The sequence below is a fragment of the Vigna angularis genome, chromosome 4 (genome assembly GCF_016808095.1).
Source record: "Vigna angularis cultivar LongXiaoDou No.4 chromosome 4, ASM1680809v1, whole genome shotgun sequence".
Taxonomy (NCBI): domain Eukaryota; kingdom Viridiplantae; phylum Streptophyta; class Magnoliopsida; order Fabales; family Fabaceae; genus Vigna; species Vigna angularis.
The window spans coordinates 27,302,135-27,374,223 of NC_068973.1; the positions used below are offsets into that span (position 1 = coordinate 27,302,135).

General features: G+C 32.4%; 5 protein-coding genes, 1 long non-coding RNA gene and 1 pseudogene across 9 annotated transcripts; 3 read left to right on the plus strand and 4 right to left on the minus strand.

The window, feature by feature from the left end:
* Nucleotides 1-2,642: 2,642 nt before the first annotated feature.
* LOC128196248 (ABC transporter B family member 10-like) lies at nt 2,643-10,882 on the minus strand (annotated as a pseudogene).
* On the plus strand, nt 10,542-18,590 carry LOC108331817 (acyl-CoA-binding domain-containing protein 1). Of its 2 annotated transcripts, none has more exons than XM_017566772.2 (6): nt 10,542-11,481; nt 11,868-11,973; nt 12,136-12,239; nt 15,503-15,594; nt 17,710-17,807; nt 18,060-18,590. In XM_017566772.2, exons 1-6 carry the CDS (start codon nt 10,994-10,996, stop codon nt 18,234-18,236), a joined length of 1,065 nt encoding a protein of 354 aa, XP_017422261.1. In that variant the 5' UTR covers nt 10,542-10,993; the 3' UTR covers nt 18,237-18,590. The 2 variants fall into 2 exon arrangements, with proteins under 2 accessions (XP_017422261.1, XP_017422262.1); XM_017566773.2 differs by having other exon boundaries at nt 12,139-12,239.
* Nucleotides 12,246-15,001, minus strand: LOC108331818 (uncharacterized). Its single transcript, XR_001832446.2, has 3 exons — nt 14,715-15,001; nt 14,494-14,564; nt 12,246-12,785 (listed from the first exon to the last, which is right to left on the minus strand). It is a non-coding gene; the product is annotated as an uncharacterized LOC108331818 (long non-coding RNA).
* Nucleotides 18,591-28,622: 10,032 nt separating the features above from the next.
* LOC108331582 (importin subunit beta-1) lies at nt 28,623-33,185 on the plus strand. Of its 2 annotated transcripts, none has more exons than XM_017566366.2 (3): nt 28,623-28,780; nt 29,490-31,913; nt 31,999-33,185. In XM_017566366.2, exons 2-3 carry the CDS (start codon nt 29,497-29,499, stop codon nt 32,195-32,197), a joined length of 2,616 nt encoding a protein of 871 aa, XP_017421855.1. In that variant the 5' UTR covers nt 28,623-28,780; nt 29,490-29,496; the 3' UTR covers nt 32,198-33,185. The 2 variants fall into 2 exon arrangements, with proteins under 2 accessions (XP_017421855.1, XP_017421856.1); XM_017566367.2 differs by having other exon boundaries at nt 28,637-28,780; nt 29,494-31,913.
* Nucleotides 33,186-49,806: 16,621 nt separating this feature from the next.
* LOC108329980 (protein phosphatase 2C 57) lies at nt 49,807-54,041 on the minus strand. Of its 2 annotated transcripts, none has more exons than XM_017564408.2 (11): nt 53,655-54,041; nt 52,883-53,011; nt 52,697-52,799; nt 52,370-52,480; nt 51,807-51,886; nt 51,659-51,712; nt 50,991-51,107; nt 50,549-50,603; nt 50,418-50,450; nt 50,278-50,324; nt 49,807-50,125 (listed from the first exon to the last, which is right to left on the minus strand). In XM_017564408.2, exons 1-11 carry the CDS (start codon nt 53,960-53,962, stop codon nt 50,002-50,004), a joined length of 1,161 nt encoding a protein of 386 aa, XP_017419897.1. In that variant the 5' UTR covers nt 53,963-54,041; the 3' UTR covers nt 49,807-50,001. The 2 variants fall into 2 exon arrangements, with proteins under 2 accessions (XP_017419897.1, XP_052732887.1); XM_052876927.1 differs by having other exon boundaries at nt 52,883-53,023.
* A 1,067-nt stretch (nt 54,042-55,108) lies between these two features.
* Nucleotides 55,109-57,098, minus strand: LOC108330974 (protein PLASTID TRANSCRIPTIONALLY ACTIVE 7). Its single transcript, XM_017565574.2, has 4 exons — nt 56,991-57,098; nt 56,857-56,904; nt 56,721-56,780; nt 55,109-55,609 (listed from the first exon to the last, which is right to left on the minus strand). Exons 1-4 carry the CDS (start codon nt 57,033-57,035, stop codon nt 55,274-55,276), a joined length of 489 nt encoding a protein of 162 aa, XP_017421063.1. The 5' UTR covers nt 57,036-57,098; the 3' UTR covers nt 55,109-55,273.
* Nucleotides 57,099-59,281: 2,183 nt separating this feature from the next.
* LOC108332027 (RNA-binding KH domain-containing protein RCF3) lies at nt 59,282-64,913 on the plus strand. Its single transcript, XM_017567117.2, has 8 exons — nt 59,282-60,175; nt 60,981-61,454; nt 61,629-61,877; nt 62,353-62,568; nt 63,542-63,621; nt 63,708-63,816; nt 64,192-64,318; nt 64,454-64,913. The coding sequence occupies exons 1-8, from the start codon at nt 59,513-59,515 to the stop codon at nt 64,471-64,473; spliced, it is 1,938 nt and encodes a 645-aa protein (XP_017422606.1). The 5' UTR covers nt 59,282-59,512; the 3' UTR covers nt 64,474-64,913.
* Nucleotides 64,914-72,089: the final 7,176 nt, after the last annotated feature.

Below are 72,089 nucleotides of genomic sequence, written 5' to 3' on the forward strand. Positions count from 1 at the left end.
TACATGTTTTGTATGTAATTTTTAATGAAAGACAATGATTTGTTATGGTTTTTTATATATGAATGTTGTTTAATTTATATTTTGCAGATTTGGTTTTGTCACCATTTTGTGACATCAAACTCAACATACAGTACCCGGATAACAAAATTCCCAAGGCTGTTGAACTGAATTGATATCAATATTGGTGAGAAGTTCATCAGAAGTGCTTTGGCTGAGGGATAATAGCTGGTGATTTGAGGAATGCATTGATGAAATGTATTTTATATTTCGTGTTTTATATAATGAAAGTTGTTTATTTTTTGAGGTTATTGTTGATGTTGGGGTGTCGAAAGAAGAGCTTTGTTATGGTATGGTGAAAGAAATTGTTCAAAAATATGGTGTGCCATTTAACAAGCAAAATAGAGGAGATAAGGAAAAACTAATTCGTGTTGTAGAAGAACAAACGTGGGTTATTGCCCACATGCAAAGTAATATTCATCATTTAAGAAAGTTGGTTGAAGAAAAAAATGAAGACAATGGCCAAAAGTTTGGGGAGAAAGCGTTTTGTGGAAGTGAAGATCCTTGCCAAAGTATGTCGGTTCAACATCGGTACCAAACCCTGGGGTTTAAACGTCAGGATGAATGAAGCAAAGCACAATGTATATCGAATGAAGGTTGTACCTTGAAGACGGTTCAAGAGTCGGACAAATAGAACTCCATTTACCATAGATGGTAGAAGAAAAGAATGAGTAGTTGAATAAGTTGTACTGATATTTAAATGTTAAGAACTTCATTTGACAATGTTCAAGTACAATAGGAAAAGTAAATGTTAGTTAATATGTTGATGTACAAAGAATTGTTGTTTCCCATTAGTTTGAATTGAATTTCATTGTATCAAAGTGGTTGAATGAGATTTGTTTTATGTTTTATGTTTGTCAACATTGAATGAAGTTGTTACCCAAGTACTTGAAGTTAGTTGGCCAACAAAATAAAGAGGTCTATTATGTTCATGTTTGGTATTATTTGAACTATGGTCCCGAAGATGTATTGAAGATATATTCCTTGTTTTTCAATATCATTTTGTGACTTAGGGTGTATGTTTTTTTCATGATAGAGCATCTTTGTTGAAATTAAAGTTGTTTGGACATGATACTCAATAATTTAAGTTGGAAAGCTTTTTGTAGAAGTCAGTCTACCCTGGTGTGCAGAACTCATAACGTAAGTCCCTAGTTATTTGAACTATGGTCCCTTAGGTGATTGAAGGTATATTTCTTCTTTTTCAAGATCATTTTGTGACTTAGAGTGTATGTTTTGTTCATGATAAAGCATCTTTGTTGAAATTAAAGTTGTTAGGACATTACACTCAATTTTTTAAGTTGGAAAGATTTATGTAGAAGTCAGTATACCCTAGTGTGCATAACTCATTACGTAAGTCCCCAGTTATTTGAACTATGGTCCCGATGGTGTATTGAAGGTATATTTCTTGTTTTTGAAGATCATTTTATGACTTAGGGTGTATGTTTTGTTCATGGTAAAGCATCCTTGTTGAAATTAAAGTTGTTTGAACATGAGATTTATATTGAACTCCATCCTCAAGGAACCATTTTTTTTACAAATCTTGGTGCAAAACTACCTTGGTACCAAAGACTAAATAATTGGGGACTTTAGGCAAAGATTTTGCACAGGCAAATCAACTTTGAAAATGACATTGATTTTCAAGTGCAGAAATTTTTTAAGACTTATTCGAGATAGAAGTCATGTTTAGCCAAAGATTATGAGATTTATATTAAACTCCATCTTCAAGGAACCATTTTTTCTACAACTCTTGGTGTAAAACTGCCTTGGTACTAAAGGCTAAATAACTGGGGACTTTAGGCAAATATTTTGCACAGATAGGTCAACTTTGAAAATGATATTCTTTTTCAAGTGCAATTTTTTTTAAGACTTATTATTGGACATAGAAGTCATGCTCAGCCAATGATTATGAGATTTGTATTAAACTTCATCTTCAACGAACCATATTTTCTACAACTTTTGGTGCAAAATTGCTTTGGTACCAAAGGCTAAATAATTGGGGACTTTAGGGAAAGCTTTTGCACAACTAGGTCAACTCTGAAAATGGCATTGATTTTCAAGTGTAGAAATGTTGTTTAACACTTATTTCGCATAGAAGTCATGTTCAACCAATGATTATGACATTTATATTCAATTATGTGCTTCTGAGGCAGACATTTTGCACATCTTGGTCAACAAAGTTCATGCCTTTCGTTTTTAAGTGCACAATTTATTTTTCAACATTTAATGTACATACAACCCTATTGAGACATTTAACACACATAATGACATTCACATTTGCTGGAGACTGTAGTACAAATTTCCAAGACAAAAAATGGTCATTCTTTTATTCAACCATGTGGTAATGAACACAAAAAATAACATAAAATGATCATTGTTATCTTCAAAACGATGAAACATATTGAAATTGACACTAAAATATAGCAATCTCAAATTTCATTATGAATAAATGTAAGGAATACATTTCTTTTAACATTTCTAACAAAAAATATGCACATATACACCTAATGAATACATTCTGAAACAGTTTTAAAAAAAACCATAAATCACATTGCAACAATCCCTATTGTACAACATTTACAACAACCCTAAATGTTGCAACACTTCATCCCTCCGCACATTGTCAACATCCAAAATTCAATCACAAACATATTTCCTCTAACCTGTTGCAGTTCCTCCTGAAAACAAAAAAAAATGCACACAAAATCAATAAAATGCTCAATGTTTTATCAAAGGTCCAAACAATCAAAACTTTTACAACTTACACTTGCGTAATTGGGCATTGTTTTTCCTTCGTATTTCTCAACACCATCCCACAACTCCATAAATTTTAAAACAATAACTTCACAATCATATCTACATCAAACAAAGTTCAAAATACAAAATAATGTAATATCAGTTCAATCAAATCAAGAAATTTTATAATAAAAAAAACAAGATTAAAAACTTACGAGTTCGGTTGGATTGGAGTGTGCACGTGTTGGACCTGAAAAGACGGTTTGTTGTCTTCATAACGATTGAACAAATGTCCAAAAAACAAGTCAAGATTATATGCCTGCAAAACAACAAAGTTAACTTGACTTTCCAAACTACTAAATCAATTTACAAATACAAAGTACATCCATCAATTACAATACTTACAATTACAATATCAATCTTTTTACATTCTTTTCTATTGTGACCAACAATGTCCAGTGCAAACATTTCCATGGATGGAATCTTCACGGCGTAGCACTACCAATGTTCGTCATGGATAATTGGGACAAACAACTACAAACAAATAATGTGTCAACAAATATACAATAAACCATCAACATTGTCTCAAAATACATTGTTTGACATTTAATTGCACTAACAAATTCAGCATTAACAATGTCATGAAATCCAATTATCTCAGACTGGAAGTAGTTGATGTAGTCATTCAATGTCCAAACTTTACAATTAATCTTTTTCTTACGTGAGTCACATAAAACTTGAGTCTACAAGAAAATCACAAATTTAACTTTCATATGTCATGTCTATACAATATTTACATCATCAAATGTCAAATATTTTAACCAACTGCAAATAATGGACTAAAACATATCATTTTAACTACTACAGTGAACCTTCGTTCAAAGTATAATAATAACATTTAATTCTATGTTAAGTTATAATAAAAGAATTACATCATATTTAATAAATGTCACCATTTATTTTACTAATTAAACAATACACAAAAATAATGATATTTATAAAAAAACATTGTTATTATATCAACATTAAATACATACCATTTGAGAAACATTATTATTATATAATATAAAAGAACCATAAAAAATATAATAAGTATCGAATATAATATATAATATAGTATAATATACTATTTACCAATGCTCAACATTGACTTAAAACCAAAAGTCCACTACAAAAATTTAGATTTTTACCGGGGGTTATTTTTTTCATTTCCGGCGGTTTTAACCCCCGTAAAGTACGTTACCCGCGGTTAAGAAAACCGCTGGGAAAAGCTGCGTCGCTAAATAATTACCGGCGGTTTTGTGAAAAACCGCCAGAATTAGCGGGGGTTTTGGAAAACCGCCGGAAATAGCGGGGGTTTTGGAAAAACCGCCGGAAATAGCGGGGGTTTTGGAAAAACCGCCGGAAATAGCGGGGGTTTTGGAAAAACCGTCGGAAATAGCTGGGGTTTTTGAAAAACCGCCGGAATTAACGGGGGTTTTAGAAAAACCGCCAGAATTAATGGAGGTTTTACTGGAACCGCCAAAATTATCGGGGGTTTTGCTGAAACCTCCGGAATTAACAGGGTTTTTGCTGGAACCGCAAGAAATATGTACACTTTTTTTTTAGTTTTTTATTGTAAAATGAGATTATAATAAAATTATTTTTATTAACCAAACAAGAATAATATGAACTAAAACTGAATATTATATATAAAATAAATTACATTGTTCAACATATTAATATGTTCATACAACTAATTGTTCATATATTAAAAAGAAAGATATTCAATACTAAATTAACATACTAAAAATATGAATAAGATGTTCATTACATTACTAAAAAAGAAACAATGTCGAATTTTGTTCTTCTTCATTACTTTTATTGTTTGACATGTTCGCTTGGTCAAATACCTACAATATAACATAATAGTTAGTTAGTAATATATTTAATAAAAACACACTTTGTTATATGTTATAACATAATATAATAACATATAGTTGAACTCTTCTTTCTATCGGTAAAAAGGCAATAATACATGCATTTTGAATTAAGAAACATAACATCACCAATAAATGCCGAGGATTGATCCAAGAAAACTAGATCAAATTTATTCTTGAAAGTGAAAAACAAACGCATTTGAACATAAATATTATTTTTCTATAGACTTACTTTGAAAACAAAACATTGAATATAATTCACTTAACTTCAAATTTAATTGTACTAAAAATTAATTTTATAGAATAAAAGAAGTTTAAAATCATGTTTTTATATACTGCCCGAACACAAGTGAGTAATAACAAAATTATAATACTTTGGCAGGGTAAGCAAGCAATTCTAAGTTTGCAGTACCTGACCTCCAAGTCCATAAATACTAGTTGGAAAGACCTGCATGTAAAATTGAAACAACATGCATATATATATATATATATATATATATATATATGTATATATATATATATGTATATATATGTACAAGTATAAATTTTCTATGGGTTAATTATTGTATCAGACTATTTAGAGATGAGATATTAAATTGATATGATGTTGTTTCGTGACCTATAGAAACTATTTTCTTACTTTAACCCCATGTTTGTTGGGTAAATGCAGCAATAGCATTGAGTCCTCCAAGTTGGAGACCACGTTGAGCCATTCCCCAAGGAAATATCTCCTGCAAAGATCACTCCCTAGTTATCAACCAACTCAAGCTGCATTTTTCCTCTTCACATTATATACCAAGGACACTTAAACCATTAAAAAATTTGGAAGTAAATATACTTGGCCAAGCATTGCTACCTCTACTTCAATACCCCCAACACCCCATCCAGCAACTCCAAGCCAATCAATCATTGTTGTATGTGAATCAGTCCCAAAAACACTCTCAGAATAAAGCATGCTATAAACAAATGTGCAATCTTTTCTTTGTTTTATGTTATAAGCATGCACCAGAGGTGATAATAAATCAAAATGAAGAACTAAATACATGAAGCTATTTTACATTTTATGGCAATTACATACACATATATTGTATGAAATTATTTGGATCCGACATCAGCTTCCCAATCCACATCATTCTCTATAAATGTGGGGGAAAAACTACTGTGGTGGAGTAGCCCTCAAGAAGACCACTAATGAAGTTATGAGCATTGGCAAGCTTAGCTGCTTCAATCACTTCTGAATCAGAGGCACCTTCTTTTCCATAGAGTATGTTTTCATAAATTGATGTGGCAAAAAGAGCTGGCTCTTGTTGCACAAGACCAATGTGTCTCCTAAGAGATTTCAGATTAAGTTTTGTGATGTCTTTGCTTGTAAAAGTTTAATTTATTCTTGTTAAAAGAATGTTACAGGCAAATAGCGTATGCATGCAAATGGGTCAATGACAAATCCTTAGCATTTAATTGGATAAAGTTCTACGAAAAACTTACCATCAACTAACACCTTCCGGATACTGGATCAAAAAATCTGAGGATAAGGGAAATCACAAAGCTTTTACCAGAACCACTTTGCCCCACTAGAGCAACACTCTTGCCTGCAGGAACTCTTAGGTTGAAATCCTTGAAAATAATCACATCTGGCCTTGAAGGGTAGCTGAAATTGATTCTTTTAAGCTCAATTGTTCCCTCCACTGTTTTCAATTCTTCTCCAACATCTCCTGTTATTCCTGACTTTCTATCCATCACTTCGAAAACTGATGCAACCATTTGGTTCCCTTTCAAAAGGTCTGGGGCAAGGGCCAAAGTCTCCCCCATAGCCAGAGCTGTTACTATCAAAACCATAAATGACTTCATAATTGATTTAAAGCTTGCAAGCTCCTTTTCCATCAAAGTAGATCCATACCTGCAAAAAGTTTACACTCTGAGCACAAATGTAACCAGCATTTGGTAAGACATTAATCCTACAAGTAGCCTACTTAAGACAGAATAAAGTTAAAACATCTACCACAAGGCAAGACCATAAGATTAGAAAATAAAGAACTGGGAAACGCCATAGAATATGCCAACAATTTGGCCTCGTTTAAATGAGCGTTTAGAGGGATCAAGAAGCTCATTAGCATAAAGGTCAAGGACCTTTTCTTCAGAACAAAATGCAGCCACAGTGCGTATAATTGTGATCCTTGTAGAAAATTACTATTAATTTGGTAAAAAGGACAAAAAAAAATGGTACAGGTTAAAAAATTCGACGTCTTAGCTCACACCGCTTATCTCTTCCATTTCCTATTATTTATTCCATTCTTCAATCTCTATCGCAGACAAAATCAAAAGTTCTTTCATCAATCTCAAAGCTGTGTCAAATACTTGATCTTATTGTACACATTCATGTATATTTGTCAGACCACATACTCATATAGGTAACAATTTACCAAGTAATTTCAGAACCCTATCCAACTAACACTCATCAATTCCATTACATAACACTACCCATCCACCTCCTCCACCCTGTCTTCTTCCACTTTCCCTAACATTCAATTAATCTAACACTTTTTTCAATCAACCAACAAACATACCAAAATTATGATTTAGAAGTGTTTATTATCTTTTCTTAAACTAATAAATTTATACAGAAAAAACAAACGATCATACCTTGGTGAGAGATGAAAGGTTTAACGGAGAAAATCCACGGATCAAACAGAGAGAATTCGAAGCTGACGTTGAAGTTCAAGACGGACACCTCGCACCCAAGCAGAGAGAGACCAACACGAAGCAGTTGAAAATCAATGAACAATGAAGCTTGTGGTGTAGCGAAATGAAGATTATGGTGCAGACAAGGGGTTTGGAGAAATGAGGCAGCGGGGAGGGACTAGAGTTTGGAGGAAAAATATTCAGAAAAATTAGACGTAGAAGGAATGAAAACGCGGGAAAATATTTTGGGATTATTTAAGGAGTACCGGCGCCAGAAGTAGTTTTTTTATTTTTTTAAAAAATGTTAACTGCGGTTTCAACATTAAACCGCCGAAATTATTTGAGGTTTATAAAACCCCCGAAAAATAACCCCTTCTAAAATTAATTATTTTTGTAGTGGTCCTACGCCATATGTAACCTACACTTTTGTTTCCTTAATTTCCAAACACAATTACATTATACTAATATTACATAATATAGCTTATATAATATTTAAAACACAATTACTTTTATGCTAATATTACATGATATAACTTATCTAATATTTAAAATACCTCCCTATACAATATGAGAATATTATATAATATAAGCTATATAAAAAAAACGAAACCAAAACATAATGGTACTATTCTGTTATGTATGCACCTCTCCAAAAAAAAAAACGTTTCCTATTTAATCTGCACCATACTTCAAAAATTAAAAAAAAATCAGCATTTATTCCATTATTAGTAATTATAGACTTAAACTCAGTTTATAAAACTCTACACCATAATTTTATATACGTTTACTGTCAAAGCAAATATCTAAAAATTTATCAATTAAACAACGACTCATAAACTATAAAAAAACTCATAAATAGTGCACCAAAATGAACTTCCTACATCACCTCGAGAAATATATTACATGACTTAAACCACTTAAATAATCAATTATATTGCATCATACGTAAGAATTGTTGAATTCATTCCATTCCCAACATCGAATGAACATCATAAAAGAATCTAGATATTTTCATAGTTTTTGTCTAATCGGTATTTTATATATATATATATATATATATATATATATATATATTTATATACACTGATGTTTATAACAAAAATAAGTAAAATCGTTACTGCACCTAGATTACCTCCAAAATATAACTTAAACATTGAAATTTATATCCTTACTCAGAGTTGCACGAACTTTTTACTAAGCACTAGTTTTCACAATGATCCATAGACTTAAACAATATAATGATCCAAATTATATACTACATTAGATATTTGCCTAATCATTCGCAATAAACTTTACACGCTACTTACATATATAAAACTCCATGATCAGACTTAAAGCACCACACATCTCTAGCGACATAATTTCAATCCATCAGAAAAATTCACCAGCGACAAGCAAGAGGACTCACGTCCAAGAATCAAATACTCATTGCATCAAGTACTAATAGACAAAAAAGATTACTACCCCTTACTCTTGAGAAGCTTCACTTTGTTGACCAAGTTCCTCCATTACACTACACCAAATAAGGTTTAAAAAAATCTCAATAAGACCCATAAAATAGAAGAACCCCTAAACGGTAAAAAAAATTATAAAATAACTAAAATTCATCGAACAACAACAAATGATTGGCGAAAGGAACGGTTTCACGACGGCGAATGGTGAAAAGGCGGCGGTTTCGGTGACCGATGCTTTCAAACGACGGATCGATGGTGGAATGTGCTTCAGTGAACGACACTAGTCTGACTCTGCTGGGTGCTCCTTCTCTCTAGGGTTCTCTCTAACCCAAAGTAATATTCTGTTTTTGAAATGCATCCCTTCATTTTCACGTCATTTTCGTTTTCTATTTTTTTTTCACATGGACCACTATGCGACATGTGATTGTGTCAAAATGTTGTCAAAAATTATTGTCAAAGTATCATTATCCAACATTTACTTAGAGAGGGGAGTGGAAAATAAGCAGCCACTTTCTCCCTTTTTTTTATTTAGTTTGTAACTTTATGGTTGGATCTCCTTTAGCATGTTGTAATTAATTAGTTGCAGTATTTTTATTACGTGCTACAATCGATTCCACTTTCCTCCCTCTTATAGTATTTATGAATATATATGTGCAATTTACGAATCATAGCCATCCAAAAATGTCTTTTCTTAATCAATTTCGTTTGCGTTGGACTTCTCTTAGTCTAAATGGACAAAGACAAAATAAATAATTATTCTCAGTTATTCATAATAAAAGGCAACTAATATTTTAACTGTAACAATTAAAGTGAACAAAGATTTCTTAATATTAATAGCTTGTTTTTAATGAATGATTGATACTATTTTTTTCATTAGTTATATTTTGGATACATTTTCTATATACAAAGAAAAAATAAGATCACAAAAGTAAATTAAAAATTGGATAAGCTAAATTAAGCTTCTCATTAAGGTAGAATACTTAAATTAATTTTAAGTTTTGAAAGAGCTGAATATATTTTTATTTTTATTTAGCAATTCAAATTTGAGTATTTTTTTTTTTGTTTTTCAAATTAAAAATTACTATTTTATTTTCTTTATTTTTAAATAAACATATGTTAGACATTATTATCACGAAGATTTTATTAAAAAAAAAGGAAAAAAAAGAAAAAAAGAAAGAAAATGATTATATCGTAGTTAAAGTAATAATCACTCGGATCACTATTACAAGAAAAGGGATATAAAGTGGGACAAAGAGAAAAAGAAAATAAAATACTATCAAAATCATGTTTCTCAATTTAAAAATTATGTGAACAAATAAACATTGTCAACTTTAAAAATTATAATGAATTATTTCTGATTAAAAATTTAGAAATCATTTTAAATTAGAATATATATATATATATATATATATATATATATATATATATATATTACAGGATTAAAATAATTATTTTAAATTTTGAGATACTTAGATGTCAATTTTACATTTGAAAGATAAAAAAAATGTCACTTTAAATACTAGGATTAAACAAAATTTGGTTCAAACTTTAGGAGTAAAAAAATATTTTAGTAATATTTTTCAAAAAAAAAATGGAGAACTTCGATGTGAATTAAAATTTTACTAAAAGAACAAAGTATTCTAGCTGTAGAGTGAATTTAACTAAAGCACGCATAACCAAAACATCACTTATTTGGACTAGGAAAATTCGAAATCAAAAGGAAGAGCATTCAACAACCTGGTCCATCTCGTTGGTAAAGCATAATTATTCCAAAGATTCGTTTCCTTTTCTCCATTCTCTTTAACCCTTTGAATCACGGATCGCCGGTGGCGATCTCACGTAGACTCATCAAAAGGTAACACGTGTCGCTCTTCCAACAACTATACTGTAAAGCACAGATAATTCCAGGAAGCACCTGATAAGTGCCCCCCAGCGCCAACAGCACAGAGAGAGAGAGCGAGAGAATCCTCTCCGTTCCCACCGTGCCAGCGCATGCTCCATTCTCAAATTCCTCTGCAATCTTCTCAATTTCTCCGTCATCAATCCCAACATGCTTTATCTCCTACTCTCGCTAGGGTTTTAGCTCACCCTCGCGACTGACGCGATTTCTTCGTGAGCCTATTTTTAGCTTCTAGGGTTTCGTCAACCGCCATGGCCGAGTGGCACTCTCTCCTCCAATCGATTATTGTCGGCCTCATTTTCTCTTACCTTCTCGCCAAGCTCATCTCCATCGTCGTTTCATTCAAAGATGACAACCTCACCGTCACGCGCGCTGCCACTGCCACCGCCGCCGTCGAGCCCGTGGAATCCGAGGCTGTTAAACGCGAAGACGTCGTTCCAGATTCCGCGGCCTCGCTCAGGTTAGAGGAGCAGTCCGTGGTGGCCGAGCACGGTAGCGTGAGGAATGATAGTGACGGCGACTACGACGATGATGATTGGGAAGGTGTGGAGAGCACCGAATTGGACGAGGCATTCAGCGCAGCGACGGCGTTCGTGGCCGCCGCTGCCGCTGATCGGCTCTCGCAGAAGGTGTCGAGCGACTTGCAGCTCCAGCTTTACGGGTTGTACAAGATTGCCACTGAAGGTCCCTGCAGCACGCCCCAACCTTCGCCCCTCAAAATGACCGCACGTGCTAAATGGTATATTCTTCGCTACTCTCTGTTCTTATATGTGCTTTCTGCAGAAGTGACACTGTTGAGGAAAAGAAAAAGGGGAAGAATAGTGTAAATTAGTAATCTTTCGTGCTCTTCTGTGTGTTTATACAGCAGTGTGTGAAATGTGGGTTGGCGATCATTGAGCTTGTTTTGGATGTATTTGTAGTTTGTACTATTAAAGCTGAGACTGATACCACAAATACAAATCCTCTTCGTCTTTTTCTTTATGGTTTTTTCTTTTTATGTAAGTAATGTTTACTTTTTTTAAAACCAAGTGTTTGCGGAATATCTGAGGTACTATTACTGAATATTGTATGTAAATGGTCAACTGATGTTTTTTCCCTTACCTGTCTCATTGCCCCCCTTTGTAGGCAAGCATGGCAGAAATTGGGCGCGATGCCTCCTGAAGATGCAATGCAGAAGTACATTGATATTGTGACTGAACTGTATCCTGCTTGGCTTGATGGTTCATCTTTGGTGAGCCAAAATGCTATTTCTTCTTTAGCTTTAGGTGGATGAATCGCTACTTTCTCCAAAAGGAGGAAATATTATATTTAGAATCAAAGTAGTATGTTTAATACATTCTTGGTGTGTTTATTTTTTCATTGCTTTGCCTAACTCATAAAGCTTCTGTCACAGAAGAGTAGAAGTGGCGATGGTGCTGGCTCTGGTTCAGAGGCTAAGGGACCAATGGGGCCAGTTTTCAGTACTTTTGTTTATGAAGAAGAATATGGCAGCGACTCGTAAGATTCCTAAAGCCAATAATAATTTGTTCTGGGAGCCTATGTTTGTGTGGAGCTAAATGTAATTATAATGATATTTCCTTGATGACTTTAATGCATTTAGAATGGCGAGTCTTGAAAGGATAAGTCAGAGGGTTTAGTTTTTTTACTAATCTGCTTTGGTCCTACAAGATTTCTTGTTGCTATATGTGAATTTTTATGTATTTTTATTATGAATTTCAAAAACTATTACGCATATAAATCATGTTCATTGCTGATCACAACTTACCAATGCGTACCTCCCAGCAAAGTCGCTTATATTGTAACGTCTCAGATTATATAGAAAATACATAATATTGACGTCATCAAATATAATATAATAGAACAGTTAGGAGTAGACATGTAGATAAGTTGTTAAGATTACAGTCATCCAAAAGAAGTCATAATTTAAAACTTTCTTCATAACAGAGTATTTCAAAATAATATAATTTAACTAAGAAATCCTAACAAACTAAGCTGCAACATCATCACTATCCAGGGCCTGCTCCAGGGGTACCTCATCTACCTCTGCTCACATCCAAGTGGATGATCATTGCAAAAGAAAAACACACACAAGCAAGACACAAACACAGAAGCAAGGGTGAGCTAGGTATACAAAAATCATGTTATAACAATCACACACAACATGCAATTAAAGACAGATATACTAGACTACGCAAACATAACTTGTTACACTTTACACTTGGCTCGTCCGGACTTAGAATGATTGTCGAGCTATGGTGGGTCATGTACTCGTGGTGGCTTTTACTGCTTTGCAAAGCCGTTGCCAATGGGTTTCAGCCTACCACACTCACGAGGTTAGTCCGTTATCACTCACCTTGGGTCATACTAGAACCACCTAAGACTAGAACCTCCTGCTACTACTCACGACATGGTTCAATCCTCTCTACTTGAGAATGATTGACCATTGTAGTTTCAGGATAACCCCCAAGACTGAGCTTCCATGCAAATCATTCTAAAACACACCAAGGGCACCACCATGGATCCTCTCCTTGAAGATCATGGAATTACGTCCAATAACCACACTTCCTCTATGAACACCATTCATAACTCTTATATTCATACACTTTTCACTTTAACAACATACATCATGCTTGAATCCCATCATACAATACAATATGCTCCAACACATGCTTCACAAACCATACAACATTCAACTCTATATGAAACAATACAAAAGAAAAGATAGAGAATAACACCCTGGACATCTCGCACAGCGCACCCCTTTGCACAGTGAGACTTAGAGCCTTTCGCACAGCACACACTACTTGCATGGCGAATTAACTCACAGAGGTACCAGACCTCAATCCTCTCGCATGGCGCACCCAGGTCGCTATGCGAGAGCCTAGACAGAGACTACCCCTTCCAAAGACTCGCTATGCGCCCAAACTCGCCTTTCGAATTAAACTGGCAGAGGTTCCAGGCCACTACCAGTCGCACAACGGTCAGATTCGCTATGCGAATCACCAGACAGAGAGCAGCACCCTCCAGTTATTCGCACAACGAACCAGCTCGTAGCGAATGAATCAAACAGAGAGCACCCTCTGCAGGGACTCGCTATGCGAGACAATTCGCATAGCGACTCTGCATCATCTGCAGAACGCGAATTCTGCAGAATTATGCACTCACACAAACCCTCACCATCTCTAGGCCTTTTCTCAAATTTCTAACACCTCTAAGTCGTGTTTTATACTTAATTAAACTTGTCTAGATGTTCCCAAACCTCTCTACTACAATTCTAAAGTAATTACAACTCAACTTTTACAACCCAACATCAATTTCCATAACTTGAGGATCCCAAACCCAATTTTAACACTTTGCACCTATTTGGACCACTTTAGTGACTCAAACAAGTCACAATAAACTTGCTGAAACTGCCCCAATAGCCCAAATGCACTCTGGACATCCAAAGCTCAAAATCACTATCTCACTTCCTTTCAACAGTTTCAAAACACTAGTATTTCACTATGCTTCTGCCAAAACCAGGTTATAACAACCTTCTACTCAAAATACTTCTAACATGAACAATTCTAGTAGTCAAACGCATCCAATACAGTTTATTAACATCACCTCACAGATTCACAGATTCAACACTTCAGCACATGCAAATTAAACTACCAAAAACTAATTCATGTCTCAAACAACATATCCATTCAGATTTCAATACACATACACATCTTACAATAAATTCAAAAGAATATCTAGCTCCCCTTACCTCAAGTACAAACTGACCAGCTCCCAAGAACACCTCAACCGTACCTTTCACAGCAAGAACTCAACCAAACCCTACAGACCACCACATTGGTGATAGGAACAGCTCTTAGAGCTAGGATGGAGTGGAAAAATGAAAAAGGAAAAGCACAACACACATGCAACCAGCAAAGATTGCATGTGCTAGGTTTAAGAACGGAGAAGAAACTGCATGTAAGGACTTACCAGCCTAGAACCCAAAATGAATCGGTCAGTTTCGAAGCCCTCTATGTTGCGGACGTTTGGGCGCCACCTGATCGGAGATCCAATGGCTCAGTGAGGAGAAATGGTAGAGAGAAGGAGGAGAACTTAGAAGAACTTGAGATTTTAGAGAGATAGTGGAAGTAGGCTAATGAACCAGGTTGTTCAGAAATCTATATTTATACTAAAATAAAAAATCTGGTTCTATTAGTCTAATGCACTAATCCACTCCTTTAATCCCAATTTTAGGTTCTCACATATATAACAGTGAAATTTTTAATTTAATGCTTTTGATGATTTATTTCTTATAACTAATTATTTAACGCAATTACTTTGTATGTAATTCTCTCTCAGTGGGAATTTTTTCCACCTATTTTTGGAATGGTTTCTATAGTTTACTTGATAATACTACTAATACAAATCCTTCGGAAGTATTTATTTTTAATATGGATGCAGTTCAGGTCTCATTTCCTCTTTTTTGTACACCACCCTGTCTTTACACTAATCATCAACCCTCACCTATCACTAAACTCCTTGATCCTTTGACATTTTGGGGGATTATATGAGCTGATCACAAGATTTTTTAGAAGTTACAAATTGTCAAACTTAATATATACCAAGTATCAAGGATATTTGTTGATGAATAATAACTTTTGATCAGCCACAAAATAATAAAACTCAGTAGTTAGGTGCTTCATCATGAAAAGGGCACTGTTTCTGGAATGAACAAAGTATTGATAGGCATATTGATTTTTAATTTTCTTCCTTTACAGGCAAATGGAAGCCATTCATGGATTTGCCAGGGAAGGAGATATGGCTAATCTGCTCAAGTGTATTGAAAATGGTGTTTCAGTTAATTTGAAAGGTGAGTTATTTATAATAGCCATTTGCTTTTCTTTGTGTATACATTATTCTCTACCGAGCTGTGAGCTGTCAGTAATTTTTTTTTTGGTTTTTGAATGGATCAAGCTCCTACTAAAAAATTGTGGCTAGCTCTAGAAATTACAGTCAGTGATTTAGTGAAACGTCATCTACCTGAATTTTAGCAGCATTGCTTGATAAGTCTAACATGAGTAAATTTGTTTTCACTGTTTTTAAAACCAAAGGCAGGTGCTATGTTTTTGTTATGACTTATGAATTACAACCCAAAACCCAACCCATAATTGGTACACACGCTAAGTTACTAATTGAAATACTACTTACCCTTACTTGTAAGCCTAAGTTGCTCAAAACATGGTTACCGAGATCCTTTTGCTGAAAGAAGTTGTATTTTCAGTGTGACCGAAAATTCTTAAGTCTATACATTTTCAACATCAAAAAGATAATGATCGCCTGTTGGAAGATATGTGTCTGTCCGTATGCAGTCTAGGAACATCAACAAATACGGTATATATTGTTCCATTACATTACAATATTTAATGCAATTCAATATATTCATGACGAGTCTCCTATAGCTGTAGAGTTCCCATACTTGCTAAAAAATCCAAGAGGGAACTATAAATCTAGTGAAGGCCTGTAAAAGAAATAATGTCCTTGGAGGGACCATAACTCCAAATAGCTTGCAGCCCAGTTGCATGATAACTTGTATAAAATAAGAATGGTGACTTGAATAAACTAAGTGAGGGCATAACATGTACCATGAGGTAGAAAGGCCATAACAATGCAAGGGTGGTTCTTTTCTATCACAACTCCAGCAGAATATGCTAAGATAACGAAGATAGTTCATAACCACTTCATTAAAATGTAAACTGAAACAACAAAAGCCTTATCCCACTTGGTGAAGCCAACACCTGACACCATTCATCTTTGTTGAAGGCTAAAACTTCAGAGATATTATTTACTATGAGATACCAAAACAACTTCCTTAAATATCCTTCAATAGAATGTAGGAGAGAATAAAAATCAGGAAACTTTTAAGCGAATCATGGTAGAAACAGTAATCTTTGTGTCCTCTAAAGTGAGAATAATTACATGCAGGTAAACATGGAATATAACAATCTGTTAGAAAAGGTTTAAAAATTTATATTGTAGGGGTCACATGAGAACCAAAATATGACGGGGAACTTTACCTTGTTTAGAACCTTCTCCTAAGGGCAACTCTTCCCTTAGAAGCTGCATGAAATGGAGAGTCTTTTCTTCTCATCGGATTGGTTGCATGAAGTGGAGAATCTTTTCTTTTCATCTTTCAAGGTAAGAGTTGGAGTGAGGTTGGAAAGAAAAAAAATGTAACAAAATGTGCGGAAGGTGAACGGAGAACAAGTTGAAACGTTGAAAACATGTTTCTTGTGACAAGAGTTCCCATTCATCTGTTTCTCCAAATTACACATTTATTTTTCTTTTTCCCATTTGTTGATTATGAAAGTTGAGAGTTCCAATATTAATCAGCAAGCCTGTGTAATTGCTTGAAGGTGCATTTGAAGATAGAAAATTGACTGGCGACTGATGTGGCACAAAAGGAATAAATATTCTAGGCATGCTTTAGTAATTTCCTTTTTATTGTGAAAATTAGCTGAAGTGGAGAAATCTGTCTTGTTACATGTTCAACCTTCAATTTAATTTCGTTCCCATTTGTTCTCCTGGTTCCTACATTTGTGGGTGGAGAGATATACCAGTGATTTTGTGTGTATTTTATTTTCTTTTCACTTAGATATGAAAGCTTGATATAGAGAAGTAGCTATATTCACTCTAGTTGCTCTTCTCTATCACAAGTTTGATACAGTAGGGGAAGTAGGTAACCATGGAAAGTCTTGATTATTTTAACTGTAGAGGATACAATAACATTGGTCATCAGATGATATTGGGATGTGGATAAAAGTTTTTCTCCCTTGACTGCCACCTAGTCACTAAAGGTTCCTATGCAATGTCATCATTATTGATATTTGCCGTGTCGTGACAGTGGCTTATCAAATTAATATTTGCTTTTGACTCTTGTTATTATTTTTCCTTTTTATATCAACATGCGTTTTTGAAATGAATGCAGACAGTGAGGGCCGGACACCATTACACTGGGCTGTGGATCGTGGCCACCTTAATGTCACAGAGTTGCTTCTGAGCAAGAATGCTGATGTGAATGCCAAGGTATTCCATATGCTTTAGAATCAATAATATATGCATTAACGTCAGGGACTACTCTTATTTCATGACATTGCCGTAACTCCCCAGAATGAAAACGGAGCTGAACCTCAATTCTGAACCAGACAAACCTCACTGCAGAAGTTGAATAATATCGTAGTTTAGCTTAGGCTTTTGGAGATGCTTTTTGGCATTTTACGGTTAATGATACTAATGTCTCTTCCACTTTCTGTTGATATTATGTTTTCTTTTTTAAAGGATAATGATGGACAAACTGCCTTGCATTACGCTGTTACGTGTGAGAGAGAAGGCATAGCTGAGTATTTAGTGAAGCATAATGCAGACATAAATTCAAAAGATAATGATGGGAATTCACCGCGAGACATCTGTGAGCCAAGCTGGCCATGTTTGCAGCACGTGGAGGAAGTAAACTGATTGCTTGTTTGCTTCATGCTGGTTCTGGCCAATGCAACCATTTATCCTAATCCCTTCAGGATGTACGTGTCTATATAACTTTTTTTTGTCCTTACGAATGGTGTATACACCCTTTTCTGTCTATGCACCGCTTAGGTAATTGTTCATCAGGTATATTCTGTTTTAATATTGTTCCTCTGCTCAATTCAAAGATATAGAAGGAAACTAGAAAGAGTAAACAGGGAAAGGGAGAAAATCTATAACGATATACTCCTCGGAAAACCTTCTACCACCCCTTCGATTGAAGGTGATACAGATTTACAGGGTTATTTTAGATCTTAAATTGGTGTTAAGATTATCTGGATTCGCGTGAAATCTTTGATTGATCATGCTGTCGCAAGGACGTGAAATCTGATGTTTTTGGCCCCACTCGTCTCACTCTTTTCTCCCTTTCCATCTTTTTCAAGAAAGACGGTTTATGAAGTTAATACTCTTATACGAGTTTGATTATTAACATTTATTAACGTATCAAGTTAGTCAATGTATTAGAAATCCAAAAAAAAGGCATAATATTTTTTTTGTTATGCATAGAAAAAAATAGAGCAAGGCATGGGATTAAAAATGTTTTGTTTTTTTTAGTAAATAAGTAAAATTAAAGGTAAAAAAACATGATAAAACGTTCTTTTATTTATTTATTTATTTGCTTGCGCCATTATTTAACAAACAGTGATATTTGTCGTAGTTTATGCCTAATGCTTAGAAAAATATTAGAAATTAGAAATTTTATGATCATTTAAAAAAAGTTGTACGCCTTTTAAAAATTTAAAAATGATTTTACACTTTTGTCAGGGCAAGCGGTTCTTTTATCATCAGGTTAATTTTATAATTTTTTATAATAATTTATATTTAAACTCTCGGGGTCATTTTTAATCCATAGTTCCTGTGAGACACGAACTAGCTTTGACCTCATTAACAAGGATTATGAACACCTCCAACTATCATGCTGTGTTGCTCAAAATCAGATTTCTCCAGAATTCCACTCCAACTTAGTATTTCAGCGTTCCTTTGGAGAGGCAGCGAGTGTGCGAACCAGCTAGCAAAGCAAAGAGTCAATGTAACGATAATCTTAAGGACTTTTTATACTTTTCTGATGTTTTAGCTCATAGTATGAGTTTCATTACCCATATGTCACTAATTTATTTTCTCCTTTCTACATTTTCTTTCAATATAAAAAACATACACTTTCATACTCATTTTTAACCGTGTTATATCAAGATTTTAACTTCTAAACAAACTATAAACAATATGGATTTTATAGTGGGTATTATTAAACTTAATAAACGTATGATATGTGGAAGTTTGTGATTTTATAATATTATATAAATGTCTTATACTACGTGGATAAACTATTTATTCTCGAGTTATATTTCAATTTTTATGGATAGATCGTGTAGGAAAATTATACTATATATTAATTAAATAGTATAGATACTATTTTTAAAATAATTTAATATATTACGTGATCACTTATAATTAAACAACAACGCCTTATTTGTATGTAGATGAGCTATTTTCTATTATATTAGAGTTTACTTTCTCTACACTTTTAGAATACAATTCTTGATGGTTCTTAGCTCGCATATTTAGATGATAAAGTTTACGCACTTTATTACTTACTCTTAACAATTCAAACAAGAGAAGAAGTATAACATTTAGAACTCAGATACCCAAATAAGTTGCTTAGCATCCTTTATATGGTAATAAAATCATACGCTCATGTAAATCAATGTAAAATATCAATGTTTTCATCACCTTAATGGATGAAAGCAAATTGGATGAATAGGATAAAAATGATGTAACACATGAAAATATTCAAGGTAGAGATTCGAGTTTTCTAAATAAATAGATGAAAAACCTAATGAGACTAAAAGCTTATTTAAGATCTAAATGTATAGAGGGTTTAAAGGATTAATCTTTCAATCTTTTGTTTATAATGAAAAATTGATATAAGAATCTAGGTAAGATTAAGAGACTACACTAGATACCTAAATATATAATTAGGTACGATTATAGATACAACGAATAGATGTTTCCAATATTCTATCTTCTATATTTAGATTTAATGATAATACATATATATGATTATTCTAACACTCCACCTTATGTTGGAGCATACAATTTGTATGCATCCTGAAATAAATGAACTCACTTCAAGATTCCTTTTAGGACTTGGTCAACATATCTGCATTTGATCCAACAAACTCAATATAAATTTCTTTGGACAACAATTTTTCACGAATATTTCTATGTTTAGTCATCTCATTAAACATTGGATTTGATGCAATGGGGAGGGAAGCTTGGTTGACATAGTAGATCTTCATGGTTTGAATTTCACATAAATTAAGCTCTCAAAGAAATTTTTTTATCCATATAAGTTCACAAGTAAGAGACATCATTATTCGATCTTCAACTTCAACAATTGACCAGCTACTACATTTTGCTTCTTACTTTTCCATAAGATAATATTTTTTCCAAGGAAGACATAATATCCTGTAGTAGAGCATCTATCTGTAAGGGAATTTGCCCAATCAACATCACAGTAGTTGGAGACTTGAATATTTCCTTTATCTTCATATGGCAAACGTTGTCCTAAAGCTATTTTTGGGACCTTAAAATATAGATGATATCATTCTAATGGCAATACATGGTGTCTGCATAAACTGACTAAACACTCCAATTGCAAAAGATAAATCAAGTTTCGTAATAGTAAGATAAATTAGCTTCAAAACTAGTCACCTATATCTTTCTAAATCAAATAATGCTTTACCTTCTTCCATCATTACTTTTTTATTTTGGTCCATTGAATTATCTGTACCAAGCATGCATGTTTGTTGTAGAATGTCAAAATTGTACTTCCTTTGAGAGATTACAACCCCATCTTTTGACTGAGTTACCTCAATGTCCAAATAATATTTGAAACTCCCATAATCCTTGGTTTGAAAATCTTTTCACAAGTACTCCTTCAATTGAGAAATTCTAGCAATTGAGAAATTCTAGCAATATCATTTCATGTAATGACTATATCATCAACATAGATGATTAGGTAAGTGTATTTCCCAAGAAGGGTATTATAGTAGAAAACTAAATTATTTGCTTCATTGAGTTTTAGTCCAAAAGTTTGAACAACTGAGTTGAATTTACCAAACCAATCACGTGTAGATTGCTTAAGGCCATAAAAAGAGTGGCATAACTTATAAACCTTACCAAACTCCCTATGAGCAACAAACCCAAGAGGTATTGATGGAGTGGTTGTAACAACATGATTTTTTGAGATGTCACGGTGTAAATTTTTTTAAAACTTTTCTATAAAACATTCATTTAAGATAATAAAACTTTATTCGATCAAAATGTGGAAGCAACACATAACTATAAATCTCGCTTGTTAAAAATTAAAATCTCAAAATATCACTTTTACATAATAATTTCCAAGTCTGAAAACTTTATAAATAATGAATAAATAATCAACTCCGAAGTAAAAGATCCCAACTCTCGTCAACTACTTCAATCTAGTCTTATCTGGAACGTCATCTACTTCTGTACAAGTACGATCATCGTAGATGAAAACTACAACCACAACATGCAAGAGTGAGCAACCAGAAATATCATAACACATAATATACAATAATCATTTTAAACACATAATAATTTAATCATAAACATATTTCATCACGGTATCAACATCACAGTCAAATCATTCATGAACCAATGTTATTATCTTAAATGAATGTTTTATAGAAAAATTTTAAAACAAAATTTACACCGTGACATCTCGAAAAATTGGGATGTTATAGTGAGATAAATGATGCATCCAATGAGTCAACAGGTCGTTCTATGTTAAAAATATTGTATTGAGTGATAATGTAACGATAGAAGAAACCTATAAAACTACTAATTTAGGTTATTACATAAATAATAAATATTAATATGAAATTGAAAATTTATATATCATGTATTCACAATCTTCTAAAATTTGTAGGTGAATTTTTTAAAAAATAAAAACATTTTTTATTAACTATAATAATTTTATCAAATTATTTTAAAATAATTTTTTTTAATTCATTGATTATTTTTTAATTCAATGACGATGAGAAATATCTTGTTTTAAAAGAATATAAAAGATACAAATAATTTTTTTTTTCTATATGTATCATACACTTTTTGCTCCTACACGTGAAGATTGTTAAAAGTCTTCTCAATTTCAAATTTAAAAATCCTTGTGAAAGATCATTAGGTAAATTGTGAACAGTAATGATTGTTAAGTAAATTGATGATTAAGATTCAATTCTTTATCTTGATTTTAAGAATTAAGTTAGTTTTTAAATGTGTGATTTGAAACGTTAACTCGTTTTTCATTTCATTGCACGAAATTTGTTTTCAACTGCATAAATATATTACTGTTTATAAAACAATGCTACCTTTTTTAACAATGCTATCATTTTATTTAATTTCCACTTTAGATGGGATTAGGTGTTTTAACTATTGCGTTGGCCAACTTACATCCGCATTTGGTACAACAGAATTGATTTCATTAAAAGGGATAAAAGTAAGTATAATTGTAAATCAAATGAAGGAGAAGACTTAGGTTGACATGGTTTACTATATTTTTAAGTTATTTCTAATTCTTTTTCACTAAGATTTTGTCCTATCACTCCTTACCTAGAAGTATCTTTTATACCATTTTTAAACACCTAAGCATTTTTTTTCCATTAAGCTACTCTTGACTTTCACAAACAATAAATTTTTTGTTTCTAAAAGCAATACAAAAATTCAATAATACTCACTACAGTGATCAATAGTTTAATATTGAATAAAATTATTCATAATACCAGATATTGTGTAGTACATAAGTGTTAGCAATTCTTTTCAAGATCAAAAACCACCAAAAAGGAGATTGAAACACAACTAAACTATCTTTGTAATCACACTCCTATCTTATAAAAGAAACAACTTCATCTTTCCTTCACTTGCATTTGCTAAACTACCTTGATTCCCATAACATTGATCCTTAACTATATCTTAATCCACCCTTAATGCATCACCATTGTTTTCCTTTTCTTAAAACGAGCAACCCCTCTCGAAGACTAAAACTCCCTTAGAACAAGACTTATAATCAATTCATTCTCTCATAAGGTCAAGCTTCAAATTTTGCAAAGAAATTACTTCACGTAAACCTCCAACTTAAGTACTTTGATCACCTCGTCAAATGCCACCTAACATAGAAATCTTCATGGAACCCCTACTATAACAAACATTGTCAACTTACTCTCAAACTTTCTTCAAAAATTACCTCTTCAACTCGAAACCTCAAGCAAACTTTCTGACCTACTCCAAATCCCACAGTCCCAATGTCTTCTGTAACCTAACACCCAACAACTGCTTTCCTCTTGATCAAACTTAGTCGATCACTCAACACCACCACCAAACAATACTTGATAAAAATTTACTTCAACTCAATATGCATCCTCATATCCCTAAACCTCTCAACCAACCCAACTATTTGATCATCTCGATAATCACTTCAACAACTTATATTGTAGCCACTCCCATTTTATTTGTTTGAAGACCTTTCTTCTCAATTCCTCGCACCTTGTACTCTTAATTCTCTTACCTTACATTTTCCTTACAAAACTAACGTTCTGATGTACTCCTCCCTTCAACACTTGAAATCTTTCATCTTAACTCACGATCAAACCTTTCTGCTATGCGAGCTACTAATCTTGAAACATCATTCTAAACTTGGCTCTGATGCATCCAGTTGTTGATAAAACCTAACCATCTCCTTCTAATTTACTTAACTTAAGACCCTTACAGTACTTCATTCTTTTTCAAAGACCTCATATTCTCTCAACCTGGAAACTTAACCCTACAAAACTGTTCCTCAACCTTGGGTCCACTTTCAAATTCTTAATCCTTTCTTAACTCAAGCTTTAAACCTTCCACCACCTTTCTTCTTCAAATCTCAAACATCCTTGATATACTAAACCATGTTGTCAATCTCACCCAATGATACTCTGTTGCTCACCAACACTTTCCTTTCTTCTTACCTCTAACGTTACTAATACATAGAACCAAACTGATTTCTCAAACCTTGCTACATCAATGCTTACCCAAAGCTCATCTTATTCTAGCCTTTGAACTCAACTCTTTGTGAAACGTACGATATTTGATCTTCTGACTCTGTTCTTGAAAACTTCTTCGCCCAAAAACATTACTTTTAAACTCCAATATCTTCATCCCTCCTTTTAAACCTAGATTCTTATCTTCTAATTCCTTATCTTCGAGGCAAGAATTTGTCTCAAAGGCTTAAATCAATTCTAATAAAGGTATACAGGTCAAGTTGTCCTTGAATATGCATTCATCTACCACTATAGAGCACAATATACTATCACAAAGGCAAGAACAAGACAAAAATTACTATCGACAACAACACTAGAATCACAACCCTTTCTTTTCCCCAAACCTTTAGAATTAAAAAAGGAAAATCATCTCTAATATAGTCATGAGTGTGCACCCTCATTACTCCTATCAAGACGTTTTCTGTTCTCAAAACTTCTAGTTAGATACACAACTATACTATCTACACTTGGAGGAAATGGTAAACCATACCATTTAAACTCAATTCTTCACAGGGAAGACATGACAAACCCACAATCCACAGGTCCTCCTAAGGACGAACTGCTCTGGTACCATTAATGTAACATCCCATTTTAATAGTATAAAACTACCAAAATGAAACGTTACATAGATGCTACAAGAACAACTAGGTAAAACAAACATCCTTAAAAGAAGAGCTCTACTTCTATAGATCTACCCAACAACTCATCTGCTTCTCCCTCACCTCTTGCTTGAACAACTGAAAAGGTGAATCCCTAAGCTCACACGATTAGGTGATCATCGCAAACAAGAAACAACATACAAAGACAGACACAGAAAAGCAAGGGTAAGCTAGATACCAAAGAAATCATATCACAATTATAATGTAGCATATATAAATTATTTAAATCACATATATCAGTCCAAACATCTGAACATGAAAAGACCTCATCAAGACTCATCTGGATTAGGTATGAATGTCGAACTATTAGTAGTCTGTGCACTTGTATGGTACAACTGACACTCCCCAACACCATACAATGTTTGTCCATATTCAATGCCTAGGGCTAAATTTAAATCCTATAGACAAGAACCTCTCGCTACTCTCACCACATGCATCATTTCTCTCTACTTGAGAATGAATGATCATTAGAGTGTCGGAATAGACTTAGCATTTCAAAGCTCCATACATTCATACAACAACATCAACATCAACCAAGGCACTACCATGAAATCTTACCCTGAGTCATGGAATTACGTCCATTAAATATACTTCCAATAATACATACATAACATCAATGATCAAACATTATGTATTTCAATTCATATTACAATTCAATTCATACTCCACAACAAGTAGTAGAAACCTATCATTCAAATATTCACATACATTGTACACACTTTAAGAAAACATATAAAAACTTAGTTGAAAATATGATATTTTCGCTCAGTGCACCAAGTCTGTTCGCTCAGCTAAAGCCCACTTGCTCAGCGCAATCCACTCGCTATCCAAATAAAACTAACAGTACTCTCAGACCTCAACCATTCGCTGAGCGCACCCTCTCGCTGAGCGAAAGTCCTTAGACAGAAAACTCATTTCTACAACCACTCGCTCAGCGAATCCACTTGCTCAGCGAGTCTGCATAGTCTGCAACACCAATTATGCAGAATTACGCAACCTATACAAATTTTTACCAATTCTAACTATTTTTCTCAACTTCTAACTCTCTTAGATTGCTTTATATACTCAATTAAACTTAACTAAGTGTGTCTAAACCCTTCTAACATCAATCTAAACACGTAGCCTCAAGATTTCACCCAAAAACTTACAAAAGCTCAATTTATAGACCCAAATTGAATTCTACCCTTTGTGGCACAATTCCAAGTAACTTAGGAACTCTAATAAGTCTCATATGACTCACCAAGACTCCCCAAACTGATCATACAAGCACAAAACCTACAACTCAGATTTTCACTAGTCCACTTCCTAAAAATTGAGTTCTCAACCAAGTTGAACTCTACCTAATCACCACCACACACTCACACTTCATATTTCTTCTATTTTAATTGTTAGAACAACTCACAAATCAACTTATAACCAACTCCCAATACCCCTAGCCAGTTCAAAACACTTCTCACACAATTTCCTTGCCCAAAACCTCATTTTTAGACCAAAATAATATACACTCAATAATAACCATTGCTCCCAATAATTCAATCATCATAATTCACTTCATCAACACCAAATCCAACATAAAAACTCATACAAATAGATTCAACATAATTATACAACATTAATCATCACCCAAAGCATTACACATAAAATTGATTTCTATACCTACACTCACAGAACAAAATTTTACTTCAACCATTCAATATTCATACACTCTTTAACATGCACAATTAACATGATTTAAAGAAAACTCTAGCTTCCCTTACCTTACATCGACGATACAAAGCTCAAATAACGCCCCAATTACTTCTCGCACAAGGAATTTCTAGAAACACCTACGAATCACCAATTGGCGATTGGAGACAATAATCAAGGAAGAAGATCACTTGATACATGCAAAATAATTCCTCTTTGCATGATCAAGGATCAAGAAAAGGGATGAAAACTTACTTACTCTAAACACCAAATTGATCTGATAGAATGGTAGACCTTGACGCCGTGATCATCTAGCACCTCCTGATCGTCAAATAGATAACTTGAGATCAAGAACTCTTAGAGAGAAGGTAGAGAACTCTAGAAAAGTGGTTTCTAGAGATGGTAAGTTTTAAAATAATGAAACTCATTTACAACAAAACTATTTATAATAAAACCGTTTAATATTAAAATAATAGAGTCTCACTATTTTTAGACTACCACTACTTCTAAAACACCATTTTTTGGGATTTTACAATATTAAAAGATTTAGTCAGAGGACAAGATTTAAAATATTTTAAATTTATGAAAAAAAATGCTTTTATTCATTATTTGAAATAAAAGACAATAAAAACATAAAAAGGAGTTATTTTTCAATTTTTTCTCTCTTATTATAAACTAAATAAGAAAAAAGTATTTTCTCCTATTTTTTTTATTCTCTTTTGCTTTCCTCCTATTTTTAGTGTAGAGTGTATTTCCTTTCATATGAAAAGAATAAATTTTAGAAAGTTAAGTTGGAACTTTAAAAACTAATCATCTAATTATTAATTAAGATCAAAGAAAGATTTACTTGTTGAGAAATCTCTAACACTCTAATAATTAATGAGAGAATCGAGTAATTCTCTGTGAAACAGTCTTTTAAAATTTTAAATATCATCATTCATCTCTAATTAATATATCTCATTATATATATATATATAAGTTATTTGGATAACAAATACATAATTTTTTAAATATACTCAATTACAAATATATCTCTAAATATATCAAAGTTTCATGTTTAAACTTTTTTTTATCATTGAATAAAACAAACATATAAATTATTTAACAAATATTATTATTTACTAATGAAAACTCATGTGCTCATTTTTTTTATGGTAACAAAAATAATATTGAAATTATAATTATAAAAATAAACATAAATAACTTTTACAATTATTAAATAGCTTTTATTTATTTTGTAAATGACTTTTTATTTATTTAACTTAAAAATGGTAAATTTTAAAAAAATGATTAAATTTAAAAAAAAAACAGTTTCTTAAATTTTAATATCAAGGCACATATCAACTCGTATGACTTAAAAAAAACAGTTTCTTAAAACGACTGTACTTATAAATAAATGGCTTAAATATAAATAATTTATTTTTTATCCTTAATCTTAGAGTTAAAATAGGAAAAGTAACAACAGAAGAATGAAATGGAGGCCGTTGATAAGAGTCTAAGAAGGTCAACAAATTCATGGAAGTAGAACAATAGACGTTGATATGATTGACTTATTCTCTCTTAAATAATTGAAATGTTATGCAAATGCAAATCAGTTTCCTTCAATTATGGATGACACCGAAAACAAAAAACAATAATTTTATTCAATTCAAAAGCGGGCCCGTCGCCCGGGCAAAAGACACCGCCTTTACGCTGTACACAGCACACGCTATCACTAATCCATTAATTATTCTCTAAATCAGATTAACACTAATAACTCGTACTCAACAAATATGAATTACTTCAAAGTCCCAAAATAATAATCCTTATATTTATTGCTAAAGAAATATAATTAGCGCGATTATTGTTAGCGCGATTATTGTTAGCGCGTGCTTTTACAATTATATAATTTTTTATATTTTTATTTCTAATATTTCGAATCCTATTGCCCTTGGCTGTTGCAGTTGCTTCTTCATCTTCCTCTTGTTATTCACTCTATTCTCCGACTCTATCACTCACTCTCTCTTCTTCGCTTCGATTCTTCAGATCTCTTTGCCGATTCCAGGTGATTTTATTTATCCGATCTCGTTTTTCTTCTTTCATTTTTTCTTTCTATTTACCTATCCGATTCGCCCTTTTTTTGCGTTTTAGGTTTTCGTTTTCTCTTGTTTCAATCTTGTTTGAGTGCTTTGATTTGATGGTTCTGTTACTTTTTTGAATTGCGATTGATATGAATTATTGTTTGTGTTGACTCGGTTTCGATCTGTGGTTGATTGATTCTGTGACTTCTCACTCGGATAATTGGATGAGATGAGGCGCGAGCGGTTGTCAAAGTCAACTGTTCTTGTGGCCACAAAAACTGTATTCCATATGCACTTGTTTGCGGATTTAATTGGTTTTTGTTTTCTAATTATCATTATAGAGACCGGAAAACGCATCTAAATTAGGTGTATCATTTCGATTAGTCGGATAATATATAGGACATGCACTTTTGAGGTATCGAATTTAAATATAGGTTTGTCCAGTTCTTTTTGTGTGCTTTGTTCTAGAGTCACGTGAATTTATAAAAGTTATTTTCTTGCTTGATATCATAGTATTTCTATTTTTGAATTCTTAATGTGCTGGTCATTTAGGTGATTATGGATCTGGGGTTGGGATAGTTTAATTATTAATAGAGATTTGCTTCTTCAATTAAATCCCCCCTCCCATATTTTTCTTCTTTGAATTTTCACTCGTGATTGAACAATCGGGAGCTGATTGTTTTGTGCCATTAGGTAGAGTATGGCAATGGAAGTTACTCAGGTACTTTTGAATGCTCAATCAATTGATGGGAATGTCCGGAAGCATGCCGAGGACACTCTGCGACAATTTCAGGAGCAAAACCTTCCTGGATTCTTGGTCTCTCTGTCTGGAGAATTAGCAAGTGAAGATAAACCGGTTGATAGCCGAAAGTTGGCAGGTCTAATACTGAAAAATGCTTTGGATGCCAAGGATGAAAGCAGAAAGCAGGAATTGGTTCAAAGATGGTTGTCTCTGGACCCTGTGGCGAAAGCTCAAGTTAAGTCATGCTTGCTGCAAACACTCTCTTCTCTTGCCCTTGAAGCTCGATCTACAGCAACTCAAGTAATTGCTAAAGTTGCTGGAATTGAGCTTCCTCAGAAACAGTGGCCTGAGCTGATCGGGTCACTTCTATCAAATATTCATCAAGTACCTACTCATGTAAAGCAGGCAACTTTGGAGACTCTAGGGTATTTGTGTGAGGAAGTATCTCCTCAGGTTGTTGATCAGGAACAAGTAAATAAAATACTTACTGCTGTAGTTCAAGGTATGAATGCATCTGAAGGGAATAATGATGTTAGGCTTGCTGCTACAATTGCGTTATACAATGCTCTTGGATTTGCTCAGGCTAATTTTACCAATGATATGGAGCGTGATTATATAATGAGAGTTGTTTGTGAAACAACTATATCCCCAGAAGTGAAAATACGTCAAGCAGCCTTTGAATGTTTGGTCTCTATTGCTGCCATGTATTATGAGAAACTAGCTCCTTACATCCAGGATATATATAACATCACGGCAAAGGCTGTTAGGGGTGATGAGGAGCCTGTTGCTCTTCAAGCCATAGAATTTTGGAGTACAATTTGTGATGAGGAGACTGATATCTTGGAAGAATATATAGGTGATTCCAATGGAGACTCTGAAATACCTTGTTTTTATTTTATAAAGCAAGCCCTTCCTGCACTTATCCCTCTGCTGCTGGAAACATTACTCAAACAAGAAGAAGATCAGGATCTGGACGAAGGTGCATGGAATATTGCAATGGCAGGTGGTACATGCCTTGGTTTAGTTGCTCGTACTGTTGGAGATGATATTGTGCCACTGGTAATGCCCTTCATTGAGGAGAATATAACCAAACCAGATTGGAGGCAAAGGGAGGCAGCCTCTTACGCTTTTGGATCTATCTTGGAGGGGCCTTCCCCTGACAAATTAGCACCTCTTGTTAACCATGCGTTACCATTTATGCTCAGTGCTTTAGTGAAGGACCCAAACAACCATGTGAAAGACACCACTGCTTGGACATTGGGACGAATGTTTGAATTTCTTCACAGTTCAATTGTTGGTACGCCAATTATTAATGAGGGAAATTGCCAACAGATTATTACTGTTCTCCTTCAGAGCATGACGGATGTTCCCAATGTTGCTGAGAAGGCCTGTGGTGCTTTGTATTTTCTTGCCCAGGGTTATGAGGATGTGGGACCAACATCTCCTATAACTCCCTTTTTTCAGGATATTGTTCAATCCCTTCTGACTGTTACTCGTAGAGAGGATGCTACAGAATCGCGGTTGAGAACTTCGGCATATGAAACACTGAATGAAGTGGTTAGGTGTTCAACAGATGAAACAGCTCCTTTGGTGTTACAACTAGTTTCTGTCATCATGATGGAGCTGCACAAATGTCTTGAAGCGCAAAATCTTTCTTCTGATGAACGGGAAAAGCGTAGTGAATTGATAGGCCTCCTCTGTGGGTGCATGCAAGTAATTATTCAGAAGCTAGGGTCTTCAGAAGGTACCAAATATGTCTTCTTGCAGTGTTCTGATCAGATAATGGGACTATTTTTCAGGGTCTTTGCTTTTAGAAATGCCACTGCACATGAGGAGGCAATGCTAGCCATTGGAGCCCTTGCCTATGCGATAGGCCCTGATTTTGCGAAATACATGCCAGAATTTTACAAGTTTCTTGACATGGACCTTCAGAACTTTGAGGAGTACCAAGTTTGTGCTGTCACTGTTGGTGTGGTAGGGGACATATGCAGAGCATTGGAGGACAAAATACTGCCTTATTGTGATGGGATTATGACACAACTTCTTAAAAATTTGTCGAGTGATAATTTACACCGTTCTGTGAAGCCCCCCCTGTTTTCATGCATTGGTGATATAGCACTTGCAATAGGAGATAACTTTAATAAATACTTAATGTATGCCATGAACACATTACAACTTGCTGCAGAGATGTATGCCCACACATCAGGTTTTGATGATGAAATGACAGAGTACATCAATTCTTTGAGAAATGGGATATTAGAGGCATATTCTGGGATTTTTCAAGGGTTTAAAAATTCATCAAAATCCCAGCTTTTGATTCCTTATGCGCCTCACATCCTCCAGTTTTTGGATAGCATATACATGGAAAAAGACATGTAAGAAAGAAAAAAAAATTCTTTTTTCTTCTTCTTTGTTGTTTGTTCATTACTTTGAGTGACTTCATTGCCTCTTTGAATGCAGGGACGAAGTAGTTATGAAAACAGCAATTGGGGTCCTTGGAGATCTAGCTGATACCCTGGGAAGCAATGCTGGTTCTTTAATACAGCAGTCTTTGTCAAGCAGAGACTTTTTGAATGAATGTTTGACCTCAGAAGATCATTTGATTAAGGAATCTGCTGAGTGGGCCAAGTTGGCTATCACTCGAGCTATATCTGTTTGAGGTTCATCGGGATTAGCATATCCATTGTCATAAACTATCTGCATGCATTTGGGTGTGTCGAGGTGGGTCTTGGGATTGCATGTGTCAATTTGTCTCCATGGTCAGACAACGTGAAGGTTATCAGTCTGAAGGTCTTCTTGTTGTCACTAACTCTTGCATCATCACCAATGCATCACTGACTTTTGCATGAGCACCATTAAGTCCAGGTCTGTCAAGAGGAAGAAGGTAGCGATGAGTTTGCAAATGTGGGTGTAGGTCTTCATGAAACAAGTAATTGATTGAATGGCTACGGGGAGGCAACTGATTCCTGATTCAGAAACTAAGATACTCTTAGTTGGAATTGGATGATGAGTTTGGAGTTTGATGTTATGAGAAGATAAACCCATTCGAGCTTGAAAACGGTTTTTTCCTCAACTGATCATGCTTTATTGGAATAGTTGAATTCGCTGGGTTGAACTGGTTTTCATCAACACCACCCAAAGTACTTTATTTCAAGTGAATCTCTTCCTTTTTTTTTTTTTTACTTTTAACCTGCATCTTAGACCATTTGTTTTTCATCATCCTATTGTGTATAATTGTCCCTAGGCTGTTGGCCATCCATATAATTTTTTTTTCTCCACACATTGCTTTTCCAGGCTGGGGATCGATTGTTTATTGATGACCCAGGATGGGAGAGATTACATCTTTCTAGCATTTTGCATTTTTCATTTTTTTACTTGTCAGTTGGTTTCTTAGGGCAAAAATCATCATGCATTCATGAAATCATCAACCTTTAATTCCTTTGTTTTAAAATGCATATGTACATCATATATTGGCTATTCCTGTGGATACAAAAAAGAAACTCGCAGTATATTGTGATGATACCAAAAGAACTAGTGTGGTGGATTGTTTTGCACTTGTTGGAAGGAGTCGTCTGGGTGTAGCCTGTATTCGTGTTTTCTTTCTCTTGTCTAAGTAAAAAGTTTGTGAATTTTGGCGACTTTGATAATTTTGCCATGTTCCTGCATATCTCATTATGGTTTTTTGTTATGTGAATCTTTGTTACCAAGATAAAATTGTAAAATGTCTGGCCAAATCGTAGGCAGTTTTCAAACTCCGTATATGGAGATCACCCATTTTTGGGTGGACGACATCATATCCTGAATGATCACTCTTAAACCAATGTATTTTCGTTCTTATCTATTTGTTTGTATAATGCCTTAGTAACTGGGATGTGAAATTTGACAATGAAATAACTATAAACCTTAAATATAGTTCGCAAAAGAGAAACTTTCGAGTAATTTAAATCATCAATAATTGTTAGAGTAGACTATTAGTAATTGCAGTGTAACTAATAATCTCTGCAATTTTAATGTTGTCGTTGATTGGTTGTGTCTGGAAGAACCAGAACGCACCGCAAATTGGTGAATTCGGATAAGGACAATAATTAAGAATACAAAAATACAACTTCATGTCGTTATTGTTACTGCTAGTTATTTTTCCCTTTTCACTAAAACTTTATGTTCATTTTTCATCTTTTATTTTTATTTATATTAATGTTATATGTTGTCATTTTTTTACTTCCAATTATATACATCTTAAGGTGTCAATTTTCTTTTGTAATAAGTATTATCTATCGAGTAAACTTGTGCCTTTTTGTTTTTAAAGAAATCTTTTGTCTTGCTTCAATATACGAATATTAATTTAAAGTTTATCAACTGAGTTGTGCTTGTCAATTATTAGACCGATGATAGTTTTTACATTGTATTCAGGGTTTTTTCACTATATTCATTCTTAATTTTAAAATAAACACTTGTCTTCTTTATCTTGTTAATTAAAAAATATTTGATTTCCTTATTTTACTTATTTTCACTCTTAATTTAATTGCTGTGTAAAAAATAAAAATAAATTAATAAATCTAACCGTACATTTTAAATTAAAATAACTCTTTCAAGTATATGATTCTTTTATATGTTTATAAAAACAACGTATAATTGGGTGACAATATTTTTTATATATTATTAATATACAATAATCAATTAAATCATTAATCTTTTTTTATAAAAAAAAATACTTCTATTTTAATATTTTAAAATAAAAGCAATGCGTGCGTTACATTATTAAAACATAAAAAAGTGAGTTATTCTTTTAAGAAGGTGAATATTATTTCATAAAATCTAAAAAGAGATAAATGTAATTTTTCTTTTACTTTAATATAAACTAGTAAAAGAATCATATGTCTTGTAAGGTAAACAATTATAAAAATGATTATCCATATACAGTTGTCATATATGATTTTTCATGTATTTAAACAAAGTTTAAAAATTAAAACAATCCTGTTCCCCCTCCGCCAACTAAAAAATTTATAATTTAGGTTCTTTTTCTTTCAGAATATTTATTAGTTGTGAGAGTGAGTATTTGAAGGTGAAAGATGAAATTCTATCTCATATAAGTTATTTGATGAGATGAAGACTGTAATCACCAAATGGTTCTTAATTTTTTTCTAAAATTTACACTTTTTATCAGTAATAACTAATAATCATAATAACAAAATAAAATAATAATAACAATAATAATCTTAATAACGAAACAAAAAGTATTTAAAGATAATATTAATAGAGAAAATAATAAAGCATCTAAATGAAATACTAATAAAACATATAATTACAAAAGTAATTAATTAATAAAAGTTTTTATCTTTTATAATTTAATGTTTAATTTAAATTATTTTTAACCAATCACGTTTTATTCTAAATTAATTATACCTATTTTTTTATAAAATAATCATCGAAGTTTTATTTTAGATTAATTTTCACTAATTATATTTCATTTTTTATTTATATTAATCATACAAATATATTATCTGTCCACTATTTCATAAAATTTAACCTTCAAATCTCTATTTTCACTTTCAAATTCCTTGAAAGAAACTCCACCACTTTATTTGTTATTCTCTTTCAAACTCACAAACTCAATCTCCTTGAAATCATTTCCCTTGTGATTGACCGTTACCTAATTTCAGTGATTAGCTATATGTGGATGAGTCTACATTTGATATCAATTAAAATTAGTTTATTTATCATAATTTAGAATAATCAAAATTACTTTTACTTCTTCAAAAATTGTTTACTTATTGTATTGAAGAGAGAAGGAAATAAAATAAATGTTCTTCGAGTGTATATATTGTAAAACCTTTCAAGCTCCAAAAAATTTTAACATTTGGACTACTCATCCTCATCTTGAGTACTAGTCATCCTCTTGGTTACTCAATTTTTATAAGATAGGTAGGAGTTATATGGCAGAAGACACTCTGATATTTAAGTTAGCTTAGTACATTAACAAACAATAAATATTAGTAATTAATTAACATACTTGGTAAGATGTACTATTTATACTACTATTTTTGAACTTTTACCTAGATGAGCTTGAATCCATTGTACCAAATACCTGTTAGCTTTAGTCAATCATGGCCATTATGATTAAGTGTTTTGTGTGATGTTTTGTTGGCAGACTAGAGATGGACCAAGTACATGTTAACTTAATGAGTGATGCTCCCTTTACCACCACATCTTCTCCCTCCACCTCTCCAATTTGTTTGAAATTCCAAATTTACCTTTTTTACTTTTTACTTTTACCAATTTTACTTTTTATTTTTTAAAACCCTAATTTGGAATTTTGAAAAAGTAAAAAAGTAAAAAAAATAAATTTGGAATTTAAAAAAAATTAGGAGGTGTAGGGAGAAGATGAGGTGGTGGATGGAGCATCACTCTAACTTAATAGTCTTATAAGAACGAGCCTTATACTGATATAACCAAAAAGTATTCCATAATACACAATATACTAAAACTAAAAAAAAATTGTTTGACACTAAAAACAACTATTTAACATTCCATTATAGAGATAAAATAGTTAAAAAAGAAGTAAACTTTAATATTTATAAAAAAAGTAAACTTTAATATATGTAAAAAAAAACAAAAAATGTAGTTAATAGTGTTAAATGGGTATAAAAATCTTTTAAGCGTAAAAATATCATTATCCTAAAAATAAAATAAGATGATGATAAGAATTAAAGATAATAAAAATAAATTTTTTGATAATAAGTGAGACATACTGCATTATTTTTTGTCCCTTGTACTTATTTTCCATTTTAGTTTTTTATTATTAAATCAATCGAATTATATAGTTTTAATGTTATTTTCTATTTTTATTTTTAAACAATCAACTCTTTAATTTAATTAAATTTAATTTTTTTCAATTTATTTATCCTCTATTTTATTTTTATTTTCTATTTCTCACATATCGTTTAGTAATTTGAATATATCTAACGGCAAGCTGGCATTGACAAATTTTTTTACCATTATAAATCCAACTATACGTGGCGTAATTCAGATTTCATATCTTTTTTTATCAGGTAAGAATTTCATTAATTAATTAATTTATAAAAATTATATATAAATTTGTTAAATATAATTTTTTTAATTAATGTATAGTTTAATTTTAATTTATACAAAGATCTTTTATTTTCTATTTGATACATTTAAAGTCTCATATTTAATAGTTGAGATTAAATAAAGTTTATAAGTTCTTTTCTTTTAAATTATTAAAATATATTATAGAGACAAAAGTGACAAAACATTAAATTTCAAAACTAATAATACTTCTAATAGACTTTTAAAAAAAAAGAACTGGCTCATTCTAAAAATAGTCTTAATTTGTATAATAGCAATGAAAGAGAAAAGAATAGTTGAAAGTCATTATTACATCACGTCTATCTTCTTCATGGAGGGAATGTGAGGGAATGAATGATTTCATTGTTTTTCTTAGTTTGTAACGCATGCCAACACAAACCACAATATATCTCCATCTATCTCCTATTTAATAATAATAATAATAATAATAATAATAATAAATTATTATTTTAAAAGGTTTACTAACTTATATAATATGTGTATCAAATTTTAGTTGTTAAAAATAATCTTATATATTATAAGTTTTAAGATTAAAGATATTTAAATAATTTTTTTTATTTTTTATTATTATTTAAAAAAAAAATTAAATAAAAATTATTAAAATACCTATATTTAAAATATGTCTTTTTTTTATGAATAGAGATTTTTTATTAATTAAAATTTGGTAGAAGTTATATAATTTAACAAACTCCTATTTTAAAAAACTATATATATATATATATATTATTTCTTTATAAGTAAATTAGAATAAATATATTGATAGAGAGTTATGGAAAAACTTATTATTGAACGAAAACATTTTATATTTATAGGTTATCATTTATCATATAAATCCTAAATTTCAAAGAATATATTTATTTTTTACTTAAAAATTAATTTGTATTTAAGAGAACCTTAATGAAAATATACTTAAGGCCCAAATAAAATTGATTTTAAACTTTGGGGTGTTGCTCTCTCCACCACCCTGTACCTCTCCACTATTTTCTTTTATTTCAAAAATACTTTACACTTTCCCACTATCCTCAACAATCTCTCTCTTTCTCTCTTCGCATTGATGGAGTATTCACTTGGCAACTCTGTAAGACCCATGAAAAAAAAAAATATTTATAGTAGTAAACTTTAGTGTTTTATTAGTAATAATAATTTTAATGGATAGAAAAATGTAAATTTTGGATATAAAATTATAGTAATTTTAGAAGGAGAGGTTCAAATTTTTGGTAACTTATTTAGTAAATTTTTTAAATTGAATAGTAAAAAGTGAATAGTAAATAGTAAAAAGTGAATAGTAAATAGTAAAAAGTGAATAGTAAAAATAAATTTTCAGCATTTGGATTCCTTAGCATGGAAGTAAGTAGTAGGTAGAAATTAGGATCAGATTTGGTGAGAAAATGATTGAAATATTATTTTTAAATAATATTAAAATAATAAATAATATTAAAATATTAAGGAATAGTAAATTTTTTTTTAACTATAAATAGCCATGGGAGGAAAGGGTATTTTGCACCAAGAAAAGAGGAATCAAGTGAGAGCTTGAGAAATAGAGAAGAAAGAGCTAGGGAGAAATTTTTAGTTGCAAGAAGAGTAGAGGTTCTGAAGGGTTTCGGGGAAATAAATTCAGATCAAGAGGAATCTGGAATAGAGGTAGGGGAGCTAATCTTTCTAAGCTTTTATATTATGATTTAGTACTGTTTTATTACTATTCATGTCTTGAAATTATGTATGAATATTGTTAATGCTTACTGTATGTTTATCTATATTGATATTCGGTGTAAATATTATATGCTGTTGTTTTGAATCTGTTAATAAGAAATTTGTTAAAAACTAGTTGAGGAACACTTTGGCTAAGGAAAGACTTGGTACTTAAGTTGTCCATTGTGACGCACCTCTCTTTCTTGGAAGTCTCCTCGACAAGTTTTTAACTTAAATCTTGTGTACAGATTATGTACTGTTAAATTATCATGTAATATATCTTGTTGGAATATATTCAGTTTGTATGATTTCTGAAATGATTGAAGTTTATTTGATTTGAATTTATGCATCTGAACATGTATGAGTATTATGGGGAAATGTCGTAAGGGTATAATATGAGTCGAGGAATGTGAGTATGGTATGAGTCTCGCGGAGAGATTCTGTAATGTCATGGTATGTGTATGAGGATTATGGGTAGATTTCGTAATGGTATAATATGAGTTAAGGAATGTGAGCATTGTATGAGTTTCGTGGAGAGATTCTGTAATGACATGGTATGTGCGTATATGTTGATGTTGAGGGTCATGAAGTTGGAGGTTATCCTGATACTCTAATAATCAATCAGTCTCAAGTAGAGAATGATGAATTATGTGGTGAGAGGGGCAGGAGGTCCTGGTCTATGTGCCGGTTTAGGACATAGTGAGGGGACTAACCTTGTGAATGGTATGGAGGGCAGAATGTCCTGGTCTATGTGCCGGTTTAGGACATAGTGAGGGGACTAACATTATGAATGGTATGGAGGGCAGAATGTCCTGGTCTATGTGCCGGTTTTGGACATAGTGAGGGGACTAAGAATGACATCACAAGTGAAAAACCTTCCGTTGTATCGCTCATCAACATATCGTTGGGATAAGTGCCTATGGAATATCGTTGGGATAAGTGCCTATTGAATATCGTTGGGATAAGTGCCTATTGGGTATTGTGGAATGAGTGTCTATTGGGTATAGTGGTGTTTATTGGGTATTTTGGTGTTTATTGGGTATTGTGGGACGAGTGTTCAATGAGTGTTTATTGGGTATTATGGAATGAGTGTCTATTGGGTATTTTGGTGTTTATTGGGTATTTTGGTGTTTATTGGGTATTGTGGGACGAGTGTTCAATGAGTGTTTATTGGGTATTATGGAATGAGTGTCCATTGGGTATTTTGGTGTTTATTGGGTATTTTGGTGTTTATTGGGTATTGTGGGACGAGTGTTCAATAGGAATTGTGGTACGATGGTATGAGGGTGTCTGACATAATTATTATATGATGTTTGTATCGAAGTAATTATGCATGTCTTATAAATGATTTGTTGCATGTTAGTTCACCCTACTTGTTTGTGTTTTGTGTTTGGGTATGTGCGATGATCATATAATTCGTTATACGGGAGCAGATGAAGGAATGTCGCCTCACATAGTGCCAAGGAAAGGGAGGAGTAGAAGAACTATAATTAGAACCTTTTTACATGTATAGTCTTATATCAACTAGAAAATTTTAAAGGGTGAGATTACGGGATGTTACCGTAAATGTAATGTTAATTATCAAGTGTAAAAATTTGGGATGTTACATTAATGTGAAAAGTTGGGATGTTACATTAATGTGAGAATTTGGGATGTTACAAACTCCACAAAACCACACGCTGAAGATGAATCCTTTATATCCCTTTTATTTTTCCTTATTTTAAAGAAATGAATTTGCCTTCAGACATAGTTTTTGCATGACTGCTCATTCTTTTACTTGTTACTACATGTCTACTTAGGTCATTACAAAGAGCACTTGATAGAAGACTTTACCTTCTCGTCGACGGTAATGCACATGGGGCTCCTAGTGGAAAGCCGTGTGGCATTTTCATGAGAAAGTTTATGAATCTTAGGACACCATGTGCAAGGTGAACGTTGGTATATGACTTTCCTTTTCTTTTTCTGTAACTTTTCCCTGTTAACTTTTTTTAATTTTGTAGTGTGCAGAATCTGCATTGGAGTCAATCATAGGTGAAAACCGTTGAGAACAGGTTTGATTGTGGTTATGTGGAATTTCCATGTGAGTGCTCCATCAATGGGGAGAGAAAAAGAGAGAGAGATTGTTGAGAATAGTGGGGAGGTGTAGGGTATTTTTGGAATAAAAGAAAATAGTGCGAAGGTGTAGGAGCACTTGGGGTGGTGGAGGGAGCAACACCCACTAACAACTATAAAAATTACTAGACAATCAAGAAGAAGATTTTGTATCACTGTTTTCATTAGAGATGCTTTAACACTTATATGTCTTCTGCTCACACTAATAAGATGATCATTGCAAAAACAACAGTATAAACACCAAAGAAAACAACTGGATAAGCTAATGCGCAAAAGAGTTTTCATGAAACAAACATAAATATTTTATTATACATCACTCATTCATAAAAATAATCATATCACATTTGAAGACTTGTACTATACTCAATTATCTAGATGTGTGCTCTTGATTCAAACTAGTGAAGCCATGCACTTATGGAGACAAAAGTACTACTCCAGCGAGTTGACACACACAAGGTTAGTCCCTATCATGGCCATAAGAACTCTATGGTTGCCTTTATGACAGGACCTCCTGCCACTTTCACACCGCCTAATCCTCCTCCTCTATATGAGTATAAATGAATAATAGAATACAAGATAACAACATAAAATGGAACAGTCCTTATATCAAGGCACACCCTAGCGAAACAAACATTCCACGGGATTCCCTTCTTGTAAATCACTACTTCATCATCACTTTCATACCATGATTTAACAAATTATATTCACAACAATATCATCATTTACTAAAACACCATAGTATTCATAAACATACATAAAGTACATTGCAAATTCTATCTCAAACAGACATGGAATAATAAAAACTCAAACATGTATACTAGCACTAAAAAATGGCATCAATGCTAGTACTTCTCATAGAAGGTGATGCTCAGCGACAATCTTGACGCTCAATGCCAAACTTTTACAAACTGTTACCGCTTAGTGCTTTGGAACAAAATTGTTTCAGACTTGTAGTAAAAAGTTACGCTCAATGGTGTCCTACCACCGCTCAACACCAAAAGATTCACATTTTTGGGTGTTCAGCGGTGTGCTCAACGATCTAGAACTAAAATGCTCTCAGATCTGCACAATGAACAGGTGCTCAACATCAACTTGCCACTGCTCAATGCCATGACAAAAACCAACATACTTAAAACTATTATTTGGGAAAGGAGGAACTTATTCAAGTGGTCAAATTGATATTCCCTACTTAATACTTTAGTCAAAAACACTTTTTAATATCAAGGCACATATCAACTCGCTCAATTGATTAGATTTTAAGTTTATAAATTCAACACCTACTCAAACAATGCAAATTACATATAAATATGTAGATTTCAACAACTTAAACACCATCAGAAATTCAAACATTCTCAAATCAACCAAACATGCAAATTGAAATTTCAAAACATATACAACTTTAAAACAAGAAAATTAGTTTCCCTTACTTGAGAGAAATGCTCTCCAAATCTCTTCAAGATCACATGTTCCTAACTATACCTAAAAATAACACAATTGAGTCTCACTAGTTTTAAATTAATATCACTTCTAAAGTATGGTTTTCTATGTTTTTACAAAAATTATTTATGAGAATATTTACATAAATGTTTTATAATAAAAAAAAAGTAAAATAACATTTTGTTATAAAAAAAATTTATTTGTTCATCCCATTATTTAAATTTCTCCACTAAAAAATAAATAACTTATCACCTCTCCCATGTAATAGGTGTGTAGTTTTCTTAATTGTACATGAGAATGAAGTAACTATGAGAGTTAACGCACGTTCAGAGCCCAAACAGTTACACTGCATTCAAAACTCAATTCTTGGTTTCCCAAGATATGGATTTGATACCCAACCTAATCTAAAAACAAGTGTATTTCTGTCTCATGAGACCTTGAAAAGCCATCATAGGAATATGTATTGTCAAAGGAAAAAAATGGTTAAAGTTAGGTTTTTTCCATTCTCTACACATTTTTGAGTTTTAATGGAGAAGGGATCAAATATGGGTACCTTTCTTACTTTTAAATTAGTTCAGACAAAGTGCTTCTAACCTTTTCTGATCTGACTGCCACCAAATGCATCTCTAAAGCAGTGCTTTGGATGTGAATGAGATTCTCTATTCTCACTTTTGTTTCTCCCTTCTATTTTAATTTCTTCTTAATCCATCTTCCATCTCTAATTACTAACTAATAATCACAATTTTGAGTCTTTCAATACTACTATACGTCTTAGTTTATATAAATGCTTCGCATAATAAAAAGAACTGCATCAAAGAAGAATAAAATGCCAATTCTAATGGGATAAAAATAATAGAAAGAACTGTATAAATTCTGTCCCACAGAAAATCACACTAAGCTTCCAAAATGAACAGCATCTCCACTTTGAGCATCTCTGTAGTGACTGAATGCATTAATCTCTTACTTGACTCTCGAGTTCCAGATTTAAGAAACAGTGTCATTCACATATGCAATGTCTTTGTGTGGATAAAAATGGTTCAACATATGCAATAGTAGACAGAAAAATATGCACCCTTCTCTGTTTACTCCAATTAAGAGCAGTGCATATTTGCCAACACTAGATTTTTGTAATTCTGTGATGGAAGTCAAGAAAACAAAAAACAAAATCAATTTAGAGAGAGAATCCTGATTGTGTGAGCTGCATTATTTATATAATTGCTTTTGGTTTTTGCCAGTTGAAACAAACACTGCATAGTTTATTCTTTATTCCAATTGTTGGTATGAGCAATGCTAAACCACACAAATGCTCCCCTTTCCCAGTGATTAGTATAAGGAATTCAGCAGATCTAGAATGCACAATTGCGTCTATGGGCAAAGATTATATTAGATATGCAGGCAAAGATAGAAGCAAATAAAGATAATCCATGTGCATGGAAAAATCTTCATCATCATATGTGCAAAGAATATTATTGATGGTACTTAGGCCACTGTCAAGTTCTAACTCCAATGGAACCTTTTTGGTTGTATAGTACGTACTTGTAGGAATGAGATGCTACGTATCCACGTGGGAATATCTCTAGTGTTTTGTTACTTATAAGGCCTAATATTATAGTCTTCTGTTGCCCACATTACAAGTTTCATACCATATTTGCTAAAAGCAGAAAAAACCATTTGAAACAATCATTACCAACATAGATTATGGTCTCCTAAAGGATGATTAAGTTAACAATTTCCTTGCTTTAATGTAGGATTAAACCAGTAATGGTAGTTGTTTCCGTCTCCTTTTTGCTAGTGCACCCACTAAGGGGCATTCCACATTAATTCAACTCTCTTCTTGCTCCCTATTTGAATTTTTCTGTTGCCCACTCTCCATGTCTCTGTCTCCATCCATTGACTATATCAAAAGTGACGAACCCGAAATGTGAGGACTCAAAGCAACATTCCACAAAGTGGTGATAGGTACCACGGAAATTTTGAAACACGCAACAAGCTTTTAGCAGCTTTCACCACCCAATTCATCTGAATGTGGTGTTCGGCACATCCAGCTAGGTGAAATTAATTCATCCTTACAATATGAACAGCATATTCATCAATAAATAGACAACCACACACGTTTATGTATCAACGGTGCCTCTTATACTCATCGTGATAGGGAAAGAAAAAAACTTTACTTGTAACGAAAGTATAATTTTTGGATCAACCCATGTATCCCTAAGAGTTAATCTCTCGAAAGATTGAAAAATCTATTTAAGGGACATGTTGGGTGGAAACATCACATGAAGATCTAGTTTTGGAGGAGTGTGACGGCTTGACGATGTTCACAGATTTAGCAGATGCCATATAAAAAACTTCGAGGATCAAGTTAGATGTGACTAAAATAATAGCTTCGATACGTCATGCTTGAGTCCAATTATATAATGGATTTGGCAGAAAAATTAGTCAAGTAAACTCTATAACAACGTGATTAAGAGATAAGATAATTATGTAGCATGTTGGTAAAAACTGTAATTAGTATAGGCATGTAATAAAATAGCATTTGGTGGAAGATATAAGAATGTTGACTTGGGAAAAGGTGGAGAAGCTGATTTTGAGCCATGCAGGGAAATGTTGGCAATGTGGACATGCAAACAATCACTATCTTTTCTTTGACGCAATTATGCATAGTCCTATAGAATAGTACAGTTGACTTAAGTGTTGTGCGTTAAAGAGTACAAGTTATTGCATTTCATCATCACCCTGTTGCTATTGGGTGGGGTACACCATCACAATACCTCTCTCCTCTCCAAATTTAAAAAGGGGTGTTCCTGCTTCCATTTCCCTGCCAAGACACGTAATTTTTCATGTTCTCTCTTCCTATCTAATAACAGGAAGAACCAAACACACCTTCATACCTTTCATGGCCCTTAAGATCACCACTTTCCTTCTACTTCTTCTCTTGCTCCTCCTTCCCTTATCTTCAGGTCACCATCTTCTCTACCTATTTTAATACGATTACAAACATTTACCTCTTTCCACACACATAACACATAACACAGGAGTTTTTGTTTGCATACAGGTTTGGCTGAAGGCTTCAGGGAAAACATGCATCCTACTCGTGGCTTACCTTTAAAGGTACACACCCTGTTGTTCTCTTGCTTGTGTTAAATGGTCAAGACATTTAATGTGGGAAGCATAGATGTTTGTTTGTTTTGGTTTATAATGTGGTACATAGTTTCCACAATGTTTTTTAAACTGACATGTTACTTTTCTGGTGTTGGTTTTGGATGAAGGTGAAGTCGAGGAAGCTATTTGGTCATGATTTTGTGTTGGATTACGACGAGGCAGGAGCCAACCCAAGGCACACTAAGAAACCTGGGAAGGGCCCTTGAAGACCTTGAAACCTAATAATGAAATAAATTAACCTATATATACACTGTCATCTCTCTTCCTACTCAATGTTTTGGTCGTGTATGAGGAGATATGTAATCGAGTTTCTTCATCGGAGCCACTCCTTGTGTGTGTTATGAGCCAATAAATTAGCATCATATTTTATTTTATATATGTACACCAGATGCGTATCAATGGGCTATGACGAAGAATATTATAATAAAGCTTTTGCTTTCCATTTGGTAATCACGTTTGTGATTTCTGCAAGTTCTATTATTCATAACTACAAAATTTAAGTCTCGTTCTTGAACTTAAAAGACGGATTTTGTTATCGTCTCACAGAATCAACCTCAGGGGAAGAAAAAGGAAGAAGTTGATGCCAAAAATAGTTAAAATATGTGCTTCTTCTTATATGCCACACCTCTTTCCATACATATTTTTGGACAATCTACAAAGCTTCATTTTATATAACCATGTTAAAGACATTTTTTCTTTATCTATATGTTATTACATCATATATTTTATAAACTTGTATTTTTTTTCTCTTTAAATGTAAATCAAATGTTGATTAATATTGGATTCATTTGATTATCGAAGGATATATCTTTTAATAAATTCGTCGTTAAGGACCATGTAGATTGAAGTGTAATATGATATTGGTTGTTACTCTACAATTAGACTCGATCATAAGCTTTTAATTAAACAACACACAATGGAAGTTCAATGAGTAATATCCAACTAAACATGTTGGTATACACAAACAAATATATGTTTATAAAACATAAATAATATGTACACAAACATCATAGGTACAAAAACAAGTATATGTTCATAAACATAAATAATATGCTAATAATCTATATAGTCATCTTCATAGTCTTGTTCATCGTTTTGTTGCTGCAACTGCTCGGAAGGTGGTTAGACTAGTGTAGATTGGACTAATGTTAGGTGATTTGGGGTGGGCTTTGTTGGAGAAGGTCGTAATTGAACTAGAGGGATGCTGGATTGAGGTTGTTAAGACGAAGACAACAATCTTATGACCAGTTCTTAAAAATTGACAAACTCTTTTCTCAAATTGTTCTATTCTTGGTCACGTCTTTCTAGTCACTATGTGAGTTGGACAATGACCTCCTCAAGACTAGTGGAAAAGCAAAGAAATGACAGATTTAAAAATTTTAATTACTGACGAATATTATCAACAAATACATTATCGATGGAAAAATTTATCGGTAAATCCGTCGATAATGCACATTTCACTTATCAATAAAAAAATTCGTCAATAAATCCTTTGGTAATTATCGGCAAACAAAATCTATCGGTAAACCTTCGATAATTACCGACAGGCAAAATATGTCGATAAAAAGAACGGAAAAATTTCACCCATTTCTTTTTCTCTCTCCATAGACGACAATATATTTTTCTCTCTCTAACCACTTTCTTCATTTTCTTTCCTCTCATCTCAAGAGCCATTTTTATCATTCTCTTCAACCATTTCTCTTTCTTTAGCACCCATCTTATTCCCACACTTCTCCTATCTTAGCTCAAGCCACCACAACTATAAGGCTCTTTGACAGAGGAGAACCACTCAGAGCAGTTTTTCACGTTGTCATATCACCACACTTTTCCTATCTCACCTCCATTGAAATAAAGATGGTTGTTCGAAGAATAAATTGAGATTTTTTCCCAATTTGAGGGTTTCTAAAACAATTAGGGTAACTAGGTTTAGTCTTTGATTTTGTTTTTGGAATGAATTGGGTTTCTGTTTTGGTTTAGGAATGAAAGAAGATTGATAAAAAAATGAAAAAACTGAGAAAATAGAAGACATGAAAAGAAGAAGAAGATGAACCAGATTGAGATATTTACTGATGAATTTATCGACGGTTTTATTCATGAGTAATTATCGATGAATTTTTTATGTGTTTATCAATAAATAATTATTGACAGATATAAAATTTTTTCGATAAATATTACTACCAACGGATTTGGGTCCATCAATAATTTGTCAAAAAAATCATTGCCGACGAATTTTTAACATTTTTTACAAATTTTAACCATAGATAATACTTGTTTTTCTTGTAACGAACATTTACTGAAACATTATGATTTATAAGTAAATATTATCGGTAAAATAACATTTTACAAAGTAAAACTTATCATTAAATTTTAATTGGTTTAAACGTTCTAAAGGTTAAAAATTCAACTCCCGTAGCATTTGTCACTCTTGCTTCTTTGTGCTTTATGTATCCACCGTAAACCTTTGAAATTTATCTTGAACTTTAAAATTGTTTTATCCAAAGGTGTGTTACTAGGTGGAAATGTCTGATTAACATTTATGAATGATAAATCAATTTGTGGAAGTGAAAATTTTAGGTGATGTCATTGTTTTGTTAGCTATTATGCAAACAAGTTGAAGAAAAATTATGCAAATTAAATTCTTGCCAATGATAGGTCATAATTAATGTATTATATATTTTCAATATATAACTTTCTTAACGTTGGAAAAAAAAACGTCTTGTATTAATTTACAAGCTAAAAGTTATTTTTATAATTTTTTGGCAACCTGGTGATGATGAGCGTTAAGTGTTTGCATGAGTAAGGTGTTATATAAAAAAGTATATGTCTAGTCTAGTTGGGTTGTTGTGATATGGGAGACAACCATTAAGGTTTGTTGTGATATGTGTAGCAGAGTAATGTTTTAAAAGAAGAACTTTAAAAACAATATCATTTTAAAAAATGAATTGAATAACTAAGATTATACAACAAGATTAACAACAATTAAAAATATCTGCAGATCATTTACTAATAAATTTTAAGAGTCTCACATTAACAACTGTAAGAAAAAATTCATATTAACAACATATTCAAACTCATCCGTGTGGAATATGAGTCTAATTATTAAAAGTTCTATGTGAATATGCATCTGCTTCTTATATTAAATTATTTAATTTTGATAAATTTCAGTCATTAAAAATTCTTTAAGTCACATCTAGTTAATACAGAATTTTTTACCCAGTTAATTAAAAAAAGAAAACGACTTCTTTCCTTCCAATTCATATCCTTAATTTTGTTATTATATACAAACACACAAGCATGTTATTTCTATCATATCATATCATATTTTACAAGTACATATTAATATACCATAGTTCTAATTAATTGATTAACTTTTGATATTCCGGCTTTTAGCTAATCTCTAATAACTTATCTTTTAATTTATTTTTCAACTTTTGACTATCAGTTTGATTTTCGACAAATCATGTAAGAGATTGTCTGATAAACTATATATACTCTTCCTTTCGGGTTTTTTTTTTTAAAAAAAAACTCAAACTAAAAATTATAGTTAGTCTTCTTTCATAAGAAACAATTTAGAATATCTCTTGCACTAATTATTTTCTTACAAAAGAAACATCTTCAGTTGAAATTATTTTTGAATTCAATAAGTGATCAGTGAAATGTTATGTATTTGTAAATATTTTGACAATGTTAGAGATAGTTTGTAAGAAATCATAAATTAAAATCTATTCAATACTATTAACTAAATTAACCAACTTTTAAATGAGTTGTAGGAAAAAAAACAGAGGGAGAGAGTAACATTAAATAAAATAGTAAAATATCTGGTTAAGTTGCGATTCATTTTGTTTACTCATTTGACAAACATCAACGTCAAAGAATTTGCAATTCCTGTGGCTGACAGCGTTTGAAAAAGAAGTTGATTAATAGATAAAAGAAGGAAAAAAAGTTAGGTTCATGATGTTTCTAATTGTGCACCTCCATACACGCATTTTTGGTGGTAAACATTCACAATGACATCACATATTTATCTTAATTTTGGTCAAATAATAGTCAATTTTAAACTTAGTATGCCCTACTTACCCAACACGTTGAAACCTACCATTTGTCTCATAACCCACACAAACTCCATTTCGACTTTGCAATCATGCTAATTCCTTCAACAATTTACTAAAAATATCAGAATCCAAAGTTCTGAAATTAGAACAAAAATCTAGGCTATAATTTTTATATGCATTACAGCAAAAAAAAAACTAAATTTTTGCGTGTGTTCTTAACTGAATTACAGCCAAGCTTTGTGTAAGTATGAAAATCCAAAGTTGTGAAATTAGAAAAACCCTTTTGCCTATCAAATTGGATCAAGTTAAACGACACAAAAGAAAATCTAAATTTAGATAATTTTGCTGTCTTACAGCAGCCTAGCTTTGCAAAATAAGATTTTTGGCCATACAGTGTAAATACTGTAGGATCGTTGTAGAAAATTTTAAGAGTCAAAACAGATACTTATATTGCTTTGTGTTTAAGAGAATATTTTTGAGTAAAATGTAATTATTTGGGTAATTAGTTAATAAACAACCAAAGTGCTTAAACTGTTCATTTTCAACTTAAAGAAGTCAAACCTCATTTAGATGGTGTAATTAAGAATATAATCCTGGTCATTGTGGTTCAGTTTCAAAGGTCTTCAGAAAATAAGAGAGTGTGGTATCAAATTTAGGTGGAATGGAAGAAGCAGTTGATCCACTTGCACAAGGGACAAACCATGCAAAGTTATAACTGAATTTTGGAATTAGAATAAGATGAATCCTTAAAAAACATGTTTATTTTAACAATTCCTTGGTGCCCTAAACCAAGTAGATTCTAAGCTGTGAGGCATGTACAATTAAGATAAAGATTATGCAGGCAATAAGTTCAGAAGTATATATATGTCTGTTATATGTACATGACTGGTTGTATCTTTTTCATCTATAAAGAAAGCTGTGATGAAAACCAGATTCCAAAAGACACAATTCCAATGGTAGCAAGAGCTTGAACCAGCTCAACTATAGTATTTTTTTGCTCCAGTGGCACATTCTGCCAGTCTGTCCTCCTGAAACCACTCAAAATAAGACACAACACAATCAATTACGGGTACAAAGTCAAATTTGGTTAACAAAAGTTAATTTATTTTATGTCAATGATATTTATAAACAAACACCTATGCAACAATTTCATCTTAAATATAATTTTCTAAATACATACCCTAAATCTGCAATTATAATGCTGACATTATCCTGTGTACGTCGGTCCTGCAGAGAATATCATTATATTATTATAAACTTTGAAGTGGCAATATAACAAGTTCAAAGATGATAACTGCCATGAGATTTGTTAAAACTTACCAAAGCGGCTTCTGCAAGCGATTCACATGCTAGCTGAATTTGAAACAGGAGAAAACAAAATATCATAGCTGCAACTACAATGGCTTACTGATACTAGCGTTGTGGTTTCAAATATACAGCAGTGTGCATACCTGAATGTTTCCATGTTTTCGTAGTTGATCCCTAACTAAAGAAACTGCTTCTGAGCTGCAATTGTAAGAAGAATGTGAAGTAATTTCTTACAAACTAAAAGATTAAATATGTTTTTAGTTACTAGACTTAAACCGCGAAATTAAAATTTATTCATGTCTCAAACTTTGATACATTTTAATTCTTTACTTTAAAAATGGATAAGTATAGTCTTTTTAATTCTCTGATATTAATTTTTTGAACCTCTTAAATATCATTCCAGACTGTCATCTAAGGTGGAATGTATCAACTTGAAATATGTTTGAAAACCAAAATATATCAAAGTTTGAGATAAGAATGAATTCTAATTTTATGTCTAAGTTTAAGAACTAAAAACCTATTTAACTCCAAACAAAAAACTATACTATAGGTGGCACAACTGATTCAAGGAATCATGTAATAGACCTGCTCATGTAATCCCATAAGCCATCGGTTGCTAATACTACAAATTCTGCATCTGAGCCAAGAGCTACCTGATAAATATCAGGGTACGCTACAACCAAGTCATTGTTGAGCTGTACTCTGTGTCGTGAAGGCATTCTTACGTTAAAATTTATAGTTTTGTTATAAAAATAGATAAAGGTAAATTTGAACGAGACAGTGCAACACAGTCTAAAAATATTATGTCCTCATTGTATTTTTGCAGAATCAGGGTAGAGCCAACAAAAATAGGAGCTTTATTCAGATGTTGATTATGTATTGCAGTAACAATCTGGACCACCAATTTTCTTTGTAGTTCTTGGAATGCAGGTTTAGACTTATGTTGAAATCAACTTGAAGTAAAATTTGCTCCTTTTTATAAACTCTAATTTAGTTATATTTCTAGATAAAATGGAATCTTCAATACACCTTTTACTTTGATGACGGTAAATACTTGTGATAGCATAACAGATTCAACAAATCTTACTAGACTTTGATATTATCTTAAAATGTGAAATTAGGCCTAAGGTAGCCTACCAAAGCATATGAATCAAGGCAAACAACTTATCTCCATTCTTTTTATTGAATGCTAATGTAACACAAACCACATTGGAGAAAAAGTAAGGAACTTTAAGCCACATAAGTGTACCTACCGAGAGATGAACTTTGCTGACCATTTTCCTTCCTGAACTCCTTTTTGCAGCATCCTTTTCACACGCAAAAAGGTAGAAAAATCCTTTAGGTCACACTTTAGCTATGGTAGCTCAAAATGCATAATAGTGAAGAGATTAAGGACCGTACTCATTCTTCTTCGTTTTGAATCGCATGTCCCCAAATGCACGAGATACAGCAATGTCTCCACAAATTCTACCGTTGCTAATCTATAGACAACATATATCTGTGTTATCATTAGCCATGTAATGGGCGTTCATTCATAAAGAATGGTGATGAAGTGCACAAGGCTGCCCCCATTCTGCTGAAAAAACTTCAAAAACTTAAGAAAAAGAAATTGAAAACAGTTTGCTCAATAAAAGCATAGTTTGAAAATCTGAACTACAATTGAGCCTGAAAATGAACACTAAAAAACATCAACGATATTCGAAAGTGACAATTTCTTATCACGTGTCATGCTATAGTTGGAAGAGACTACTACATCTGGTTTCCAACTATAAAACCACCCAGCATAAATAATTAAACTAGGAAAAAAAAATGGTAATATGCCCCACAAAACACTACTTAGTTCACATCCTAAGTTGTCAAAACTTTCAAATCAGAACTTTGGTTTATATTGTATAGAATATTGTCATATTGACTTGGGATGATGGTCAAGGTATGGAAAAGATGAAGGAACAAGGAAAACACACCCATCCACCTGCTTCTCTTATTCTTCTAATTTCATCAAGAGAAGTTTTGTTGCTCCCATATGGACGGTGAGGACTAGTCAGAACTTCTGCTTTTCCAGATCTGCATAGAACCTACAAGAATATAACAAGCTTAAGTACAAGTCAAGTAATTTTGAAGACATTCAAATCCCCTATATACCCTAAATGAAAGATGTATAAAAGAATAGTCCAAGTCATAGTTTTTCTCTTCATAATTCTATTACATTTCTTTCATGTGCAGAGAAACGTGCATAAAGAAGTCCATTTCTATATATCATCTTGGGACACATAAGGATAAATAATACATACCGCAGAAGAGTCACCGATATGTGAAATTAGAAGAGCATCATCTCCGATGAAAATGGCAGTTGCTGTGGCACCTGATTCATCCTCCTCTCCATTCATTTCAAGCCTTTAAAAATCAAATACTACTGTCTAAAAACCTCTAATATAGTTATCACAAATATATAATCATATTGGAGATTAGTGCCTTACCGTTTTAATAATCTCGTGTCTGCCTTGAGAAATGCCTCCTGCAATGCTCCTTTAATGGCTTTGAAATCTTTCTCCACTAATAGTAATCCACCTTGTAAAGCTTCAACACACTCCTTGTACAGCTCATCCCTGTAGTTAGCACTTGGCACACCAAATCAACAATTCAGATTGTGCAAAGATTAAAGAACAACAATTCATTTACCAGACTTCATCCAGAATAATAGGAAACGCATATATCAGTACAGCGCAAACAACGATGAGTGCAAGGGCAGATAAACTTCCCTATGTTAGGATTGATGAAAGGGATCGAATGGAACAGAGTGAAACTTAAATGGAACGGAGTTTGATTGAAACGTGAATGCATTTTATCCCATTCAATCCAATTCCCCTCCTCTTCTTCCCCCTGAACTGGAACCATTCTCTTACTTTTTTTTACATATCATCATAAAAAGAAGTCCAAACAATATAATAGTAACTCATTCAACTTAATTTCAATTCACTCGATTTCATTCCACCCCAGTAGACACACTGCCACTCTCACTCCAAATTCACTCGTTGTGAACATCAACTAGAATCCTGAGCAAGTAATCATAGTAAACTATGTTGTGAAGCATTTCAATTGTTTTCAAGTAACCGCATCCTAATACAACCAAGATAATCATCACTTGACACCCCATTAATGGATATAAAAATGAGCAAGCAAAAGAAGCAACAAAACATGCATAGATGATACATACAAGACCTCACAGTAAAAATCAATGTGCTGAAAGACCTGAGGAACTCGACAGAAGAAAACCCTCCATGGCCATCGAAGACAGCGGCGAAAGAGAAGCCCTGAAGGCCATCGGGTCGAACAATGATGTCATCCTCCATCTCTTCGCGGAGACCTTGCAAGGCTATGGACCCCCATCGTACACCGGGCACCTCAGTTAAAGAAGATGGAGCATCAATGGCTATGGCAGAGCAGCAGCGGCCCCTGCTGGTGGTGCTGAAAGTGTTTCTCTGCGTGGTCTTAGAGGTGGAGCGACTGTGGATCTTGCACGAGAGGAATCTTTGCATGTGTGGAGTTGAGAGGGCCATGATGGAGGATTCGGACAGCGAAGGGAAGCAGAAGAAAGAAAGTGTTTTTGTGTTGAGTTTTGGATAGAGCGATATAGATAAGCAAGAGTTAATAGAAGCCTCTAACTGCTTTAACGGATTGGATTCTAAGATGGGATTAGATTCTTCACCAGCTTATTCAACGCGTGAAACCTTAAAATTTGGCCCACCCACAGCTGACGTGGCAAAACATGAACGTGGAACGTGATGGTCTGGTCCTACTCATGTAACACAAACACTAATGTCTGGAGTTTTTATTAGTCAAACTATAATACCTTCTTGTTTATTTCAACATGATGTGCGGTTGTGGTTAAGATCAGATAGAGTGTGGCTGGCGCTGGAGTCAACAAGCTAGCTACCATTTCACTCAGAACGACACCAAACTACAGAGATCAATAAATGAGGCACAAAATATTAAACTCCTAATGTGATGTTAGGTCTATAAAGATTATTTGTTGTTTTTTTTTCTGCTAGAGAATTGTTTTTTTCTTTTGATGAATTTTTATTTGTTTCATATAAATTTAACTGTGTTTTTGGTGTGATCTTTTAAATATTTTTTAATAATGTGTTAAGAAAATATTTTTTTTTATCTTTTTCTGCAATATTAATTATGTTACTCTCTTTTTTCATTCTGCGAAAATATATTAATGAATAGAAGTTTTTCCCCCAAAATGCGTATTTTTATTACAAGAAGGATAATATTGAGGACTCATAATGGTTGTCGAATAATATTTTCTCTCACCTAGTTGATTTATGATTAATATTGAAAAAATTTAAATTGTGGTGATACGGCTTAATAACAAAGGATTTACGTAAAGTGAAAATATCATAAAAAATTAATATAAATTATAAATTTTTGCGATAAAGAATGTCTAAGTGATGGAACTCAATAATAATAAATATTCATGTAAATGTATTCAATTTACAACTCACGTTTCATCATGTATATATTACAATATAAAGGTATACGCAAAGAGCTTTTTACTTACTTAACAAGAATTTTAAGTTCAATACACAAAGTAAAACAATTCCGGTAAAAAATAAAGTTAATATTTTTCTTCGTTCAAGAATACCAGTTCGCCTGATGCAGCCCATGCTAGTTCGAATCCATTTTGAACCTCTTAGATATGAGTAGAAAAATACCCTGTGATGCTATTTTATTTCGGTTTGAATGTGGCTCTGATTTGCATAGACACAGTAGCTAGTGTAGAAGGAAATAGCTTAAGCTAAGTGAAGAAAATATGTAAATTATTGTCCCTAGTTTAAGATAGCAGCACAACACTTCTTTGGCGCTCAAGTAAATTCTTCCCTCAAATAATGGGGTCCAGGCTGAAAATGATCAGGCTCATAATATGCCTCTGGCCTGTAAATTCCAGCATCGTTCATTCGGTTGCTCAAAACATGAAGAATGGCTTTCTTCTCACCTCCATACTCATCCCTGTTGTTCTCAACGTATTCATTGGCCTCAGCTGCTATCTCGTTCACAAATTCGAAACGATTGTCTTCTGATAACATTAACCTCTCTATGTCCAACGTCAACAGCTTTCCCTGTTCCCTAATCTTTCTCACCTGCTCCTCCAGGAAAGGAACGCGCTCCATTTTGGGTTCCATATACTCATCCTTCTTTATCTGCATCAAAATGAACTTTTGCTTAAACATTCAGAACAGTGACATATGATATTAGAGAAGACTGTGTGTCAATAACATTAAGCCCTTACTGAATAAGCACTTACCGTGTAAGTAAAACTTTTAAAGAATATTATGTGATTGGAGAAAATAAAGTTAAATTATTTTTATTTATCAGATATTTTGGAGGGTCTATTCAAATAAGATCAAAACAGTATGAGCAGATGATTAACTATTTCCATAAGTTATCCCAAACACTTACATAATTACTTCAATCAAAAGACGAGTCCAAATAAGCTTTTCCAAACAGTGGCATAATTACTTAATATCATAAGTCAAAATAACCTTTTCCAAACGCATCAATTACAAGTGTTAATGTTCACCATTCTGACAGACTTAAAAAGCACTGAAGAAGCTTCATGTGCACCAAGATCGATCAGAAGACGAGTATGCATTGAGAGTTGAGACTAATATAACAGATATAGGGAGATGTGCAGTGAAACCAAAAGAAGTTATCCTTTGCAAACAATTACGTTCTTAAATAGTAAAATATGTGTAAATGAATGTCATAGCGTTGACATCAAGCAATCATATGCAATGCATAAAAATCTAGACTGCTAATTCTACTTCACTTTTCCAAGCAGTCCACTTTCAGATCCTACAATGCAATAAATCAGTCTATGATAACCTCAACTCTCTCATCCATCTAACTAAGAAAAAGTTCAGAATGGTTCAACTTAAATCCTTATTTTATAGCAAATGAGCAACCATGAGTAAATGTTTACCATGATCTGACTCATCATGTTGCACTTAAAAGCAATACTCTTCGAATTGAGGTTGGTGGCCAAGAGAACCAAAAATACAAATTTATCTCACTCCTAACAAACCCTTTAGGCTAAATAAATTCAAGCATCTAACTAACACTTTGCACAACAATACTCCCACAACTGGAACTTTACATATAGAAAAAATTTTCTAAACTGGGAAACAAGTACAACGACACGAGCAAACCCCTTCATTTTCACCTCTTTCAGTTAAGGAATTTAGACAAACAGGTAAGAGGCAACAGTGGAAAGCAATAATTGTAAGAAAGAGAAATCGGGAGCAAAGATACCAATTTTCTTCGTCTCCACACTCGTCGTCCACGACCCTCCTTTTTCATTTGAGGCATCATCTTGCAAAACGAACGAATCCATAAACAAGTTCAGTTGAGCACAAACAAAAATTGAAACTTTGAGAATTTCTTTTACCTGCGAGCTAATCCAGAGTCCCGAATTTCCACCTCTTAACTCCATCTTCTGCAAACAACAAAATGTATCTTAAAATCGAATTTCAGAAGATAAACTGAATTATACTATCAGCGGGAAGAGAAATAAGAAATTACAGGTAAAGCGGAAGAGAGAGTAAACGAGTTGATGGAGATAGCCATGGATGAGAGTAAACCCAGAGTGTTCTGCTTATCTGAACTAAAAGAAAAAACTTTATAAGAAAACTGTACTTTTTTTAAACTCCATTACAATTTTTTTTTTAAAAAAAAACTATTAGAGACTTAAATATACATCATTTTTTAGTTTAATGAATAGTTCTCTACAATCTCAAAATAATAATCTCTTTAGTCTTTAGTTTAAGCTTAGACTTTAAATAAACAATGTAGTTAATTATCTCTGAGTTTGATTTGTATGTACTTTTAATCTTTATAATTTGAATTATTCAGAGGTTATAATTGATAAGAGATTTAAGATAAATAATGTAAAAATATTATTTTACTACAAATTAATTTATGATTAATAGTAATATAAAATATTTTACTCTGTCAATTTTAAATATAATATTGAATTAATTAATCATCATTATATGAGAATTTGTAGTAAAAATTTAATTAATTTAGTTTGAAATAAATTAAAAAATATTTTAAATGATTTCATGAAAAAGTAAATTTTAAAAACATAAATATTACCGTGTAAGTAAAACTTTTAAAGAAAGAAAGATGCCTCCTAATCTTTCATCAATAATTGCTAAAACAACTAATTATTTAATCTCGTGTTTAGATATATTTTAATTAAACTAATTTACGATACTATGAAAATTAATTATAATTTTATACAGATCTTTCAATAAAATACATTTTGAAATTTAGTTTTTAAAATACTAGTATTCCTTATAATAACTAAATATTTTATTATCAATTGTACCGGATTAAACATTTTAATAAGTTGGTGTTAGGTTCCACACTATGCAACTCATTAATTTAATGGTGAAAGCAATCTAAGCAGTCTATAAGAGGAATTACATCTAATCAATATTTTCTTAGCAGACCATAGTATCTGTCAGGAAATATTTGATATATTATGAAATAGTTTATATGATTTATCCGATTCAGTCAACAATTTAGTACATACCAAATTAATATATCACAAGTCTTGTGAGATAATTTGTCTTCCAAGTTTAGCCTTTTATATTAGAACAGGAAAAAATAAATAAATCTTCTTACCCATCAAGAAGTCGTTTATTTTGATATATGTACAAACAGCATATTCATGAACTAATTACAAATCAAACATCTTTTGTTGTTAAGCATCTTTCGACTTTCTCTTACAAAGGGATAAGTAGTTAATTCATTCAAATGTAAAATATCCTTATTTTCTGGACTTTACTTAATTTACTAGAATATATATAAACCTTTTCCTATAATTAATATATTCTTACAGAAGTTATAAAATCATCTCAGTTCAATTTTTTTCATTTTCCTTTTTGTCTTCCATTTCCAGTAGAGAGAAGGAAAAGAAGGTAGAATTGGACTACACGTGTATCCAGAAATAAGTGAAAAATATTTTTTCAAAATCTAACTCAGTCTTCATAACAAGATAAAGAATTAGTGTTAAATAAAATATAATAAAAGCATGCTCTCACTCCTATTAACTTACCAAACAATTAATTAAAATATAATATAATAATAAATAGTATCCATTTAAAAGAACCCTAAATACCAATAAACAACAGGATTACTTGCAAGAAATGAGAATCACTCCTAATAACACTAGCTAAACAAACTAATGCTCAAACTTTATTCTATATCGATTTATAATAGATAAAATCGAGAGGAATGCGATTTTTTTATAGCAGTATTAGGTAATAAAAAGTCTATTTACCTTTCATTAAAAAAGTTATTTAATTTTTTCCATAATTATCGATAATAGTATATTAAACATGTTATTAATTAGTTGAAAATACATTATATATAGTATTTCATTTTAAATCACGTAATCATTTACAATAAATTTATTATTTTTTGTAATAGTTACCTTTAAAGTCATACATATATAATTAGCTGGAGTACATTGTATATAGAAATTAAATCATAAAAAAAGTTTATTTAAATATTATATATAGAAGTTAATTATATTAAAATCACGTGTTAAGCAGTATCTGATTAGTTGATAAAAAATTTCATATACAAATATTTAAAAGTAAGTTTGTTTATACATTTATGTTGAACAGTTGGGAGTTGAAGCTTGACTGTCGAGTTGAGTGGCAGCGATAGCATACTAGTTTTTTAGGTATATATATATTTATATAATAACTATAAACCAATATTAGTATTATTATTATTTAATAATTATAATATTAATAATAGCACATATATATAAAAAAGCAGTAACTCACTTGGCTCACCTTGCTGCTGGAGTGTGCAAAGGAAAGATACTGGAGGTTGTTTCTAGGGTTTGCCATGGAGTTTAGAAAATCAAATAAGTCAACAAAATTTCTGTAATCCCATGTTTTTCTTGACAACAATGCCAACTGGATTGTGTTGATTTAGATTCACCGCGCTGCTGCGGATAAGCGTGCGCAGCCATAAACAACTTTGAATTTCTACTTTCGAACTCCGAGAAAACCCAATCAAACACCATGGAACGTTCTAGATCTAAGAGGAACTACTACTATGACCAAGACTATGATTCTGAGACCGTGGCCAGGACCAGGCCGCGCTATAACCACCACTACAGCGCCGGTGCCGGGAACCACCGCCACCGCGGCGGAGGTGCCCGTCATGCAAAGGCGCAGGACTCGCAGCTCAGCGTCACAACCAGCTACCGCATTCTGTGCCACGATATGAAGGCCGGCGGCGTGATAGGAAAGTCCGGCAGCATTATAAAGTCCATAAGACAGCACACCGGCGCGTGGATCAACGTGCACGAGCTCATGCCGGGGGATGAGGAGCGGATCATCGAGATTTCGGACACGCGCAGGCGAGACCCCGAGGGGAGAATGCCAACGTTCTCGCCGGCGCAGGAGGCGCTGCTGCTGATCCACGAGCGGATTCTGGAAAGCGACGCGGCGTTCGGGGTGGCAGAAGAGGAGGAAGAGTACGGCGGGAGGGGTGGCGGCGGCGGCGGGAGAGACCGCGTGGCGACGAGGCTGGTGGTGTCGAGAATGCATGTGGGGTGTTTGTTGGGAAAGGGAGGGAAGATTATTGAACAAATGAGGATGGAAACCAAGACCCAGATTAGGATACTCCCTAGAGATCACAACCTTCCCCGTTGTGTTTCCATGTCTGAAGAGATTGTTCAGGTGCCCAACCAGAAAAAAATAAGCTTGGACTGTTTTTCATCTCATACTTAAATTGCATGCATGATATGCTCTGAGCTCTAAAGACAAACGAAACCTCCTTCATTAATTTTGTTGAACATCGGTTTGGACTGTGAGGGAGCAAGTTACTCTCATCCACCCTTGCTGAATTTGGAGGATACTAATTAAAATTCAAGAACCGAAGATATTAATGACTTCTTTTTTCAGTTTCACTCTTTGCATATTTACCCCTTCATTATCAGCTTCGCTTAAACTAATTAACTAACGTAATAAATCATCGATTGTAACTGACTTTGGCTGAGGCTTGAAGTGCTTTGGAAGTTGTCCTTTTTTAAGGTTACTTTCAAGTTTCACCCAAAATGCTGGAAAGGAAATGATGTTGGGGTTCAAAGCAAATTTTCTTTGCATTGTGGGTTTTGAGTTTATTCTATGTTGGATCATTGGATTTGTGCTGCATTCACCCAAGTTTTTTAGTAATCTGTTTTGATTTAGTAGTGGATCCTGTGCTTCTGTGATGATCTTGTTGAACTTGGTAGATCGAGTATGCATTTATTGGTTGATACTTGCGTGAATTTAGTTTGTTTATTGAAATAGAAAGCAGGCATTACAATGCCTATTTAAAGATAACATCTTTTATACTGCTTTCATTCATGATGCTGATATGAGAAATAGGGAGATGTATGATTTTGCTTGGCCATTCTATAGAAATGTGTGATTCATCTGGAAATTTACACATTTTAAAAGTATATGGACTGAAGGTTTGCCAATTATGTGATGTTTTCTGTAGGTAGTAGGTGATGTAAATGCTGTAAAGGATGCTATAGCTAATATATCATCACGGTTGAGGGAGAGTCAGCACCGGGACCGTAGTCATTTCCATGGACGTGTACATTCACCAGAGCGATTTTTCTCTCCCGACAATGATTATATTCCTCATGTGACTAGTGGATCTCGTAGATCATCTGTGGATGGGGCCACTTTTGGATCACGAGGTTCTAATACAACTAGCAGAAACAATAGTCACTCTGCAATGAATTATTTAATGGAGCCTGGGGCTGCTTCTGTTGCCGATGACGTGCAGGGCTACTATGGGGAGGAACTGGTTTTCCGTGTACTCTGTCCAGTTGAGAGAGTTGATCGTATAATTGGGGAATCAGGAGGAATTGTAGAGTTCCTTCAGAATGAGGTTGGTGTAGATGTTAAGGTCACTGATCCTGTTGGTGGTTCGGATGAACAGATAGTTATCATTACTTCAGAGGAGGTACTTTTCTTCCCTTATTTTTTTTAGATGACTATTTCAGGTTGCAAGTTTTCTAGGCACAATGCTTTCCCTGCTTAACATCAATACTTTTTTTGGTGCAAGTTGACATATTACCGCTTAGATATGATACTTCACATGTTTAAAATTCTAATTGTTTCTAATTATGTACTCAAGGGTCCTGATGATGAGCTGTTCCCAGCTCAAGAAGCTTTGTTACATATACAAACCCGCATTGTCGATCTTATTCTAGATAAAGACAATACTATAACCACCAGGCTTGTTGTCCCATCCAGTGAAATTGAATGCTTAGACGGAAAGGATGCTTCACTTTCAGAAATAAGGAGGTTGACTGGTGCTAATATTCAAATTTTGCCCAGAGACGAGCTACCTCCCTGTGTTGCAAAAACCGATGAACTTGTACAGGTTTGTCATTTATCCCACAGCTGGCTGATATATTCTATCAGATTCCTTTGATAAATGTAGTCTATAAGTGTTAATGATAAATGTGTAACTTAATAACGATGATAGATGTTATTCCTCAAAGCATCATACTGGGTGTATGTGTACTACTTTACAAAAAAATTACAAACTAAAGAAGGTCCTGTTTCATTATTAAAATAATTCTCCTATACATGATATAGAGAGGATCCAGATGAGAGTGAGCTTGGACACAATGGTAGGCTTATCGTCCCGTGACTTAAGCCTCTTCACTTGTGGGGTAACACTGTGGACATGTTTACCCTCCCTCCCATGACCCCCGATTAGGCAGAAGCCTCATGCACCCAGTATAGAGAGGATCCAAAGCCTTACATTCCTGTTCTGTAATGTTAAAACAAAGACCTGGACACTCAAAATCTGCTTTCTCTGTTTCTCAATTGCTTCTTTATTGGCATTACAGATTGTAGGAGAGATTAAAGCAGCCCGAGATGCTGTTGTGGAGGTGACATCAAGATTAAGAAGTTACTTGTACAGGGATTTCTTTCAAAGGGACATAGTACCACAAGTTTCATTGCCTGGTGTGGAGGCATCTTCTTCCAATAATTTAGTTCCAGTTACTGAAACTCTCACGACCTATCAAAATATGCAAACTGTTGCCGCAGCCCTTCCATTAAAGGTATTCTTTGATGCAGTGAAAATTGCCATATTATCTTCAATATATTGCCCATCATCTTTATTTATCTGTTATTTAAATGATTAGCATTTTTATTTTATGTTTCTTGTCTTCTCTGATAATAACTTTTGAGCACAGGAATTAAAAAAGTTATTTTTTCTTTGTCCCATTAAAATTTCTTATTTTAACCAGTAATGGGGAATTTTTTTCATGGGTGGTATACCCTTTTTCTTTGTTTGGAATGGGGATGAGGTTCTGTTCTCATACTGTATATTTTTTACTGTTACGACCTTGAAAACCCACCCTCAAAAGCTAAATATTAAGGGGAAGAACCGTATACTTAAACACTTTTCTAAGCAACAATACTACTTGATGTGAGATTTAGGCTTCGTATAATACTAAATTCCCTATTAATGAACTCTTTCTAATAGTTGACTTCTCAGCTACTTTTACTTGAGGACACTTTATTCAATGACACTTCACTATACTCTCCCATTGATCATAATCTTCCGTAGGTAGTTAGAAACTGAAATCAGTTATGATACCAATTGATAAGCACTCAAGGACTTGGAGACTCTACCTTCAAAAGCTAGCTATTAAGGGGTGTGAACCAAAAACTTAATATTCCACTGAGTATTCCTTACTAAATGTTGGACTTAACCACTCCATAATACCTACGTTCCTATCATAAGGAGTTATGTTGTATCATAAAAATGAAATTTGTCTGATACTGTTGATATAGAGCAAGTTATTTTTGGAACATATGTTATCCATCGATCAAGCAATTTTTTATTTTTATTTTTATTTTTGAATGGCTATTTAAGTATAGTCTTGTATCTCAGGTGTTCTCAATTTTCGGTGGCCAAACCATATAATTAAAGTTATGGCTTCAATAGCTACTGTATAAAGAATGTTGTTTTCTATTTGAAGAAAAAAAAAAGGAAGTTTTAATGTTTTTTCTATTTTTTGTCGAAAGGAAACTGGAGGATCTAGCACTGAGATAGGAAAGCAGAAAGAAAGTGATCGCCGCGATGATGTGCTTAGTGGTTTAAATAGGTAACTGGTTTTTCCTAATTTTACAATAGGACGTGGTACTGTGTCTTGTGCCTCTCTAATGTTTTATGTTCCCACCTTCTGGTTAGGATTGCTGTGCCTCTTGTCACAAGGAGTACACTTGAAGTTGTTATACCAGAGTATGCAGTACCAAAGCTTATAGCAAAATCCAAAAGCAAGCTTTCCCAAATAAGTGAGGTGTGTTGATTTGATCTTTTAGTACCTTACTTTGATATTTGGATTGTGAAGTGCTAGAGAAAGCATACCTATTCCAAGTTGTTTACTTTTATGTCCATGTTTACTTTTTATAATTGAGTAGCTCTCCACTCTCCCAAACCAAATTAAAAACAAAAGAACTAGCAATTTAATTAATTACTCATAGAACAACAATGAAAGGATTTTTTTCGCTTGACTTGTAGATTGTATCTAGATCATGCTAGATTTATTTTATTATTTAGCTTCAAGAATGAAAAACAAATGACCCGATATTTCTTTGATTTAGATTATAGAAATTGTTATAATTTTATTCTAGAAATAAATAATTTATATTCACTAATGTTTTTGTGGTAACAGTTATCAGGAGCCAATGTAACCCTAGTAGAGGATAGACCAGACGTGACGCAGAAGATTATTCAGATATCTGGAACTCCAGAGCAGGCAGAGAGAGCCCAGAGCTTGCTGCAAGGGTTTATTTTGAGCAGTAAGTCCTTATGTGTCAGACGTGATTTTTATTCTCGTGAATGCAATTGCTTTTGTCATGATTTTTTAAGAGAAAACACCCATGGTTTGTAAATGAAAAAAAAATTAAATCGATATTTTCTTTTTGTTTTAACAGCACAAGAAGACGGCCCTTAAACTACTGAAATTCCGAAAGCTGGTTAGACTAAAGGGAAGAATGATTTAGGGCCTGAAGCATTTTGTTCCATGCACTGATTGGATTTCCATGTGTTTACAAGATTGTTGTGGCCAAGGGTTGAAATTTTCAACGAGAGAAGCATCTCCGTGTAAATGTTGTACTAAGAGAGCTTCTTTAGTTTTGTTAGTCTTTTTAGCTAGTGCATGGGAGCAATTGTTGGCTACCCCTAGATGCTGTTTTCCTAGTTGTTCTCATCTATTAATTTGAGTTAGTAAATCACAAGGTTTTATTAATCAAGCCCGAAATTTGGGAGGGGGCTTCTACCTCTGAATACGGGTTTCTATTACACGATGCTACCTCATTTAACAAATCAAAATCACAAGTTTGAACAATGGTGTATTGCTGAGTTGAAGTTAAATATTTCTGAATATGCCTTCTATAATCAGCACATGGATTATGTAATTTTTGTTGAAACACAAATTAAGATCTACTGTTTTAAAACAACTTAGAAGGGTGAAATAATTTGAATGATGAGAAAATAGTTCAGTGAACAATAATGTCGTTACGAGTAATGTAAGTAGGAATTATGGGTATTTCAATTTTGGTTGAGGATGAACATTAACGATGTGCCTTGCAGCTAGCTGCAGATGCAAGTGACAGTGGGATGGTAAAAGCTACTTTGAGTTTGGGTGCTGTTGGACTTCAGGTTTTCAATAAAGAATGAAGGTACGACAAGAGAGAATGATAATGTTGAGAATGAAAAAATGAATACCTGTTTTTCATCTTCAGGATAAGAATGAATACATATTTTTCGCCTTAAACAAAGATTGTGACGAGCTAAGAGAGTGTGCAAAGTAAGATGGGAATGAAAACTTATTTTTGACCTTCAACAAAGATTGAAAAAAAAAGTGTAAGAGATAGGGTGAGGAAATTGGACTCAAGGAAATTGGAGATGTTTGTAGTATAGTGATGTAAAGAAAAAAAAAATTAAACAACAAACTTTACAAGTTTTTTTATGAATATTAAAAAATTATTATATTATAAGATGTACAAAAATACTAAAAAAAACACTAGTTTGAATGGTAGTAGATTCGATTATTTATAATAAATTGTCTAATTTGAGTTTTGTTCAAAGAATCAAATGCAAAAGTTAAATTGATATTATATAATAAAAATTAGAATTAATGACACGTAGATATAATTCCGTATTAAATTATATTTATAACATAATAAATTAAAATATTTTATTTAATAATTTATTTCAAAAGTTTAAAATATATATTGTAATAAAAAAGTTACACAACTTAATATTATTATTATTCTTTTTTAATAATTTACTTCAAAGGTTTAAAAAATATATTCATGGTAAAAAAAACATACTTATTGATATTATAAGTTTTACTTTACATTCTTTTAATTTATTTTTTATTATTTTCAACATCAAAATATAAGGACTTATCATTTTAGTAAGACTGCAATAAAAGGTAAAAGTTAACAAACTAATTGTCTTAAAATATATCACTAATTTATTTATATTGAGTCTAAAAATATACATTAAATATCTATTAATTATATGAGTCTACAAATATATTTTAGACGAGTATAGAAAAAAATTAGACGAGTTTAACAATACTATGTCCATAAACTAATTAAATGAGTATAAAAAAAGTTAAATGAATCTAAAATATTCATTAGACGAGTCTATCCATATAATAATTAGACAAGAATAACAAAAAACATTAGACGAGTCATTCTATTCAGTAATTTAATGAATATAACAAAAAAATTAACCAGGTCTAGTGTACACGTTGGACAAATCTACCCACACACTGATTATATTAGAATAAAAAAGTATTGGAGAAGTATAACAATATTTATAGATGAGTCTGTTCATATACTAATTATGCAAATATAATAAAAAAACATTAGATAGTCATTTCATTCATTGATTAAACAAATATAACAAAAAAACATTAAATAAGTTTATCAATACATTATTAAACAAGTCTAAGAATACACATTAAAGGAGTTTGTCTATACAATCATTAAACAAGTATAACAAAAAATATTAAATGGGATATTCCATACATTGATTACATGAGTTCAGGAATACTCATTAGAAGAGTGTCTAAACATTGATTAGACGAGTCTACCAACAACATACACTAAGAAGATGACCTTATTAATATACATTAGACAAGTTTATATATACAAAACTTTAAGAGTCTATTAATACACATTATAGTAGTACGTTCATTGACTAATTAGACAATTCTTACAATACACTTTAGACAAAGATTAAACAACTTTCCCTATATCCTAATTAAACCAGTTTATAAAAAATTATTAGACAATTCATTTCATACATTAATTCAATAAGTCTAAGAGTACTTATTAGATAAGTATGTCCATATATTGATTATCAACAAACACTGGTAAGTTGAATTTAATAAAATACATTAGACAAGTATTTCCATACATAGATTAGACAAATTTATTAATACACATTAAACGAGTTTATCCACTCACTGATTAGATGAGTCTAGTGGTACACATTATACGAGTGTGTCCATATATTGATGAAATAAGTCTAACAATATATATTAGAAGAGTCTTTCGATGCACTGATTAAACAAGTTAGGAATACACATCAGACAAGTCTTTTCATACACTTATTAGACGAATGTAGCAAAAAATATTACACAAGTTTAACAATACACATTATATGAGATTGTAGATACACTAATTAGACAAGTATAAAAAAAAGATATTTGACAAGTCATTTCATACGTTGATTAGACAAGTTTAGGAATACTTTGATTAGATGAGTTGTCAATGAATTGATCATACCAGTCTAGCAATACACATTAGACATGTTTGACAATAAACATACTTTTTCACACACATATTAAACGAGTCTATTAATACACATTAAACAAGTCTATTCATTTACTAATTAAAAGAATCTTGCAATATACATAAGATGAGTTTATTACACTAATAAAACAAGTTTAGCAATATACATTAGACGATTTTATCCATGCACTGATTAAACAACTACAACAAAAAACATTAAACACCTCATTCCATACATTAATTATAAGAGTCTAAGAATACACATTAGGTGAGTTTGTTCATACATTGATTAAACGAATCTTACAACACACATTAGACGAGTTTGTTTATACACATATTATACGAGTCTATGAATATACATTAGACAACTCTATCCATTATTTGATTAGACGTATCTTGTAATACACAATTGATGAGTTTGTCCATACACATTAGAAGAGTGTAGCAATACACATTAGATACATGTATCCATACACTAATTAGACGAGTTTAACATTAGATATTAGACAAATTTGTCAATGTACTGATTAAACAAGTTTAACAATGCACATTAGACCAATAAATCCATAAATTGATTTGTATTTATCATAACATAATTTATGTACTTTTGCATAATCTATTATTTATATGTTTAGAGAGTTTATTCTGTAATTTTTTTACATGTTTGTAATTTTACAAAGTCTACTCTTTACATTTTGAAATACATATTAACTTTCTAAAATTATAAATAATTTTTCATGTTATCCCTATTCAAATTTTAGTTATAAACTTAATATTATTATTTTTTCCCTCAACCTCTAAATGTCTTTTTATATAATGTATATTTTATAACATAAAACGCACATAATCAAATATCAACTCGTGCATAGTTACGGGCTTTTGCACCAAAGTAGGCAAATATGCCTTCTTTATTACCAAAATAGGCAAAATTTGACCGAAAGTGAAGTCGTGGGGGGCCAAAACGACTTCAAAAGAAGAAGTCGTGCCCCCCTGCACGACTTCACACTGTTCATAGGTACAGTGTTGAAGTCGTGCACCCCAAAAACGACTTCTGGGTCCTGTAATCGATTACATTGATTTGGTAATCGATTAAAGAGTGTTGAAATGGTGACTAGGCAGAAAACGTACTGGTAATCGATTACGACATTTCGGTAATCGATTACCAGCTTGATTGTGTAGCAAGAAGCACTCTGCGCTCTGAGCGATCAGTGGACGCTCGTCAAGCGAGCAGAAGAGGACGCTCGTCCAGCAAAGACGCGCGCAGTGGACGCTCGTCCTGCAAGCAGAAGTGGATGCTCGTCCAGCGAAGACGCACGAGAGGACGCTCGTCCAGCGAGAAGAGAACGCTCGCCCTGTGGACGCAAGAGAGGACACTCGTCCAGCTAAAAGAGGGGCGCCGGGCGCCAGTTTTTGCGAGAAGCTCGCGCCCGGGCGTCGTGTAGGGTGGTCACGATTTCAACACTCTATAATCGATTACCGTTACGTTGTAATCGATTACCGTCGTCAGAAGTCGTTTTTGGGGTGCACGACTTCAATACTGTTCATATCAACAGTGTGAAGTCGTGCAGGGGGGGCACGACTTCTTCAATTGAAGTCGTTTGGGCCCCCCACGACTTCCCCATTTTCGTAATATGGTTTGAATTTGCCCATTTTTGTAATATTAGAGGCATATTTGCCTACTTTGGTGCAAAAGCCATAGTTACGAGTTTAAAACTAGTTTTAGATAATACAATTTATAATGCAAATTTGAATGACATGGAATATAAATTACTTTCTAAATTGTACAATTTGTAATGCAATTTACATTTTTGGGTTGTGTAATCGATAACGTAAATTTATATTCTAGATTACACAATTCGATGCAAAGATGGAAGGCAACCTGTAATTTAAATTACATCATGGATTGTAACTATAATACAATTTTTTTTCTTCTGAATTTTAATCTATAATACAAATTTGGAAGACCATTCAAAATATAAAATATATTTAGAATTGTGTAATCCGAAATAAAATTTTGAAAAACAATCCAAAATATAAAAATAAATTTCAGATTAAACAATTCATAATACAAATTTAAAATTTTAGATTATAGAATCCATAATTAAAATTTACATTACATATTATACAATTTGTAGAATGAAAATTTAATAAAGGGTAACTAAGTCATTCCACCGTGAGGGTGTAGGAAGAAATCCCCCACCTCTTATACCACCGTGTTCAATGAATTTACCCTCAAATCCTACACTTCCCTGTTATTTTTTTTATTCTAAAAACTATTCTTTTTACTTGAAATTTTTCTTTTTTACTTTTTTACTTTTTTTATGAAAACCTAAATCTATACCTCTCATTTTCACTCTTACATCTGCACAGCGCCACACTCACCTCCCAACTCTCACTTTCTCTCTTTTTCTCCACTCCAGATTCGTTTCTTCTCAACTCATTTCTCATATCCGTTTCTACTTCTTTAATTTTTTTTTCTGCATTTTAGTTTCTTGGTTGTGCGGTGGTGGTGCAGTGGCGGTGCTTTGGTGATGTTTTGGTAGTGCTTCATTCCTGGGTGCGCCTATTGTTAAGTTTGGTCTACTGGTGGCTGTGTTTTCTTTTAGAGCATTTTCACTCAACTATATCAGTTTGTTTGTGCGTTTTTGCTCAATAGCTTTAGTTTTTTGTTTAGTAACACCACCGGCAACTTTGAGACTTATTCTGAAATTAGCTTGATCTTCAGATTTTTGCTCCTTGCTCCGCAATGCGTTTTAAAATAAGTTTTTTCCCTTCATAATATATTTGTCATCTAAATCTTTAATCAAACAACTTTTGTTTTCAAAGAAAACTTTTTTAACCTTTCTCAAGTAGTTATCTGACAATCAACAATTTTTTATCAATTTTAAGAACATACACTATTCCCTATTTTCTTGATACAGTAAGTATTACAAAAGTGAAATTTTTGGTGTGTAATACTTCATAGGATAGGGTTGGAAAAAAAGCAAAGAAAGAGTTAGCAGGAATCATCCAGAAAAGGGTATAACCTTCGTCAGAAAATAAATGTCAAAAAAATTAGTTTCTACTTCTTTTAAATAAGGATTTTCTTAAACAGATATTCATCTCCGTTTGTTCTTCAATGTGTTAATTTGACATGCGTTTAAAAAGAGTAAAAGAAAAATTAGAAGGTGCAGAAAACCTGGGATGATGGATGGATTAACTCTCGATTGTTTTTATATTACAACAAGTCCACTTCATATACCTAACTTTGATATTTATTTGTTTTAAAATTATTTATATATAATATAATATGACATGATATCACCTGCCGTGTGACAATATTTTTCTATTATCTTGTTTTAATTTATCCAGTTTTAAGGTTTTAATATTAAAATTAAAAATATAATAATCTTTTACTCTAATACAATGTTTAATTTTTTTTTAACAAACTAAGCATTCGTAAATTAAATACATAATAGACTATAAGTAGGATATATTTGATAAAATAAGAATTAAAAATATAATAACTTTTTTCTCTAATAAAATGTCTATTTTTGTTTTTTAACAACTAATCATTCGTAAATTAAATACATAATAGACTATAAGTAGATATATTTGATAAAATAAGAATTAATTTTTTTTAATATAAAAAATGTAAATAGACAAAAGTATATATAAAACAATTACAATTGAAAGAGGAAAGAAAATAGGTCATTCATTATATTGGGATGAGAATATTGGCATGGGTTATTTTATAAATATAAATCTGTGGTTTTAAATATTTAAATTGAATTTAGTTTCAGTCTACAGTAATATTTTATATCCGAGTTTTTCTATTTTCTTTTTTATGAATTTAGTGAGAAAGTCCAAATTTTAGTCAACTTTCCATTAAAACAATCCAATATGTATAGAAATAAACTTAAAAAACATAACACAGTATTCTTTTAAATGCAATCATCTATTTATTTTTGCAATGTTTTTATGTTTTTCAAAAACATTGCAATAGAAATAAAGACAGTAACAGAAGAGTATCTATGGAAGTATTTGCTGAGAGACATTATCTCTTGTGCAGCAACATAAATTTTGTTTATCTTTAGGGCAACTACTACTACCATTTTTATAGCCAAAAAATACACAGTAACTGTTACAAGCTCTAATATCTGGACAATGGCCTCCCTTCTGACAAATTTGTTCTGCAGATCCTAATAAAATCAATGCAATCTCATTATAAACTCTATACAAATCATACTTTTCTCTTTAATAAACTCAACTATCACAAACTTAATACTTTCTATCAACCATTCCATCACCACCAACAATTATAATAAGTTTTAAATATTTCCTTACCTAATCATCAAACTTAAGACTATTAGAAATAAGAGATCATTCATGTGTTCTGTGTTAAAATATTTTTTTTATGAAGATTGAAAGTTAAAAGTTAACTTAAAAAAAATTATACTAGTATTGAAAGTCTTATATTGACTATAATTAGTTAATTTTATTAAATTAAGTTTAAAATTCATTTTTTAATATAATATTAGAATTATGATTTAGAGTTTAATTTAAAAAATTATTATTTGTTAGCTATTAACTCTTTTATATATAATATTTAATTTTATATTTGAGATATATACTGTGAAAAAAATGTGTTGAAAATTCAGTTTTACCTTAATTAAAAATAAAATTAATATATAATATATAAATAAATGTAAACTTTATTTTATAAAACATATTTAAATTATATTATTAAAGTTAAGTTAGACTTAAAATTTAATTTTTA

What these genes read in the sequence shown, in the direction of transcription:
- LOC108330974 (XM_017565574.2), bottom strand. Translation starts at nt 57,035, where the DNA reads ATGGCTATCTCCATCAACTCGTTTACTCTCTCTTCCGCTTTACCT. An exon ending in CTCTCTCTTCCGCTTTACCT is followed by an intron (nt 56,905 to 56,990) that starts GTAATTTCTTAT and finishes TGTTGTTTGCAG; the next exon opens with AAGATGGAGTTAAGAGGTGG. An exon ending in GACTCTGGATTAGCTCGCAG is followed by an intron (nt 56,781 to 56,856) that starts GTAAAAGAAATT and finishes TCGTTTTGCAAG; the next exon opens with ATGATGCCTCAAATGAAAAA.
- LOC108332027 (XM_017567117.2), top strand. Translation starts at nt 59,513, where the DNA reads ATGGAACGTTCTAGATCTAAGAGGAACTACTACTATGACCAAGACTAT. An exon ending in CCGCAGCCCTTCCATTAAAG is followed by an intron (nt 62,569 to 63,541) that starts GTATTCTTTGAT and finishes TTTTGTCGAAAG; the next exon opens with GAAACTGGAGGATCTAGCAC. An exon ending in AGCTTTCCCAAATAAGTGAG is followed by an intron (nt 63,817 to 64,191) that starts GTGTGTTGATTT and finishes TTGTGGTAACAG; the next exon opens with TTATCAGGAGCCAATGTAAC.
- LOC108331817 (XM_017566772.2), top strand. Translation starts at nt 10,994, where the DNA reads ATGGCCGAGTGGCACTCTCTCCTCCAATCGATTATTGTCGGCCTCATT. An exon ending in ATGACCGCACGTGCTAAATG is followed by an intron (nt 11,482 to 11,867) that starts GTATATTCTTCG and finishes CCCCCTTTGTAG; the next exon opens with GCAAGCATGGCAGAAATTGG. An exon ending in GGCTTGATGGTTCATCTTTG is followed by an intron (nt 11,974 to 12,135) that starts GTGAGCCAAAAT and finishes CTTCTGTCACAG; the next exon opens with AAGAGTAGAAGTGGCGATGG.
- LOC108331582 (XM_017566366.2), top strand. Translation starts at nt 29,497, where the DNA reads ATGGCAATGGAAGTTACTCAGGTACTTTTGAATGCTCAATCAATTGAT. An exon ending in ATATACATGGAAAAAGACAT is followed by an intron (nt 31,914 to 31,998) that starts GTAAGAAAGAAA and finishes CTTTGAATGCAG; the next exon opens with GGACGAAGTAGTTATGAAAA.
- LOC108329980 (XM_052876927.1), bottom strand. Translation starts at nt 53,962, where the DNA reads ATGGCCCTCTCAACTCCACACATGCAAAGATTCCTCTCGTGCAAGATC. An exon ending in GACACGAGATTATTAAAACG is followed by an intron (nt 52,800 to 52,882) that starts GTAAGGCACTAA and finishes TGATTTTTAAAG; the next exon opens with GCTTGAAATGAATGGAGAGG. An exon ending in TCAGCAAAGTTCATCTCTCG is followed by an intron (nt 51,108 to 51,658) that starts GTAGGTACACTT and finishes TTCACGACACAG; the next exon opens with AGTACAGCTCAACAATGACT.